We start from the raw sequence: 72,089 nt of genomic DNA, 5'->3' as shown, positions 1-72,089 counted from the left end.
ATGGTTTCTTGGTCACCATTAGACTAACTTTTAATTCCAGATTTATTAATTGAATTCAAATTTCACCATCTGCCACGCTGGTATTCAAACCCATGTCCCCAGAGCATTAGCCTGGGCTGTGGATAACTAGTCCAGTGACATCACCCCTACACCACCACTTCCCCTGCTTAACAGGCAGGAAACAAAGAGTAGGAATAAATGGGGCATTTTCAAGTTGGCAGGAAATGACTAGTGAAGTGGCACAAAGATCAGTGCTGGGGCCTCATCTATTTACAATCTACACAAATGACTTAGACAAAGAGACAGAGAGTAATGTATCTAAGTTTGCTTATAGTACAAAGGTAGGTGAAAATGCAAGCTGTGAGGAGAACACAGAGAAGCTGCAAAGAGAAATGGACAGGTTACGTGAGTGGGCAACAAGGTGGCAGATGGAGTATAATGTGTGAAGTGTGAGGTTATTCATTTTGGTTGTAAGAATAGTAGAGCAGAATTTTTTTTAAAAGGCGTGAAACTTGTAAATGTTATGTTTGGAGAGACTTGGGTGTGCATAAAAAGTGAGCATGCAGGTACAGCAAGCAATTAGGAAGGCAAATGGCATGTTGGCCTTTATTGCAAGGGGATTAGAGTACAAGAATAAAGACAATTGCGGCAATTGTACAGAGCTTTGATGAGTCCACACCTGGAATATTGGGCTGAATTTTGTACAGCCGTTGAGGGTGGGAATGGGGGGTGGGGTTGGGCAGTTTCGTGGCGGAGAATTGTAACACAGCCATCCAGCCGGAAATCTGGTGCTGTGCTGTCAGTTCCCAATTTTGTCAGTGACAGGAAAGCACAATGGTGGCATTGTAGCCGCAACACAATGGGAACCTATTTTAAATTGTTGAAATGCTGATTTACATGTATTTAAATATCATTAAAAGTGATTTAATGATTGGTGAGCGATTCTGTGAATGGCGGGTGGCACCAATGTGCCTCCGGAATCACGACTAGTGAAACCTGGTTGCATAGAGGTGAGACACCACATTGCCACAATGGGCAGGCAGCCTGGAGGATTGCTGCATAGGGAGGTTTGGAGGCCATTATGGGACCAAGTTACTGCAGGCTCTGCAAGGAGGCGAAGTGTGCATCTTGGGGGTGGTGGTGGTAGGTCAGTATAGGGTTGGCAAACTGCTGTGTTATGGGTCTGTTTGCTCACACTGCTGAAAAAGAAGGTGGGCCAGCATCAAGATTGGGCTCTAAGGTCCATCAGCGACAGTGCCAACAGAATTGGCTCATCCCCAGGTTCCACGGCTGGAGGTCATACGGGTAACGCAACGCACAAAGGAGGCAAGAGACAACATCACAATGCCTCGTTTGTAGCCATCCTGGTGTTCATTCACAGAGAGTGAAATAACGGCTCACTTTAATGTCTGAACTCTGTCGCGTCCTTTCTATTTGTGGTCCCTGTCTTGCGAGTGGATGAAATGTGCACTTGTGACCATGGGAGTGCATAAGTTAACGAAGGCTCTCATCACATTGGCATGTTAATGAGAGTTGTGGTCACATTGGCATTGCACTAAAGGGGAAGGGTGAGGTTAACAGCTCACAATGAAGGCATAATGGCACCTGGCTTTCAGATAATGATGCCTAATGATTTGAACAAAGGATCTTTTAATTATTACATACAATAAAGAAGCATTGCTCCAATTGTGCAGTGTTTTGGTGAGACCACATCTGGAATACTGGGCTGGATTTAATGGGCCCCTTGGAGACAGGCTGGAGGCTGGGGAGCACATAGAATTGCAGCAGGAGGCGGGGCGTGGGGTGCGGAGGGCCCATCGCCTTCCTGTCGAACCTCAATTAATTAATGGCCTTTCCGCCGAGAGGCCAATTGAGGCCTGCCCGCTGCTGGAATTAAGCCAGCAGTGATAGGCCGTTCTCCACACGGGCAGGTCGCCCAGTAAAATAAGATGACCTCCCTGCAGACTTGGGGTGGGGGCCTCCTCTGTGAATAGTCTGTGGCCCACGGATGGCCCCTGACACAAAATAACCCATTTCCCTAAATATCCAACCCCCTGCAGTCATCCCCACCCGACCTCCCCCATCGCCGTTCCCTGCCGGCTTGGCCCCAGTGACCCTGCCTCACTTCCTTGAAGTCTGGTTCTCCAGCACTGGGCCTGATTCCAAGGCCACTTGTAGTACCTGCCAGTGGAGCTGCTGATACTACTGAGCTGCCGGCCCTCTGATTGGCCGGCAGCTTTTGGAGGTGGGATCCCCATCTTTAAAGGGATGGGAGTTAAATAGAGCCGGGGGTGGGAGGGGGGGGGATGTCTCCGAAAGGCCGAGGTGGGATTCCCACCGCCTTTTCGGCCTGCGGCTGTGAGCCCCGCCGGCTCCACTGTGTGTCGTTTTGGTCTCCATATTTAAGGAAGGATATACTTGCATTGGAGACTTGTTCCTTTGAAATGTGAACTATTGTGAGACTCACTGCACTACAAGTTCTTCTTCTTCTTTGACCTCCTTGTCTCGAAAGACAATGGGTAAACACCTGGAAGTGGTCAGTGGTTTGTGCAGCAGCACCTGGAGTGGCTATAAAAGCCAATTCTAGAGTGACAGACTCTTCCACAGGCGCTGCAGATAAAATTGGTTGTTGGGGCTGTTACACAGTTGGCTCTCCCCTTGCGCTTCTGTCTTTTTTCCTGCCAACTGCTAAGTCTCTTCGACTCGCCACACTTTAGCCCCTCCTTTATGGTTGCCCGCCAGCTCTGGCGATCGCTGGCAACTGACTCCCACGACTTGTGATCAATGTCACAGGACTTCATGTCACGTTTGCAGACGTCTTTAAAGCGGAGCCATGAACGGCCGGTGGGTCTGGTACCAGTGACGAGCTCGCTGTACAATGTGTCCTTGGGGATCCTGCCATCTTCCATGCGGCTCACATGGCCAAGCCATCTCAGGCGCCGCTGGCTTAGTAGGGTGTATATGCTGGGGATGTTGGCCGCCTCGAGGACCTCTGTGTTGGAGATACGGTCCTGCCACCTGATGCCAAGGATTCTCCGGAGGCAGCAAAGATGGAATGAATTGAGACATCGCTCTTGGCTGACGTACGTTGTCCAGACCTCGCTGCCGTAGAGTAAGGTACTGAGGACACAGGCTTGATACACTTGGACTTTTGTGTTCTGTGTCAGTGCGCCATTTTCCCACACTCTCTTGGCCAGTCTGGACATAGCAGAGGAAGCCTTTCCCATGCACTTGTTTAATTCTACATCTAGAGACAGGTTACTGGTGATAGTTGAGCCTAGGTAGGTGAACTCTTGAACCACTTCCAGAGTGTGGTCACCGATATTGATAGATGGGGCATTTCTGACGTCCTGTCCCTATGATGTTCGTTTTCTTGAGGCTGATGGTTAGGCCAAATTCATTGCAGGCAGCCGCAAACCTGTCGAAGAGTCTCTGCAGACACTCGTCAGTGTGAGATGTTAATGCAGCATCGTCAGCAAAGAGGAGTTCCCTGATCAGGACTTTCTGTACTTTGGACTTCGCTTTTAGATGGGCAAGGTTGAACAACCTGCCATCTGATCTTGTGTGGAGGAAAATTTTTTCTTCTGAAGTCTTGAATGCATGTGAGAGCAGCAGGGAGAAGAAGATCCCAAACAGTGTAGGTGCGAGAACACAGCCCTGTTTCATGCCACTCAGGATAGGAAAGGGGTCTGATGAGGTGCCGCTATGCTGAATTGTGCCTTTCATATTGTCATGGAATGAGGTGATGATACTTAGTAGCTTTGCTGGGCATCCAATCTTTTCTAGTAGTCTGAACAGACCACTTCTGCTGATGGGGTCAAAGGCTTTGGTGAGATCAATGAAAGCAACGTAGAGGGGAATCTGTTGTTCACGGCATTTCTCCTATAGCTGACGAAGGGAGAAAAGCATGTCAATGGTGGATCTCTCTGCTCGAAAGCCACACTGTGTCTCAGGGTAGACACGCTCAGCCAGCTTCTGGAGCCTGTTTAAAGTGACACGAGCGAAGACTTTCCCCACTATGCTGAGCAGAGAGATTCCACGGTAGTTGTTGCAGTCACTGCGGTCACACTTGTTCTTATAGAGGGTGATGATATTGGCATCGCGCATGTCCTGTGGTACTGCTCCCTCATTCCAGCACAGGCAAAGCAGTTCGTGCAGAGCTGAAAGTATAGCAGGCTTGGCACTCTTGATGATTTCAGGGGTAATGCCGTCCTTCCCAGGGGCTTTACCGCTGGCTAGAGAATCAATGGCATCACTGAGTTCTGATTTTGTTGGCTGTACGTCCAGCTCATCCATGACTGGCAGAGACAGGGTTGCATTGAGGGCGGTCTCAGTGACAACATTTTCCCTGGAGTACAGTTCTAGGTAGTGCTCCACCCAGTGGTCCATTTGCTTGTGTTGGTCAGTGATTGTGTCCCCTGATTTAGACTTGAAGGGGGGGGCGATCTTCCTGATGGTTGGCCCAAAAGCTCTCTTAATGTCATCATACATCCCTTTGATATTTCCTGTGTCAGAGGCCAGCTGAATACAACTGCATGGGTGTTGCCATTAGTCATTTGCGCAACGCCTGGCTGTTCTTTGTGCAGTGCTTCTGGCAGCTTTAAGTGCTAGGGATATTAACTCGCTGGGGGTTTTCTTGTAGTTCAGCAGTGCAGTGCGCTTAGCGGCTATGACAGGTTCCAGCTCTTCAATGTGAGATTGAAACCAGTCTGCATTCCGCTTCACACAATTGCCATAGGTGGTCATTGCTGAGTCATAGATGGCATCTCTGATGTGGGCCCACTTGGTCCCTGCATCCCCTGTGGGAGTGTTTTGGAGGGCTTTCTCAAGTGAATTTAGAAACTTGGGTAAAAGCTGTGGATGAGAAATTCTGCTCACGGCACTACAAGTAATATCCAAAGAAAAGGTGGGTTTTTATTATACTTTAAACGAGAACATATATATACAAACAGTTACTGCACAAGCCACATTTAAACACATCTCACTGTGTCGGGCTACACCCACAACACCCTGGTCATGTGACATGACATCACTTCCTTCACTTACAGCTTTTAAGGTGGTCCATTTTTAAGGTAGTCCCACAACACTTTTGTTCTTATGCTGGGTGACTAGCAGATATCATTCGAACCTTTGCCAGTGCCGGTCTAATCTTTCACTATGTCAAAGTATGAACTGAATTACATTTTTTCCAAATGTATCATTTCTGCTTCTCCTGCTATTCTGCAATGAAATGTATGCACTAATCACTTGAGTAAGAGTGGTCCAAAGCTGAACTGCATTCTATACAGCAGCCAGATAGTGCAGCCTTTTCACAGAAAGACATTTAACAAAATTTTCATAAATTTTGGCATTCTGATCCTGAATTATTTGATTGAGCAATATAATTAGCTCTGTCTAGTGAAACTAAAGCACATTGTTCAGCAATTCTAGAACTGGGAAACACAACCAAAGAGCAAAATTCAGCCCAATTTCACTAACCACACAGTTCCTCATCTTGATTCCCTTTATACATATATTAATGTTGTCAAAATAAATGCAATGCAAATTTTCTAAGGAGTTAGTCTATTATTAGAATATTTTTACTAAGTTTCCCAATAGCTTTGTGAATCTATCTGGTGAGTAACTAAACCATATGGAGTAGGGAGGACCCAGTTTCAATCCTCTATTAGTGCAATAGTACTTTTGCTACAGTTAGACCTAATAATTTTGGGTTAGGGAGAGGACAAATACCTGGGGCTCCCAATCCTGAATTCTAGCTGTGAATATCAGCTGAGGGCACAATTAGACAAAAGCAAAATACTGCGGATGCTGGAAAACTGAAATTGAAACAAAAAATGCTGGAAATACTCAGCAGGTCAGGTAGCACCTGTGGAGAGACAAAAAGAGTTCATGTTTTAGGTCGATGACCTTGTATCAGAACTGGGAATAGTTAGAAATGTGATAGGTCACCTGTCATTTTAATTCTCCACCTTGATCCCACTCTGCCTTTCCTGCCTTTGGCCTGCTACAGTGTTCCAATAAATCTCAACTTAAGCTCGAGGAACAGCACCTCAACTTTCTACTGGGTACTTTATAGCCTTCCGGACTCAACAAAGATTTCAACAATGTTAGACTATAAACTCTGCCCCCATTTTGTTTCATTTTTCTTTGCTGTTTTTTTCTTCCTCTCTCCTGTTTCTCTCTTAACTCCTTTTATTTGCTTTCAGACAGCACCTGTTCAAGATCCTGCCATTCAAACCTCCTCAGAAACAAATCTTTTGTTTCTTTACTTGTCCCATTACCACTCCTTCGGCCTTGCACCATCAACCCTTTTGTTATTTAATCTCTCTTGCCCTCCACAGACCTTCTTCCCTTTTGTTATTCTTCCCATCCTCCCCACCTTTCACTTGCTCAAAACCTATTACATTTCTAACTCTTCCCAGTTCTGATGAAGGGTCACAGCGCTGAAATGATGGGCTGAATTTTGTGTGAAGGCTGCAACTCCTGCCACCGGGGCCAACATTGGGTGGCATGGCTGAGGGGGTTGGAGGTGAGTTTCACCAACAATATTTATTTATTTTTATTTATTTAGAGATACATCACTGAAACAGGGCCTTTGGCCCACCAAGTCTGTGCCGACCAACAACCACACATTTATAATAACCCTACAGTAATCCCATATTCCCTACCACCTACCTACACTAGGGGCAATTTACAATGGCCAATTTACCTATCACCTGCAAGTCTTAGGCTGTGGGAGGAAACCGGAGCACCTGGCAGAAACCCACACAGTCACAAGGAGAACTTGCAAACTCCGCACAGGCAGTACCCAGAATCGAACCCGGGTCCCTGGAGCTGTGAGGCTGCGGTGCTGACCACTGCGCCACTGTGCCGCCCCAATATTGTCAGAGCTGGCCAATTAAGGATCGGCAGGTGACGTAGGCAGCCAGTGAGAAGCGGCAGGCAGGAGGGAGTTTCAGTGCATCAATCACTGATGCCATCTTTAAAAACCAGGCAGCAGCACATGATAATGCAGCAGCCTGTGAGGGAATGGTGAGAGAACCCTGGCAGCAGCGCAAATCGAAGACATGGCTGAAGTTCAATGAAGGATAGCTCTAAGCTTCAGCGATACCTCCCGGGAGATACCCCTCTAAGATGGAAGGGAGCAGAGGGAAGTCCCGTTCCCCCAAGATTTTTTTAAAATTTGTTCATGTGATGTGGGCGTCGCTGGTTAGGCCAGCATTTATTGCCCATCCCGAGCAGTTTGATACAAATGAATGGAGAAATGTTTTTCTTTCAGAGGGTCGTGAGTCTTTGGAACTCTCTTCTTCAAAAGGCAGTGGAAGCAGAGCCTTTAAATATTTTTAAGGCAGAGGTAGATAGATTCGTGATTAAGCAAGGGGTGAAAGGTTATGGGGGGTAGCGGCAATGTGGAGTCGAGGTTACAATCAGATCAGCCATGATCTTATTGAATGGCTCGCGGGGCCGAATGGCCTAGTCCTGCTCCTAATTTATATGTTCATATCCATCTTGCAGTGACTAACATCCACCTTGGTGAAACCGGTGGAACAAATAGACGCTTTCAAAGCGTCTCTCATCATCTGTAGTCTGCTCCCCCACAAATCAGTGGAAGTGATATGCCCCAGCCTCACAAGAAAAGCAGTGCCACAGCAGAAACGGCATGTGTTGCCCTGTGTCAGGACACACTGTATGCTCACTTGCTACCCCTTCAACCAATGCCAACCATAGTGCTAGCTGGGCCAAAACAGCTCAGGCAGCAGCTGACGTGCTGCAGCTTGTAGTCAGGCATTCGGGGGCTCACGTTGTGGGCCACAAGGTAGTTCAAGGGTCTTGCTGCAGGAAGCAGCATAGATGAGAAACAGCTGGCATGGTGAATCACCGGCTCCTGATTCAGTGCTCCTCGGAGATTTTTCCCAACTCTATCTTTAAACACACCTCCAACTCTATATCCCCAAACTCTCTGTTCATCTGATTCAGGTATCATGTGCTTTCCCCTCCTTTTGTACTACAAGGGTACACCCTTCAGATATCTGGGTTTTATGTCTGAAATTCTGTTCCTGAATTTCTCCACTAACGTCTCTTTAAAAAGAACTCCTCAAAACACATCTCTTTGACTGAGGTCACCCTTCCCAACTGCTTCTTCTCAGGCTTGAAGTTCATTTTCCATATTCCTGCTGTGAAGCACTTTGAGAAGTTTTATTTACATTAAAGGTGCTATATAAATGGACGATACAGTTGTAATGGCTCTTATAATTCTCAATAAATCAGTCTATCACCTTTTCGTTTATCTTTGTGCTCACTCATTCTATTTTTATACCCTCTCAGTCGGTCACCTGTGGTAATAGAGTCATAAACAGATACAGCACTAAAACAGGCCCTTCGGCCCACCGAGTCTGTGACGACCAACAACCACCCATTTATACTAATCCTACATTAATCCTGTATTCCCTACCACATCCCCACCATTCTCCTACCACCTACCTACACTAGGGGCAATTTACAATGGCCAATTTACCTATCAACCTGCAAGTCTTTGGCTGTGGGAGGAAACCGGAGCATCTGGCAGAAACCCACACAGTCACATGGAAAACTTGCAAACTCCGCACAGCAAGTACCCAGAACCAAACGCAGGTTGCTGGAACTGTGAGGCTGCAGTGCTAACCACTGCGCCACTAGTAATCTTTGCACCAATGTGATTTTTACAAAGTAACACACTCTAGTTGGCTGAATCAGTTCCAGGTGCACACGCAACACAGATATGAACTCAAGGCCTGGATTTTAGCACAGGCTTCGGGAACCTGGCATCGGGACCAAATGGGGGTTGCACTTGCCGCAGCGTGCTCCTCGGGTGCAATCTACTGGGAGGTGTCCTCCTAATTGCTGCCTCTGCGCTCACTGTCCTATTAAGGGTGGCAGGTGGCCTATCGAAGCTGCCAGCCCAATCAGAGGGCCAGCTACTCTGGGAGAGGTGGGCGCTGCTGAGGCAGATGGGGGACCACGAGGCTGACTCAACATGGAGGTGCCTTGGAGGAGTTCATGAAACTCAAAAAGTGGTGAGGGCCGAAACCGGTAGTCCCTGTAAGCGGAGGGGCAAACCCCTCTGGAGGAATCGTTTTGGATGCGGGTGCGGCATAGAGCCTCTGGCACCAATGGCCCTCTGGACTGCCTCAGGGAGGCTACCTCCAATGAGCTGGCAGCCTCCGCATGTGGTGGAGGGATGCTCCGCCAGCAGCAAAATGCCGCAAGTCCTCAAAATCGGCCCTAATTGGGGCCTTAAACCATCTTAATTGGCTGTCTGCTGTTGTGGAGCAGACAGCCAATCCTATTCCCAAGCCACCCCCGGGAAAACACCCCGGTGGTAGGAATGCGTCGGGGAGCCATCCTGACGTAGCTCCCCCCATATTTACCCAACCTCCCTGCCTCTAAGCCAGCCATCACCAGGCTTGGAAAATTCACCCCCAAAAGTCAGGTCAACTGCATTGGTTGATGAAGCTACCATGGATCTCATAGTGAGGGACAAAGTGAAGTTCCACTGGGAACATGGAGGTGGCTGAGTGGACATCCTTTTAGCAAATGAACAAACAATACATATACTGAGAGAGGTTGCCCTATCCAACCCTCTTTTACCTGTGCTTTCAGTAGCAGATTTTAAAAATTATTTATTTACTGCACTGCAAACTGTCACCGGAAGTTAATTTATCCCAATTTCTGGATTCGCCATGAAACCACCTCTATTTTTGAATTGGAGTTGCTTGGTTTTGCCATGGGCAGTCTGGTTTTTGCGTGGCTTGTCCAGAAATTTGCAGTTGTTATGTGGAGCACAATTCATTATTAACATTGTCAAGATGAAGGACTTTTCATGATCAGCAAAGTAATTAGGAGAACTTGAACTATGATCCCATCTTCTGCCTCGCTACTTATCCAGTCTTCAATTTAGGAGAATAATTTCTAATGCAAGTGCAATTTATTTTTATTCTTATTTAATGTCGGTATTTTCTGCAGTATTAATGGATTTTCAAAGTATTGGGTCTGAATTAAGCAGTCTCCAGTTAGTCTGTGCATGAATATGAGCTTGGTGGAAGAGAATTCCAATTAGTCAAGCCAACCTTCTCAACAAAGATCTCTTCAGGGTAAGGAAAAGGTGGCATTTTATGCCTTTCCTGAATTACTCTGCCTCTTTCAGAAGAATAAATAAAATCTGAATAAAACAATAGAAAATCAAAATCTATCACCTTGAGCCTCCCATGTCCTAGGCTTCCTTTCCCCGATTGAGATGCCCTCTGGATCTCATTTCCACCACTTGCCCCACACCTCCGCTAGTCTCCAGCATTTGCAACTTGCTGCCCCACTTCCAGTTCCGGCTTCCCACTGGGTTCAGGTGTTTGTGTGCAAATGAGGCCGGGAAGTAAAATCCTCTGCACCTCACGCTGTGGCGGTCCCAATGGTTTTCCATCAGCCTTAGCCCTGCCTGCATGACTTTTGTTTTGAGTTATAATTGGGACTCAAGGGTTCACCGAAGGCAAACAAAATCTGTGCAATGAAACAATGCCATTTCTTCTTAGAATAGCTGAAATGCAGATAATATTTAGGAGTGAAAAGCGATCATAGTTACTTTGAGAGTGGGTGATGTTACCAAATATGTATGGAGGAATTTTTCTGGAGGCGAGGGGGGTCTTGGTCTTTGGCTGGAGAGCCAACGAGACATACACACTACCTCCTCTTGTGAAGGCCCGCCCTATTACGAGTCAATCAGGCAATTAATAGTTAAGGATCTCAGTTGGTGGTAGGGCGGGAAGGTTGTTCGCAGGCCTTCCCACCCTGGACTTAATTTTGGCAGAGGCGGGAAGGTGGCAGGGTCTCCCCACCACCTTCCCACCTGATTATATGCTCTCCCTACCTCCAAATCCACCGCAGGTGAGAGCATTAAATTCACCCTTTTGCTTCTGTCAGGTGACTTATGTTTCTCTCTCATTGTTTTTTCATAAATGGTTTTGATGGTATGGCCATTGTTAGACAATGGGTTTGGATGTTGCTCATCTCTACACCATCTTGATAAAGTGGTGTTTTTTTCACACCCATTATTCTGAGCTTGAGTCTGGAATCTCTATGTCCGCAAAGTCATTGTTAGCCCAACTTGTTGAAGAAGGGTAGTCATTAACATTGAATGGGCCATGTACATTTCTAATGCTTTCTTCAACACTGACCAGACGTGATGATTTGTTCAGGGTTCCAGCAGTTACCATGTGTATTCTCAGTACAGGAGAGATCACCTGACCTCTTACTCCATCCTGTTTTGTAGCAAAAGTTTTTGAGTTCTTTTGAGGTCCTGAGTTCAATTCATCCGTTCATTTTATGGTTCATAATTTCTCCTTGTGTGAGTGTGACACCCCACACCCCATCCCGCAAAAAGGGAAAAAATTGAATTCCTTAGTATTTTATTTTTTGTTGTTGTTATAAAGAAAGAAAAAGTAAAAACACATGATGGCACACATCTACACGCATTCATCACATGCATTCCTCAAGCGTGCTGTCACTAGCCTTTCATGGTTTACCGGTGGCATGTTGTTTAAATTCTGGACAGGGCGTTCACAATGGCATTGTTTTTCCCAGCTATGTGTATGATTTTCAAGTTAAACGGCTGGAAGAGTAAACTCCTTCTGAACAGACTGGTGTTGTTAACTTTGAATTTCTCTATGAAGGTTAATGGGTTGTGGTCAGTGTATATCAGAATTTCCTTGTGTCTGTTATTAACATCGGTGAGCACTTGAAACGCTTAAAAAGCATACAAGGCTACGGGCCAAGTGCTGGAAAATGGGATTAGAATAGTTAGGCGCTTGATGGCCAGCACAGCCATGATGGGCGGAAGGGCCTGTTTCTGTGATGTATAACTCAATGACCTCGAAATTTTGAAGGGCTAAGTGAAGTCCCAATGCCTCCTTTTCTATGGTGGAATATTAATACTGATGTTTATTTATTTATTTTGAAAAATAGCCAGTTGGCCTCTCGATGCCTGAGTCATCTTCCTGGAGTAAGACAGCTCCTACTCCTACATCGTTTACATCAATAGTCACTTTAAAGGATCTGTTAAAATTTGCGTCTGCTAATACAGGTTAATTTGTCAAAATAGACTTAAAATTTTCAAAAGCCATCTGGCATTGTTCTGATCACACGATCTTAACATTTTCTTTGATAGGTCTATCAATGGGTAGCTAGGGTGCTGAAGTTAGGGACAAATTTTCTCTAGAAACCGCAAATGCCCAGGAACCACATTATCTCTCTCTTGGTATTGGGAATGGAGAAATCTATCAGAGCTTGTACTTTTGCTGCCCTTGGCAACACCTGAACTTGGCGTACAATATATCCTAAGTAGGTCACTGTGGCCATGGCGAACTTGCTTTTAGCTACGTTGGCCACTAGGTTGGCATTTTTTAGACCCTTAAATAGGGCTCCTAAATGTTTTAGATGGCCTTTCCAGGTGTCGCTATAGATCAGTAGGTCAAGATAGACAACACAGTTGCTTAAACCAGACACCACCTGATTCATCAGTCTTTGAAAGGTTGCTGGGGCATTCTTTAAACTGAATGTTACATTGAAATAAGCCATCAGGTGTTACAAAAGCCAACATTTCCTTTGTTTGGGTGGTCCTGGGGACTTACCAGTATCCTTTTAATAAATAAATTTTACTGATGCAGGTGGAGTTGCCTACTCTGTCAATGCTGTCTTCACTGCGAGGAATTGGATTCGTATCTGTTTAAGTCACTGCATTAACTTTGCGGTAGTCAATACAGAGTCTCTTTGATTTCTCAGGCTTGGGGACTAATACAATAGGTTATAAAAGCTCAGCCCTGCGAGGATGAACGCTGGAATTGAATCTTACCATTATTGGGCCAGAAGAAGTTTTGTCGCATGCATGATTTAATAACAGGCAAGCAGTTGGATATCACAGCAACAGTTATAGAGTTAAGGATGCTGGTGAAGAGGTAAATCTCATAGATGAAGATGACCCCATGTTTATAGAAAGTGTTGCCAGTAAACAGCATGCCAGTCAGGAATAGAACTGGATCAATGATAGAACTTAGGGATCAGCAGAGGTCGATGAAGTGAAAACATTGCAAAGGATATCACGGTTTTTTTTGGAATAAATATAAATGGAAGTGAAAAAGGGCAGGGGAAAGGATGATGAAGTGGTCAACCGTATCAAAGATTTGAGAGAGGTTGTGGTGGATTCACATGTTCCAGTCATAGAGACTATCATTGGTGACCTTGGCCAAAACTGTCCTGGTGCTAGTTGAGGAACAGAATCAAAGTAAAGGGATTCAAACAGGTAGTATTGGAAGAAATGGGTAGCATAGATGCTTTTGAAAACCTTGGAGAGAAAGGGCTATTAGGAATCAGTGGTCGTTGGAGACGATTGAAGAGTTTAGGATGGGCTTTTTAATGAAGTGATGACTGAAGTAGTCCTGAAAGGAGGAACAATGCATGTAGAAGGGGAACTGGTGTCAAGGCGGTCAGCACTGAGAAGTAACTGAGTAGACAGAAAGTGGATCAGGAAGAGGGCGTTCCAATTAATGAATGTAAGGTTTCTGTTAGTTTTCTGGTTTGTCCATCCGAACCACTTGGTAACATTTGTGACATGTTTAGCAGTGAGCAGTCAGATTGCAGAACCAAAACAGGAAGGAACATTATACTTATAGGACAAGCACTACAGGCTGAGTATAAATGACATATCTTATACTTTTTGTATAAATGCAAGTTCTTTCTTTAGCATATTTTCAACATTCTTTCTAAGAGAGTCAACATTGTCTTTTAGGTCCCCACTGACAAATTAGGGTGGATATTCCTCAGTGGTGGAATTGTTGCTAAAAGTAGATCAGAGCAGGACTGAACACACATTCCATTTTCCTGGGTTGGAGTCAATTATGTATTCATGACAGGCTCCCAGTGCTAATGGCACTGTCCGGTGGGAGTATGCATGTATGAGGGGTGGGGGGAGGTGCTGTACTGTTGCTTTGATGAAGTACACCAGAGCCGGGCCAGTACATCGTGAGAATAAACTGATTGACTGTAATATCTCGGCAATCTGGCTCCTGCTATAAAATAAATCCTATTGCACCTTCTATGTTGTCTACTGGAGGGGAAGCAGAGGTGTCATGGGACAGAAATGCAATCAGTTGTTTTTTGATTGAGTAAATATGCAGAAAATGTCTCCACATGTGGGTGAGTCAGTAACCAGGGAATACAGATTTAAAATAATTGTCAAAAGAAGCAAGGTGCTGAGGAGTTTATTTTGATGCTTTGAGTCATTATGATCTGAAAAGATGATGGAAGCAGTCAATAGTAATTTTTGAAAGGAAATTGGATATATACTTGAAAAGGAAATAATTGCTGGGCTATCGGAAAAGAGCAGGGGAGTGGGCCTAATTGAATAGCTCTTTCAAAGAGCTGGCAGAGACACAAGGTGCCAAATGGCCTCCTTATGTGCTGCATTATTCGATGATTCTTGAAATGCTATGGAGCACCAAGCCCCGCCGGCTCACTGTCATTTAAATGCGGCATAACGGACATGCGGTCATGTGTCGGGCAGTGTGAAGAAAATATCTGCTTTCATTTTTAGGGGTGAGGGTTTCAGAGAGCCAGTGGGAAGTATACCAGAACTGTGCATGTCTACTCACTGTCTAATTCTTTCCCCTCCTTTCCTTTGAGAAAGCATTTTGCCTTCTCTAGACAACCTACCTGAAACTAGGAACTAACCACATAAGGATGATCAAAAAACTAATATCCTATCAATCTGCAGTAATGTTCTACATCTTGCCTCATCTAAAAACTGGCAGTTTAACAAATTAAAATTGACCCCTCCCCACTCCTCGGTGCTTGTGTTGGAGATATTTTTCTAAGGTGAACTATGAACCTGATCAAAGTCCCTTTTATAATGTCGATTTAAAACTCTGTTTTTTATGGATATTTGTTCAGATATTTTCATTATGTGTAAATCAAGATAAAAAAATGTAAAGACAAAAACCAAGGGAAATTGGAGAAAATCAGGAAAAAGAAGTATTAAATTCTGAATATGACTACATCTCAGGAAATCAAGCAAGGAACTAACAAGGTGCAGTTAAGCTAAGTGGTAAACTACAATTATTTACACAGTTCACAGACATAACTTTTACAGGTCTTAATTGCAGTTTCAAAAATTCTGGTAAAATTACACTCACAGTAATTATTTTAAGCTATGGGTTGTGAATATCAATTTTCCTGAAATCTTGTATGTAGCCAAATCTGAAACGCATTCACTTTGCTTCAGTTGAGTCAGGTAAGCCACTGAGGAGGCAAAAACAGCACAGCTCAAATTCAAAATGTAGACAAGTTCCTTGCACCATTTGTCTAAATAGAGAGATAACTTTAACATTAACCTTGTTTTCTCATCACTCTGTAAATGTTAATCTTCACACTGTGGGCTGGATTTTACCAAGCACATGACTTCGGGCTTCGTGGCGGCGGAGGCTGGAAGATGGTTCTGGCAGTGGTCCGCCACGGAGGCCGACGCCAAGAGGGCCCGGCACGATCCTCCCAGCAGCAAGGCTCCGTGGCGGTCCCCCTGCACTGGATGACAGGATCTGGATTTAAATATTTAAATTACTGACTTGCATAAATTTAAATCAACTTATCTTTAATCTTCCGGGCCCGCCGCAATTTTTTTTTAGATTAGATTAGAGATACAGCACTGAAACAGGCCCTTCGGCCCACCGAGTCTGTGCCGACCATCAACCACCCATTTATACTAATCCTATGCTAATCCCATATTCCTACCAAACATCCCCATCTGTCCCTATATTTCCCTACCACCTACCTATACTAGTGACAATTTATAATGGCCAATTTACCTACCAGCCTGCAAGTCTTTTGGCTTGTGGGAGGAAACCGGAGCACCCGGAGAAAACCCACGCAGACACAGGGAGAACTTGCAAACTCCACACAGGCAGTGCCCAGAATCTTCGGAGTCGCGGCCGGCACTCCTGTGTCTTCAATTCTCCATCCGGGGAAAGCCTGCGTGAAAATGGTGGGGAGGGGGGTGGGGTTAAGATTTTCAGCGTGGTGCGGGAATGGAGTCAAATAAATGTAATGGGTGCAGGGGTAGGTGGAAAGGGGTGAACTTTAAACTTTGTGCAGTTTTTGGGGGGGGGAGAAGGTCAGATTTAAAAGGTAAGTGCTTTTTGGGGAGAAGGGCAAATAGTTAATGTAAGTTTTATTGGGCGGGTGGGAAAGCGCCATTAGAAATTTATTTGATAAGTTTGTGGGGGCGTGCAGCTTTAAAAAATTAAATATGGTAGCTTCATGACCCTGAGCTTCCAGTTGCTTGCCATTTCAACACACTCCCTGCTCACATGCCCACATTTCTATCCTTGGCCTGCTGCAGTGTTCCAGTGAACATCAACGCAAGCTCGAGGAGCAGCACCTGATCTTTCGATTAGACACTCTACAGCCTTGCAGACGCAACCTTGAGTTCAACAATTTCAGAGCATGACTGGACTTTTTTTAATATATTTTTTTTATTTTAATTTTTGACCATGAGCTTGTTTTTCATGTGGACAGAGCTGTTCATTAGTCTGCCATTAACACTCTCTCTGGACTAATGCTTTGTCTTTCACCACAATCGTTAACATGCGCTTTGCCTTTGTCCCGTGACGGCTTTGTTATTTAATCTCTCCAGCCCTCTGCCCTATCACACATTTTCCCTTTTGTTCACTTCCCCACCAAACAACCGCCCCGCCCCCCCCCACTTCACTTGCTTGAAACCTAATTCTTTTCTAACCTTTGCCTGCTGTGAATTCTACATTTTCAACTGGTGCAGCAGAGAATTGGATGTGATCCTCTATCTTCAAACTGAACTTTCAACCAACAGAGAAATCTACAAACACCGGAGGCCTGCAACTAAAGAGGACTTGACCTATGAGAGAATTCAACATGTTTATTGTGAACCCTGAAACCCAACCTCACTTCAAGCCACTTACCTCTTTTCCTCATTATCTGTCTTTTCTTGTGTGTGTGTGTGTGTGTGTGTGTGTGTGTGAATGTGTGAATGGGTGAGTGGGTGCATTTGCAACAATTTCGGGACAAGGTATATTGCTCAATAAATAATTAATCTTATGTTTTTAAACCTACAATAAAACTTGTCACTGTCTGTTTATTTGGCAAATAAAACACAAAGGAGCTAAAACCCTAATAACAAAAAAAACTTGCTGTGGTCAGGTGGGAGTTGAGCAGTGGGAACCAGCCACACCCCTCACCATGTGGTCGTAACACTATCATATTCTTCCTTGGAGCCAGTTCTCTTGCAAAGCCACTCACTCATTTAGACACAAAACATGACTTATTTTGAAAAAGGTCATTCTTAAAAACAAACATGATTAAATCGATTGCAGTCTGTTACTCTTGGTAATTACAAATGACACTGCTAACATCTCCTTGATTTTGACACCTGTACCAGTAACACAGACTGCAACCCATTTCAATACATATAGCTATGTTTATCCTTATGAGTCATCTACATTAAAATAGGTATTTCAAACCAAAATGACTGATTGTCAACATATTCATCGGATATGTGGGGAAACCGGCTTCAAGGAGTATGGCTTGGATATTAACAGGGTGAGTTACATAGGCAAGTGGGTGGATTTTTGTGTCTTTTGGCCCTGACAGTTTCCCTGCACAGAAGGCAGCCTAGTTGACAGGCTTGGCTTCCAGTTGAGTAATGCCATATCACCAGTCTCAAGGCAGCTGCTGATAGTGATCTGCTAACGTAAAGGGGCCATTAAACAAAGCTGTAACCTAGTTATTGTTGTATGGTTATTGAAAATTTCAAAATGGTTCAGCCTTTGCAGTTAGTTGCAAAATGAGAGCGCTCATAGTTGATCTCGAAGAAAGCTGCCCACAAAGATCTAATGAATCTTTAGTGTTGATTTCTCCTTTTCTGACATTAATTTCATTCTGCTATAGACGATCTCTGGCATCCAGCAACAATGATATCATTAAGCAGCCAATCACATTGAATAATTCTCACACACAGCAAAGCAGGAAGTAACAGGCAGGTTTTATCATTCACTTTTTGTAATTTTACAGTAAGCAAAATAAAGATTGGGACATACACATGGGATGATGGTAGAAACTGAAATGGCATAAACAAACTTTTAAAAAAACTTTACAAATTTTTGGATATTTTGTATGGCATGCAGAAATTGGACATGCCACAAATACAAAATTCACTTTTCAGGACCAGAGAGATTGTTCAGTGGTATTTTTTACGTATTACATTGTTAAAAACCCAGTTATACCTGATTCAACAAGGCATGACTTTTTCAAGGGTTTTACAGTTTGAAGAATAGCTTAAAATGTGGAAGATCATGTATGTTCAGTGATTTCTAATTGACATTTATCTGTGAGGACTTCAACGCACACCCTGTGGAGGAGCAGAGATTCACTGACAGCAATTGGAATGCCACATTTAACCGCACACCTGCTGACACTGGAAGTTGCTGTCAGTTTCACAAAGTAATGACGGTGGACTCTGACAGTTTGATCATCATTACAACTGCAAAATCCAGGACATTGTGTTGAATGCAATTTCTTCTTAATAGATGGAAATGCTAGAGAAAAAAGTGATCAGATGAACAGCCAGCTGACGCCTGGATGATTTCTTGTCAATTTCTTTCCCCTCACTAGCCTGCAACCTGATCTGTGGGTTCTGGACTAGACCAATTGCAGATCGATGATATCAAATCTCTGAAGAGAAAACAGTTGCCTCTCTCTCTGCAAGCCAGTTTTATTTGCATCTCAGGTTGGACAGATGACTTTGAAACAAAATGTGTGATATATAGAGTACAGTGTTTCTCAAGGTTCTTTTCCTATTTCATCTAATGTCCTGGGTAATGAGGCATTTACCTCAACAAGTTGCTGTCCCACTTTTTCTTTGAAGCAATAAGGAGGAATTTCCTTGTTCTATTGCTTTTTCCATCATATGCTGAGCTGATTATTCTTCAGACTGTATTTGAATTACATATTCTGTATTCATAAACATTAATTCAACATTCTCCTTCCAATTTTTCATTGTCTAAAAGAACAGCAAAACAATCTTACTTGTATGTAATATTCAAGTATGATAGTCTGGAATTCACACCATGCAGGTGACTATTCACTTGGAATAATGTAAGTATCATCGTTTTCATCCTTTGGCCGGCCTGTATAGTTATAGTACACAGCTGAATCATGCACTGATGGATTATTTTCATAAATACCCTCATCATAATCCATGGACTGAGAAGCCTGAAATTGTTGGAGAACTGCGGGTGATATGAATGCTGAATTCGTCACAACTTCTTCAGTTTGGCTAATGGGACCAATCATAACATTCTCATAATTATGTTGAGTCAAAGGTAATGTGTGATTGACTTGATATGTTGGAGAGGCGTTTGAACTAGAAAGCTGCTCAGAAGAACTATTATTTGGCCGAGGTTTGTAGATGTATCGTTGTTGAACATCTGATTGTGTTGCATCCTCCTCAGTGGCACTTTCCCTCAACCACTTCTGCAGTCTTGGGAAATGAAAACCTTTTGAACCATTATGCACATAGCACCAGATCAAAAGTCCAGCAATACCAAGCACTAGCAATAAGGGGATGACGATTGCTAAAGCATAAATTCCACTAAGGTTCATGACAGGCTGTGTAGTCGATTCAGAAGAAGGCGTAGTACTTGTACTATACTTGAGAAAAATAAAGACGATGAGCATTAAGCCTCTTGAGATAAGCATCTAAAATGCAAAAGAGAAAGAGTCTGTGATGTAGAAGTCACATTTGATATTTTAATTTTCTTGTACTTTTTATTAAGTCCCTTAATGTCATACTTGTGTACAATCAACTTCCTTGTAGACATCTGCCAATACCACACTTAAGGATCTGCTCAGTGCTGCATGAGGGTAACATATCATTTAGATTTCCTTCTACCCTACATGGCTTGACTAAGAGGGGAATTCTCTGATAATAAGCAGATGCATAAGCCAAAACAATATATTGGTGTCTGAGTATTAAAAGATTCAAACTTGCCAACCATGTTTAAGATAAATTTTACATTCCTGAGTTCAGACAACAGTGTGAACAATCCCTATAGCGGCAATTTTAACTCTACCTGCCCAGTGGAGAGTTAAATTGACCAGGTGACTTACCTGCTGACATTGTACACTGATGCCTTCATTATCTATTTTAATGTGCTCATTGGAGCAGGCAGTAAGGACACTTGCCTGAAGCCAGCAAGGTCACATTGTATATGGGCCTCGACTGCAATTTTAACTGTGACCTAAGCAGGGAAGCCATTGTAGCTTTCCTGTCAGGTGAAGCCAGCAGGAAAAGACCTAATGAAGTCATTTTTTTCTTACTGTCTTCATGGGGCCAGGAGACGTCTGCGTGGTCTGCCTGGCTGCAAAAGGAAAGTTTAGCACCCTACCCCAACCCCACCCCAGGTTCTCCTATTCCTCTGAGGTGCTGTTGAATCCTCCACCCTGTGGCTCAGCTTGTAGCTGATGACTGTTGGTGAAAACAGCTGTAAGTGGGCAGCAGACTGGCAGCATAAAGAGTTAAAATTGTCCCGGCCTCACACTGCCGAGGTGCCTCACCCGATTCGAACTCCTGCATAAAGTCTTAGATTTTGGAGTTGGAAGACCATCCTGTGAAAGGAAGTAAACTTTTTTTTTTGTCAAGGCAGAATTTTTTTGTTAATATCTGTACCAAATGCCATTTGAAAGCAATATAGCTAGAAAGGTCCTTTCATATTCAAGCAGCACCCACAATGGTGATTATTTAGGGGGTAATTTTACACAAACCCGGGGCAGGGGGAAATTAACAAGAGAGATTATTCACCTGCTTAACACCCCAAGCTGAATTTTAGGGCTCCGCCTAACGGGGGGCCCAAAATTAAGGGAGGCTGGTCGGCGTGTCAGTTTCCTGAACCTGTTCCCTATGTTGGCCATTTTGGCCAAATGCAGGTTTGGGGCCCAGGAAGGCCACCCTCCTTGTTGAGTAGGGATTAAGGAGGCCAGCTAGGATTTTTCAGTTGGCATCCGGTTTCCCGACATGATAGGGGGGCAGATTAACTGCTTGGAGACAGGCACACAGCAGCTGGATGAAGTGCCAGCACTCTTGGCAGGCCTGCAGGCCCTTTCTGCCTGTCTGGGTGGGGACACAGCCAAAGACCACCCTGTAGAAGGGTTTCCCCACACCCTGTCCTCCCAACCCGCACCACCTCCCCCCCACCCCCCCAACCCCCCACCGACCCACAATGGCCTGGCTAAGTTTTGTGCATTTTAATTAAAGTTTTAAAAAAGTGGCTGAGAGGGCACCTACTTGTCGAAGCACCCTCCCAGTTACTTATCTTGTACTGCAGCTGGGTGCATCTCTGAAGTTGGAAGTCCTCTGACTGTCCGGCCAGCTTCAAGAGCCTGCCCACTGCCGTTAATTGGACAGGGAATCTGTCTCCATGTCAATAAGGGCTCTCCCATGTGAAAATCTAGACTTTAATCAGCTTCTCTCCGGGTTTCCAACCTCTATGGGGACAATTCTGCCCCCCCAAACCCACTCCCACACCCCCTGCACCACCACCCCCCCCCTGCAATTTTACTGTCCCAAGGAGGACAGTTTAAAATTACCCCCTCAAATTCTAGTCACTTTTTCTGTGCTTTCTTGTTGAGTGAAAATGTTCTTCCATGACCGATGAAAAAAAATTGGATAGTTTCTGATGATTGTATCGGTGCCGTTTCCTGCTCCCGCCCCGAACTGGAAAATTTATCAACTTTGCTTCTAATTTCCACCCTTCTCTCACCTTTACACGGTCCATCTCTGACACTTCCCTTCCCTTCCTCGACTTCTCTGTCTCCATCTCTGGGTTAGGCTGTGTATTAATATTCATTATAAGCCCACCGACTCCCACAGCCACCACGGCTACACTTCTTCACACCTTGCCTCCTGTAAGGACTCCATTCCATTCTCCCAGTTTCTCCGTCTCCGATGCGTCTGCTCTGATGATGCTACTTCAATGACAGCGTTTCTGATATGTCTTCTTTTTTCCTCAACTGAGGATTCCCCCCCACTGTGGTTGACAGGGCCCTCAACCGTGTCCGGCCCATTTCCCGCACCTCTACCCTCACCTCCTCTCCTCCCTCCCAGAACCGCGACAGGATTCCCCTTGTCCTCACCTTTCACCCCATCAGCCTCCATATCGAAAGGATCATCCTCCGCCATTTCCGCCACCTCCAGCATGATGCCACTACCAAAGGCATCTTCCCCTCCCTTCCCCTGCCAGCATTCTGAAGGGATCGTTCCCTCCCTGATACCCTGGTCCACTCCTCCATTACCCTGACCACCTCGTCCCCTTCCCAAGGCACCTTCCCCTGCAATTGCAGGAGGTGTAATACCTGCCCATTTACCTCCTCTCTCCTCACTATCCAAGGCCCCAAACACTCCTTTCAGGTGAAGCAGCGATTTACTTGTACTTCTTTCAATGTAGTATACTGTATTCGCTGCTCACAATGTGGTCTCCTCTACACTGGGGAGACCAAACGCAGACTGGGAGATCACTTTGCAGAACACCTCCGCTCAGTCCGAAAGCATAACCTCGAGCTTCCGGTTGCTTGCCATTTCAACACTCCCCCCTGCTCTCATGCTCACATCTCTGTCCTGGGATTGCTGCAGTGTTCCAGTGAACATCAACGCAAGCTCGAGGAACAGCATCTCATTTACCGATTAGGCACGCTATAGCCTGCCAAACTGAACATTGAATTCAATCATTCAGAGCATGACAGGCCCCCCATTTTACTTATATTTTTTATTTTTGGTGTTTATTTTATTTTAGTTTGTTCAGTTTGTTTCTACTCTGCCTATCCACTGTGTTTTTTTTGTTTTTGTTCTGATTTGTGCTTGTGGCTGTTCAGTTTTCAGTCCATTAACACCCTATCTGTACTAATGCTTTGTCTTTCAGCACACTATTAACATATCGTTTGCCTTTGCTCCATGACCTTCTGGTCAGCTATTCTGTGACCTTGTCCTATCAACACCTTCTCTTTTGTTATCTCTTGCCCCACTCCCGCTTTACTTGCTTAAAATCTTTTACATTTCTTATATCTGCCAGTTCTGAAGAAGGGTCACTGACCTGAAACGTTAACTCTGCTTCTCTCTCCACAGATGCTGCCAGACCTGCTGAGTATTTCCAGCGTTTCTTGCTTTTATTTCAGATTTCTAGCATCCGCAGTATTTTGCTTTTATTCTATGGATAGTTTCTTTCGTTGGTTGGGAAGGAAACAATAAATAAAAATGTAAAGACCTGGCACTCTGAAGTATAGATCCATTGGGGCATACTTATAATTGTTATTTTATATTTATTAGACTGCATCATTTGTGAAATTAAAATATATACATCATGGGGCTGGAGTTGGTGCACTCTCAATATTTAGTTTGTTTTGACTGCCGTATAAAGTGGAAGCTGGCCACAGCTGAGCACTATGTGATATTTGGTATAAACAGGGTGAAGCATGTGCAGAGACTGCTGACGAAAAGGCAAGTTAACTTTTATTTACTTATTTTGATGCAGAGCCAGAAAGAGCAGGAACAGCACTGTGGGCTGCTGCAAGTCTGGGCTCTTCCCTGCCTCCTGCACCATCCCCCCCACCCATGGTTTGCCTCTCCTCCACCCACACCCTCCTTCGAACTACCGACCTAAGAAAAATCAAAGTCGGCTGATTTTCCTTAGGCCCTGCTCAGCGAACTGCATCAGATTTGGGGTTTGCAGTTCACCAATTTTATGAAGGTGAGGCCTGCGGCCCAATTTCCGGTGAACATTGGGCTGGTTTCTTTGGGCACTTGTTCCCTTTGCAACACACATTTCCTGCTTGTGTCTGGCGCTTCTCCAATTTCCTGATCAGGAATCTTTTGATTTGCCTTTGCAAAACAGATGATCCTGATTGAAAAAGTGAGTGGATATCATTTTTTTGCTCTCTGCTACATTGTAGCTTTAGCAGGCTACAGGATCTTTTGAAAGGACAAGGAAATTGGGAAAGGAGGAGTAGCAATATTGATAAAAGATACAATTTTAGCAGCTTCTCCATTACCTAAAAGGCATAAGTCAAGTATGTGATGAAATGCTCTCCACTTGCCTGGATGCAGTTGCTGCAGCACTCAATAAGGCTAACTCCATTCGGGACAAAGCTGTCTGCTTGATCAGCAGCCCATCCACCACCTAAAACATCTATTCCTTCCACCACTGGTGCACAATGGCGTGTACTATCTATAGTTGCACTGCAGTAATCTCCAATGGGAACACCATTAACTCCAGGCTACCCTCCAATTTACATGCCATATATCACATTTCCTTCATCATTGCTGGGTCAAAACACTAGAACTCCCAACCTAACAGTACTGTGGGAGTACTTTCACCACATGGACTGCAGGAAGGTATGCAGAGAAGGTAAATGTGGCGTCAATCAGCATGCAACACTGTTTTAGCACCAGCACTGCCATTTTTCAGTTCAACATTCCAGCAAACACCTTCTGTGAAGCTCACATAGCTGAACATGCATTCAGCAGTGGAAGGAGCCCCCTCCTGCTCCCCACCCACCAGCACTATTTATAGAACTATAGAATTCAGAGAAAGTTTAAGGCACAGAAAAAGGCCACTTGGCCCATCGTGCCTTTGCTGGCTGAAAAACAATCCACTCAGTCCAATATAATAAAAGCAAAATACTGCAGATGCTGGAAATATGAAATAAAAACAAGAAATGCTGGAAATACCAGCAGGTCTGGCAGCAGCTGTGGAGAGAAAAGCAGAGTTAATGTTTCAGGTCAGTGACCCTTCATCAGAACTCAGTCAAATCCCAACTTCTAGCATTTGGTCTGTAGCCCTGCAGCATAAAGCACTTGAGGTGCATATCCAGACTTCTTTTGAATAAGTTGAGAGTCTCTGCCTCAACTGCCCTTTCAGGCAGTGAGTTCCAGACCCCAACCATCCTCTGGGTCAAAATGTTTTTCCTTATCTCCCCTCTAAATTTCCAACAATCACTTTAAATTTATGCCCCCTCATCACTGACTTCTCTGCTAAGGTGAATAGGCCCTTCACCTCCAGGCCCCTCAAAACTTTGTACATTTCAATCAGATCTCCCCTCAGCCTTCTCTGTTCCAAGGAAAACAACACCAGCCTATCCGATCTTTCCACATAGCTGCATTTTTCCAGTCCTGGCAACATCCTCGGAAATCTCCTCTGTACCCACTCTAGTGCAATTACATCCTTTCTGTAATGAGGTGACCAGAACTGCACACAGTACTCATGTTGTGGCCGAACCAATGAGTTATACAGTTCCAGCATAACCTCCCTGCTTTTATATTCTATACCTCGGCTAATAAAGGAAAAGATTCCATATGCCTTCTTAACCACCTTATTGACCTGTCCTGCTACCTTCAGGGATCTGTGGACATTCACTCCAATGTCCCTCACTTTCTCTACACTGCTCACTATTTTCCCATTTATCGTGTATTCCTTTGCCTTGTTTGACCTCCCGTATTGCATCATCTCACACTTCTCCAGGTTGAATTCCATTTGCCACTTTTCTGCCCATCTGACCAGACCATCAACATCTTCCTGCAGCCTGTCGCTATCCTCCTCGCTATCTACCACACGGCTAATTTTTGAGTCATCTGCAAATGTCTTGATCATGCCCCCTATATTTACGTCCAAGTCATTAATATACACCACAAAAAGCAGGGGACCCAGTATTGAGCCCTGCGGAATGCCACTGGAAACAGCCCTCTAGTCGCTAAAACACCTGTCAACAATTACGCTTTGTTTCCTGCCACTGAGACAATTTAGTACCAACCTTGCTGCATTTCCCTGGATCCCATGGGATTGTATTTTTTTAACCAGTCTGCCTTGTGGGACCTTGACAAAAGCCTTGCTAAAATCCATGTAAACCACATCAACTACACTACCCTCATCTTTCTTCCTTGTTACTTCTTCAAAAAATGAGATCAAGTTGGTCAAACAAGATCTTCCCTTAATAAATCCAGGCTGACTATCCTTGATTAACCTGTGCCTTTCTAAGTGACCTCTGTCTCTCAGAATAGATTCCAATAATTTGCCCGCTACTGAGTTTAGACTGACTGGCCTGTAATTATTCGGTCTATCCTTTGCTCCCTTTTTAAACAGATGTACAACGTTAGCAGTTCTCCAATCCTCCGGCACCATACCTGTATCCAGTGAGGACTGGAAAATGATGGTCAGACCCTCTGCTATTTCCGCTCTTGCTTCTTTTAACAGCCAGGATACATTTCATCTGGCCCTGGTGATTTATCAACTTTCAAGGATTCTAATCCCATTAATACTTCCTCTCTCCCTATGTTTATCACATCCAATACTTCACACTCCTCCTCCTTAACTACAACATCTGCATTGTCCCCCTCTTTTGTGAAGACAGACGCAAGGTATTCATTAAAAACCATACCAACATCTTCTGCCCCTACATATAGGTTGCCTTTTTGGTCTTTTATAGGCCCTACTCTCTCCTTAGTTATCCCCTTACTCTTAATGTTTTGATAAAACATCTTTGGGTTCACCTTGATTTTGTTTGCCAATATTCTTTCATGCCCTCTTTTTGCTTTCCAAGTTTCCTTTTTGATTTCACCCCTCCATTTTCTATACTCCTCTTGGTTTTCTGTAGTATTGAAATCTCAGAGGTCGACATAAGTTTTCCTTTTCTGCCTTATCTTACCCTGTAGGCTCCTTGACATCCATGGGGCACTAGATTTGGCCATTTCACCATTTTCCTTTGTGGGAACATATTTACTCTGAACCCCTTGAATCTCCCGTTTGAATGCCTCCCATTGTTCTGACACTGATTTACCTTCAAGTAGCTGTTTCCAGCACACCTTTGCTAAATCACTCCTCAGTTTAGTAAAATTGGCCTTGCCCCAATTGAGAACTCTAACTCCTGTTCTATCTCAGTCCTTTTCTATAATTATGTTCAAACTGACTGAATTATGATCATTACCACCTAAATGCTCTCCCACTGCCACTCCTTCCACCTGCCCACCTTCATTTCCTAAAACTAAGTCTAAAACTGCACACTCTCTTGTTGGACTTGCTACATACTGGGCAGAAAGTTCTCCTGAATGCACATGAAGAATTCTACTCCCTCAATTCCTTTCACACTAAAACTACCCCAGTTAATACTGGGATACTTAAAATCCCCTACTATTACTGCCCTATTGTTCTTGCACTTCTCTGAGATTTGCCTACATATCTACTCTATCTCCCTCTGACTGTTTGGAGATCTATAGTACACTCCCAGCAGTGTGATTGCCCCTTTTTTGTTCCTTAGCTCATTCCCTATGGCCTTATTTGATGAACCTTCCAACATATCATCCCTCCTCACAGCTGTAATAGTTTCCTTGACCAAAATTGCCATTCCCCTTCCTTTCTTATCCCTCTCCCTATCACGTCTGAAAACCCTGTAACCAGGAACATTGAGCTGCCATTCCTGTCCCTCCTTAAGCCATGTTTCTGTAATAGTTATGATATCATACTGCCACGTGTCTATCTGTGCCCTCAGCTCATGTGCTTTATTTGCTATACTCCTTGCATTGAAATAGATACCCCTGAACACTGCCAAACTTTTTTAAAATTTTCTAACCTTAATTCCCTCTGTCTCCCAGACTCATCCATTAACTTTCTGCCTTCCATTTTCATTTCTGATTTTGTCCCAACTGAGTCTACTCTCGGGTCCCCATTCCCCTCCCAAACTAGTTTAAACCCGCCCCAATTAGAGGCCTGCTACCTGACCCGAACCCGACAGGATCCAACGACATGTGTTGGGTTTGGGTCAGGTTGGGCCCATCTTCCATGGCCGGCTTTCGGGCTCGGGTCGGGTCGGGCCGAGTCCGGGTCAAGTCAGGTCAGGTCGGGCCGGACACATACGGTAGGTGCTCTGCTGGTAAGTATTAAAATTAAAAAACCTACCTGAGCTGGAAGTCCGGGACGAAACTGAGTCTGTGCAGTGAGCGAGTGATGTCACTATGGCGTCATCGCGCATGCACTGCAGCTTCTTGCAGGTTCGCTGTCAGGAAGGTATGTAAAGCGATGGTCGGGTCGGGCTCGGGTCAGGTCAAGTCGGGGCTGGTGCGAGTCAGGTCGGGCTCGGGGCAAAATCGGAGGGACTTTGGCCGGGTCGGGCTCAGGCCCGCTGTGCTTCGGTTGGGTTCGGGTCGGGTTCTTTTTCCCGACCTAAGGCAGGCCTCTATCCCCAATAGTAACAGCAATACTTCCTGCAAGGAACTCCGTCCCGGCTCTGTTCAGGTGCAACCAGTCTGGCCTGTACAGGTCCCATCTCCCCCAGAACCGGTCCCAATGTCCAAGGAATCTAAAGCCCTCTCTCCTGCACCATCTTTCCAGTCATGCAATCATCTGTCTTATCCTTCTATTTCTATACTCACTTGCGCATGGCAATGGGAGTAATCCGGAGATTACTATTTCTGAGTTCCCTAAATTCTGACTGCTGGACCATATCCCTCTTTCTACCTATGTCGTTGGTTCCGATGTGGACCATGACTGCTGGCTGTTTACCCTCCCCCTTCAGGATGCTTTGCAGCCGCTCAGTGACATCCTTGACTCTGGCACCAGGAAGGCAACACATTATCCCGGACTTACATCTGCGGCCACAGAAACACCTATCTGTTCCCTTGACTATTGAATCACCTATCACCATGGCTCTTCCAGTCTTCCCTGTACCCCACTGTGCAGCTGAGCCATCCATGGTGCCATGGACCTGGCTCTGGCTGCACTCCACAGGTGAAGTATCACTTTCCTCTGTATTCAGAACTGAATACCTGTTGGACAGTGAGTTGCACCAGGGGTCTCCTAGACTACCTTCCTGATTCTTTTTGACTGCCTGGTGGTCACCTATTCCCTCTCTTCCTGCATACTCTTAAGTTGTGGGATGACTACATCTATAAACGTGCTATCCACGTAGCTCTCATCCTAACGATTGCACCACAGTATTGCCAGTTGCTGCTCAAGTTCCAAAACCCGGAGCTCAAGCTGCCACAATTGACAACACTTCCTGCACAAATGGTTCTCCAGAAGCATATCTGCCATTCCTTTATTTATTAATTGACCCTTTGTTACTGCTAAAAAAAACTTACCAATACTACAACAGCTTAGAATTGTTAATAAAACCTTACCAGTACTGATAAATTCTACTAAAAATCAATACAGTTCACTAGTTAAAATAAACCTTACTTAAAAAGAAATACTCAGCAGCTACTCACTTGTTCAAAGGGATTTAAAGGGATCAATAACTGCATACAGGTTAGTTGCTGGTTGATTTCTGGCCAGTGCTACAAATCATTGCTACACATACTTTTAGATTTCCATAATTGTTTCAAGTTTCAAAAACCTCCAGGAAATAGTGTGGCAGGTGTTGAAGGACTGTTTGCTGACTTCAAAGCTTCTGCATAAATCATTTGTTCCCAGATTCAGGTGCACTAGTAGGTATTCCCCATGGAATAGAGGATGAGTGGGAGAATGAGCAGAGCAGGAAAAGCTGTGGGAAAAGGAGATGAGCTCTCAGTGGGAGGCCATATCCACCCAGCATGTTCAGGGAGCAGTTTGCCCACCTGAACCTCAGCGCAGAACAATGTGTGAGATGTTTGCACTTTAGTAATGAGATCCTCAGTGAAATCTGCCAGCTACATAAAAAGGATGACAGAAGTTTGGACCTCACCAAAACCCTGTGCAATTGTAGCCACCCCTACAAGTTACATCCTCACAAAACTCTAATAAATTTGTCACACACGATTTTCCTTTCATAAAACCATGTTGACTTTGCCTGATCATACTATGATTTTCCAAGTACATTGTTAAGACTTCCTTAATAATAGATTCCAGCACTTTCCTGGCAATTGATGTCAGGCTAACTGGCCTGTAGTTCCCTGTTTTTTCTCTCCCTCCTTTCTTGAGTAGTGGTATTACATAGGGGAAGTGGTGCCATAGTGGCAATGTCACTAGACTAGTAACCCAGAGCCCCAGGCTAATGCTCTGGGAACAAAAACAAGAAATGCTGGATTCACTCAGCAGGTCTGGCAGCATCTGTGGAAAGAGAAGCAGAGTTAACGTTTCGGGTCAGTGACCCTTCTTCGGAACTGACAAATATTAGAAAAGTCACAGATTATAAGCAAGTGAGGTGGGGGTTGGGCAAGAGATAACAAAGGAGAAGGTGCAGATTGGACCAGGCCACATAGCTGACCAAAAGGTCACGGAGCAAAGGCAAACAATATGTTAATGGTGTGTTGAAAGACAAAGCATTAGTACAGATTAGGTGTGAATATACTGAATATTGAACATCAGCAAGTGCAAACCTGAAGAAAAACAACCTGAAAAAAACTCTGGGAAAATGGGCTTGAATCCCACCAGAGCAGCTGTGGAATTTAAATTCAATTAATAAACATGGAATTTAAAAACGTTAGTTGAGTGGTGATCATGAAATCCACCTCATTCACTAATGTCCTTTAGGGAAGGAAATCTGTCCTTACCTGGCCTGGCCTCCATGTAACTCCAGACCCACAGCAATGTGGTTGACTCTGAAATGCCCTCTCAAATGGCCAAGCAATCCACTCAGTGGTATCAAACCGTTACAAAGTCTAAGAAAAGGAATGAAGCCGGACGGACCACCTGGCATCGACCTAGGCACCGGAAATGGCAAACCTGTCGAAGCTGCAAAGTCCGCCTTACGAACGTCTGGGGGCTGGTGCCAAAATCCGGAGAGCTGTTCCACAGACTCGTCAAGCAACAGCCTGACAGACTCACGCTCACAGAATCATACCTTGCAGAAAATGTCCCAGACACAACCATCACCGTCCCTGGGTATGTCCTGTCCCACCAGCAGGACAAGGACAGACCCACCAGAGGTGGCGGCATTGTGGTATACAGTCGGAAGGGAGTTGCCCTGGGAGTCCTCGACATTGACTTCGGACCCCATGAAGTCTCATGGCATCAGATCAAACATGAGCAAGGAAACCTCCTGCTGACTACCACCTACCACACACCCCCACCCCCAACCACCCAGCTGATGAAGCAGTGCTTCTCCATGTTGAACACTTGCTCAGCAATAACCTGCTCACTGGCGCTCAGTTTAGGTTCCGCCAGGGCCACTCAGGTCCTGACCTCATTACAGCCTTGGTCCAAACCTGGGAAAAAGAGCTGAACTCCAGAGGTGAGGTGAGAGTGACTACCCTTGAAATCATAGCAGCATTTGATCGAGTATGGTATCAAGGAGCCCCAGAAAGACTGGAGTCAATGGGAATCAGGGGGAATACTCTCCACTGGTTGGAGTCATACCTAGCACCAAGGAAGATGGTTGTGGTTGTTGGAGGTCAATCATCTCAGTCCCAGGCCATCACTGCAGGAGTTCCTCAGGGTAGTTTCCTAGGCCCAACCATCTTCAGCTGATATAGGTGAGGTTTTAAATGATTAGTTTTCATCTGTGTTCACTATGGAGAAGGACGATGTAGGTGTAGTGATCAGGGAGGGGGATTGTGATATACTTGAACATATTAGTATTGAAAGGGAGTAAGTACTAGCTGTTTTAGTGGGCTTAGAAGTGGATAAATCCCCAGGCCCAGATGAGATGTATCCCAGGCTGTTATGTGAGGCAAGGGAAGAGATAGCAGGGGCTCTGACACAAATTTTTCAAATCCTTTTTGGCCACAGGAGAGGTACCAGAGGACTGGAGGACAGCGAATGTGGTACCATTATTCAAGAAGGGTAGCAAGGATAAACCAGGTAATTATAGACCGGTGAGTCTAACATCAGTGGTTGGAAAATATTGGAAAAATTCTGAGGGACAGAATCTCCACTTGGAGAGGCAGGGATAAATCAGGGATAGTCAGCATGGCTTTGTCAGGGGGAGATCGTGTCTAACTAACTTGATTGAATTTTTCGAGGAGGTGACTAGATGTGTAGATGAAGGTAAAGTAGTTGATCTAGGCTACATGGACTTCAGTAAGGCTTTTGATAAGGTCCCGCATGGGAGATTGTTTAAGAAGGTAAGAGCCCATGGGAGCCAAGGCAATTTAGCAAATTGGATCCAAAATTGGCTTAGTGGCAGGAGGCAGATGGTGATGGTCGAGGGTAGTGTCTGCGAGTGGAAGCCTGTGACCAGTGGTGTACCGCAGGGATTGGTGTTGGGACTCTTGCTGTTTGTAGTGTACATTAATGATTTAGACATGAATATGGGAAGTATGATCAGTAAGTTTGCGATTGACATGAATATTGGTGGTGTTGTAAATAGTGAGGAAGAAAGCCTTAGATTACAGGACAATATAGATGTGCTGGTAAGATGGGCGGAGCAGTGGCAAATGAAATTTAATCCTGAGAAGTGTGAGGTGATGCATTTTGGGAGGACTAACAAGGCAAGGGAATATACAATGGATGGTAGGACCCTAGGAAGTACAGAAGGTCAGAGGGACCTTGGTGTACTTGTCCATAGATCACTGAAGGCAGCAGCACAGGTAGATAAGGTGGTTGGGAAGGCATATGGAATACTCGCCTTTATTAGCTGAGGCATAGAATATAAGAGCAGGGAGGTTATGATGGAGCTGTATAAAACGCTCGTTAGGCCACAGCTGGAGTACTGTGTACAGTTCTTGGCACCACACTATAAGAAGGATGTGATTGCACTGGAGAGGGTGCAAAGGAGATTCACCAGGATGTTGCCTGGGCTGGAGCTATGAAGAGAGACTGAAAAGGCTAGCGTTGTTTTCCTTCGAGCAGAGAAGGCTGAGGGGGGACATAATTGAGGTGTACAAAATTATGAGGGGTATTGATAGATTAGATAGGAAGAAACATTTTCCCTTAGCGGAGGGATCAATAACCAGGGGGCATAGATTTAAGGTAAGTGGAAGGAGGTTTAGACGGGATTTGAGGAAATCTTTTTTCACAAGAGGGTGGTTGGAATCTGGAACGCACTGCCTGAAGGGGTGGTAGAGGCAGGAACCATCACAACATTTAAAAAGTATTTAGATGATCATTTGAAAGGCCATAGCATACAAGGCTATGGACCAAGTGGTGGAAAATGGGATTAGAATAGGTAGGTGCTTGATGGCCGGCACAGACACGATGGGCTGAAGGGCCTGTTTTTGTGCTGTATGACTCTATGACTCTATGCACCATCAATAACCTTCCATCCAACATAATGTGAGTAGTGGGGATGTTTATTGATGATTGCACAGTGTTCAGCACCATTCACGACTCCTCAGATACTGAAGCAGCCTGTGTCCATATGCAGCAAGACTGGACAATATCCAGGCTTGGGCTGATAAGTGGCAAGTAACATTCACGCCACACAAGTGCCAGGCAATGACAATCTCAAACAAGAGAGAATCTAATCATCTCTCCTTGATATTCAATGGCATTACCATCGGTGAATCCCACACTATCAAATCCTCGGGGTCACCATTGACTAGAAAATGAATTGGATCAGCCACATAAATGCTGTGTCGACAAGAACAGGTCAGAGGCTGGGAATTCTGTAGCAAGTAACTCACCTCCTGACTCCCCGAAGCCTGTCCACCACTAACAAGGCACAATTGGGCGTGACAGTGGCACAGTGGTTAGCACCGCAGCCTCACAGCTCCAGCGACCCGGGTTGAGTTCTGGGTACTGCCTGTGCGGAGTTTGCAAGTTCTCCCTGTGACCATGTGGGTTTTCGCCGGGTGCTCCGGTTTCCTCCCAAAGCCAAAGACTTGCAGGTTGATAGGTAAATTGGCCATTGTAAATTGCCCCTAGTGTAGGTAGGTGGTAGGAGAATGGTGGGGATGCGGTTGGGAATATGGGATTAATGTAGGATTAGTATAAATGGGTGGTTGTTGGTTGGCACAGACTCGGTGGGCCGAAGGGCCTGTTTCAGTGCTGTATCTCTAAATAAATAAATAAGTCAGGAGTGTGATAGAATTCTCTCTACTTACCTGAATGAATGCAGCTCCAACAACACTCAAGAAGCTTGACACCATCCAGGACAAAGCAGCCTGCTTGATTGGCACCCCATCCACCACCTTCAACATTCACTCCCTTTACCACTGCGCACAGTGGCAGCAGTATGTACCATCTACAAGATGCACTGCAGCAACTCACCAAGGCACCTTCCAAACCCGCGACCGCTACCGCCCAGAAGGACAAGGCCAGAAAATACATGGGAACACCACCTGTAAGTTCCCCTCCAAGCCACACACCATCCTGACTTCGAACTATATCACCATTCCTTCATTGTCACTGGCTCAAAATCCTGGAACTCCCTTCCTAATAGCACTGTTGTGTACCTACACCCCAAGCACTGCAGCGGTTCAAGAAGCCAGCTTGCCACCACCTTCTCAAGGGAAAGTAGGGATGGTCAATAAATGCCGGCCTACCAGTGATGCCTACATCCCCCGATTGAATAAAAAAATTGCTAAATTTCAATCTGCGGGGACCGTCCTAGAATCCATGAATTTTGGAAAATTGGAGCAACTCACTCAGTCCCACTCCCCCGCCTTCTTCCCATAGCTCTGTAAATTTTTCTCTTTAGATAATTGGGAGACAATGGTCCAGTGTTAATGTCACTGGACTAGTAATTCAGGGACCCAGGCCAATGCCCTGGGGACTGGGGTTCAAATCCCACCATGGCAGCCTGTAGAATTTAAATTCAATTGGCTAATAAATTTAGTTAATAAAAAAGGGCAAGCCTTCCACAGGATGAAGGACCCCATCATGGAAGTCATGTCCTTGGAGAGCTGCTGGCCAATCAGAGCCACCATTTTTATGCTCTCTCCCCCTTCAAACCCGCCACAGGGGAGAGCATAAAATTCCCCCCCTAGTCTCAGTAATGGTGCCATGAAACTATCATCAATTGTCATACAAACCCATCTGGTTCAAGAATGCTCTTTCGGGAAGGAAATCTGCTGTCCTTACATGGTCTGGCCTACATGTGACTCCAGACCCACAGCAATGTAGTTGACTTTTAACTGCCCGCTGAAATGGCCTAGCAAACCACTCAGTTCAAGGATAATTAGGAATGGGCAACGAATGCTGGCTTTGCCAATGATACCCACATCCCATGAAAGAGTAAAAAATATCCAGTTCACTTTTTAAGGCCTCGATTGAATCTGCCTCCACCACACACTCAGGCACTGCATTTCAGATCCTAAACACTTGCTGCCTGAAATGTTTTTCCCATTTCACTGTTGCTTCTTTTGCCAATCATCTTAAATTGGTGTTCTTTGATTCGGGATCCTTCGACCAATGGGAACAGTTTCTCCCTGTTTACTCTAGTCAGACCCCTCATGATTTTGAGCACCTCTATCAGATCTCCTCTTAATCTTCGTGACTCCAAGGAGAACATGTAATGAGTTCTTTTTATGTTTTCTGTTGCAACATAAATGAGATGTGTGGAGTGCACTTGGTTGAAGATCTCAAACAGGTTTATTTACAGCTGACTATTATATACAGAGCTAACTAGTTACAAGACCTGCCTCTAGGTATTACAGAGTGACTCAGGTTTGTAATCACGTGATCGCGTCCTGGTACTTAGCTCATTAGCATACTAAGATCTTAAAGGGACATCACTCTTAAAGGCAATCATACAACATACCCCGAAGCAACAGAATAGTCTCAGCTTCTCCAACCTAACCATGTAACTAAAGTTTCTCCTCTCTGGAACCATTCTTGTGAATCTTTTCTGAACCCTCTCTAATGCCTTAACATGCTCTGAAGGTGTGGTGCCCAGAGCTGGACACAATACTCCAGCTGAGGCTGAACCAGTGATTTCTACAGATTTATTGTAACTTCCTTGTTTTTGTACTCTAAGCCCCCATTTATAAAATCCAGGATCCCAATGATTTATTAACCACTTTCTCAACTTTTTGATCTGCAACCTTCAATGAATTGTGCACTTATATCCCCAGGTTCCTCTGCTCCTGCACATCCTTTAGACTTGTACCCTTTATTTTATATTGCCTCTCCTTGTTCATCCTCCAAAAAAGAATCATTTCACACTTTATGCATTAAATTTCATCTGTCGCATGTCTGCCCATTCCAGAAGGCTATCCATGTCCTCTTGAAGTTTATCACTATCCTTCCAAGTTCACAATACTTCCAAGTTTTGAAATTTTGCCATGTACACCCAAGTCAAAGTCATTAATAAATACCAAGAAAAGCAGGGGTCCTAACACTAAAACCTGGGGAAACCCACTACATATCTTCCTCCAATCTGAAAAATAACTGTTCACAAGTACCCTCTGTTTCCTAAAATAAAAGCAAAATACTGCGGATGCTGGAAATCAGCCAGTTTCGTATCCATGCTGTGGCCGTCCTGTTTATTCCATGGGCCCCAGCTTTGCTGACAAGCCTGTTATGTGGCACTTTATCAAATGCCTTTTGGAAGTCCACGTACACCACATCAACTGCATTATCTTCATCAAGCCTCTCTGTTACCTCATCAAAAAACTCAAGCAAGTTAGTGAACACAATTTGCCCTTAACAAATCTGTGCTGGCTTTCCTTAATTAATCCACATTTGTCCAAGTGACTATTATCATTTCCAAAAGTTGTCCCACCACCAAGGTTAAACTGACTGGCCTGTACTTGCTGGACTTGTCCTTTTACCCTTTTTTGAACAAGAGTATAACATTTGCAATTCTCCGGTACTCTGGCACCACTCCTGTATCTAAGGAGGATTGGAAGATTATGGTCAATACCTCTGCAATTTCACCCTTACTTCCCTAAGAATCCTTGGATGCATCTCATTTGGTCCTGGTGACTTATCAAATTTAAGTACAGCCAGCCTATCTAATAACTCGTCTTTATTAATTTTTAGCCCATCTAGTGTCTCAACTATCTCCTCTTTCGCCATGACTTGGGCAGTATCTTCGTCCTTGGTAAAGACAGATGCAAAGTACTCACTTAGTACCTCAGCCATGCCCTCTGCCTCTATGTGTAATCTTTATTTAGGTCCTTAATCAGCCCCACTCCTTTTATCACCCTTTTACTGTTTATATGCCTGTAGTAGACTTTTAGATTCCCCTTTATGTTAGCAACAGATCCCTTCTCATACTCTCTCTTTGCTTCTCTTATTTGCTTTTCTCACTTCCCCTCTGAACCTTCTGTTTCAGCCTGGTTCTCAATTGTATTATCCACCTGACATCTGTCATATGCACCCTTTTTCTGCTTGATCTTGCTCTCTCAGGAGCTCTGTATCTGCTTGCCCTACCTTTCCCTCTTATGGGAATGTACCTTGACTGTACCCGTGTTTTCTCCTCTTTAAAAGCAGTCCATTGTTCAGTTACAATTTTGCCTTCCAATCTTTGCTTCCAATTTACTTTGACCAGATCTGTTCTCACTCCATTGAAATTGGCCCTCCTCCAATTAATTATCTTTATTCCGTATTGCTCCTTTTCCTTTCCCATAGCTAACCTAAACCTTATGATACAATAATCACTGTCCCCTAAATGTTCCCCTACTGACACTTGATTCCCTTGGCCCACCTCATTCCAGATCCAGCAATGCCTCCTTCCTCATTGGACTGGAAACATACTGATCTAAAAAATTCTCCTCTAGCCCCTCTCTGCCCTTTACCCTATTACTATCCTTGTCTATATTAGGATAATTAATGTTCCCCATTATAACTACTCTAATAATTCTTACACCTCTCTGTAATTATCTTGCAAATTTGTTCCTCTGTATCTTTCCCACATGTTAGTGGCCTATAGAATACACCCAGTAATGTAATGGTATCTCGATTGTTTCTTAGCTCTAACCAAATGGGTTCTGTCCATGACCCCTCTTGGACCTCTCTATCCAGCACTGTAATGTTCTCCTTAATCAATATAGCTACCTGTGCTTCTTTCCTTCCTTCCCAACACACCTTGTCCTGGATTTTATAGAGGCCTCGATGTTGGGAACTGTGACAGGGGGGTGGGGGGCAGGTGGGCATGAAGATTGCCCCAGATGAGGCCCACCATGGACCTCGACGCCGGCAGAGCCTGACCCGATCTCCATGGAGGCGGAGAGGCCTCGTGGCGGCATCCCCGCCGTTTGGCGATGGGACCATAATTTAAATATTTAAATATATTGACATACCTGACTTAATTGCAAGCCTGTCTTTGCCTCCGGTCCCGTTGCGATCTTCGTGCTGATGGCTGGCACTCCCGCGCCTTCCGATCCCCATCCGGGGAATCGAGGTGCCACACTGGTTGGGAGGGGGGAGCAGGCCAGTTTTTCTGTGGGGTGGGAGGGTGGGGGGAGCGAGAGCAGCGATAAAGTCTTCTCATTGGTGGAGGGGATGGTGGGAAGGGGTAAAGTTTGTAGTTGATGCACTTTGAGGGGGCCATTTGAAAAAGGCAAGTGTTTTCGGCTGGAGAGGGTAAGTATTTAATAGTGTGGTTATTGGGGGGTAGGATGGGAGAGGTTTAAAAATGCTGTTTTTAATATTTTTAATACATGTTTCCCGATTTCTTAAAAAATTCTGGAAGGGCTCAAAGCCCTTTAAAAATGGCATCAGACCTGCGCACAGGCAGCTGACGCCATTTCCAGTGACGGACGGGCCGCCCTCTTCATGTGATCAGCGGGGTGGCCCGCCCCGAGTATTTAAATGAGCCACCGCGCTTGGAATTGCTGCGGCTCTTTGGCATGTGGGCTGCCATTTTTTTCACCTACCGCCGCCGCTTTCGGTGGCAGGCCTATGGACTTCAGCCCCTTGTATGCAGGAATATTTTTTTTCATGTTTGCACTTGCTGCTGTTCAATATTCAGTGTATTAACACCTAATCTGTACTAATGCTTTGCCTTTCAACACACCATTAACATATTGTTTGCCTTTGCTCTGTGACCTTTTGGTCAGCTATGTGGCCTGGTCCAATCTAGACCTCCTTTGTTATCTCTTGCCCCACTCCCACCTCACTTGCTTATAACCTGTGACTTTTCTAATATTTGTCAGTTCCGAAGAAGGGTCACTGACCCGAAACGTTAACTCTGCTTCTCTTTTCACAGATGCTGCCAGACCTGCTGAGTGGTTCCAGCATTTCTTGTTTTTATTTCAGATTTCCAGCATCCGCAGTATTTTGCTTTTATTTAGTATCCAGTCCTGCCCTTTTTTGAGCCTGGTCTCTGTTTTTGCCACATCATATTTCCACATGGCTATCTGTGCCTGCAGCTCACCAACCTTATTTATTACACTCTGCACATTCATACCAATTTTCTGTGCACCTTGGTTTTCCTCTCTAAATTTACCTCCTGCTTCCCATACCTCTGCCAAGTTAGTTTAAACCCTTCCCAATAGCACTAGCAAATTGCCCCACAAGAACATTGATCCCGGCTCTGTTCAGGTGCAAGATGTCCAGCCCGTACAGGTCCCATCTTCCCCCAGAACCGATCCCAATGTCCCAGGAATCTGAAGCCCTCCCTCCTGCACCATCTCTCCAGCCATGCATTCATCAACTCTTTCCTCCTATTTCTATACTCACTTGCACATGATGCTGGGAGTATTAGAAAATGGCCAGGGATTAGGTATCCAAGTGCACAAATCACTAAAATCATGTGCGCAGTTATAAAAAGTTATTTGAAAGGCTAATGGAATATTGTCCTTTTTCACAAGGGGTCTGGAAAACAAAGGTTAGAAGTTATGCTACAGTTGTGTTGAGCCTTGGTCATACCCAATCTGGAATACTGTGTTCAGTTCTGGGCACCGTACCTCAGGAGGTATTATATTGGCCTTGGAGAGGTGTAGTGCAGATTCAACTGAATGATATTGAGGCTTAAAGGGTTAAATTATGAGGACATGTTGCATAAACTTGGCTTATATTCCATTGAATTTTGAATGTTGAGGCGTGATCTAACTGAGGTATTTAAACTGATAAAGTGGCTTGATATGGTACGTACAAAGAAACTATTTACTTTGGTGGGTGAATCCAGATCAAGGGGACAAAATAAAAGGTCATTCAGGAGTGAAATCAGGAAGTACCTTTTCACATAAAGGGTCATGGAAATCTCAAACTCTCCCTTCCAAAAGGTTTATGGATCAAATACTGTTGAGGTACAGATCAGTCATGATCTGAGTTATTGGCCAAACTGGCAGGAGGGGCTGAATAGCCTACGTTTCCTACATTCCTATGAGCAATTTCCCATGGTTGGTGAATGTAAAAAGCTCCTACTTGAAACAGATAGAGGTCTCATTTACATATTTATTTGGAGGGTTTTGTATATTCTGCAATCTGCTATTACCGAACAGTCTGGCAGGATTTTTGAAACGCTTTTTAAATTATGTAACAATCGGATAATTTCATCACTTAAAAGAATTGTTCAAGTAATACTGAAATTTCTTGGAGGTGCTGACCAGTATAAGTGATTTTGCTGAGGTCTGTCTTAAGTTTAATCTTGCACAATTTTTTTCGAAGAATTGGGCTCAACACTTCCTCCATCAGTCATAATGCAAGAACAAATTTGTTTTTCCTTATTCTCTCAACCCTCATCCCCTGAAGACACTGCCTCTGACTGGGGTACAGGTTCTACAGGCACCAGCTGCCTTCCAGTCTCTCAGTCTAGTGCCATTCCTCATGCAGGCCAAGACAATGAGGGCTGAATTTTCACCATAAAGGTGGGAAACAGGAGCTGGGGTTTGTTTTTGGGTCAGAAAATTGCCTCCAGTGGGAAACTGATTAAAGTTAAGATTTTCGCATGGAGAAGCCCTTAACTGGTATGGAGATGCATTTCCTGTGCAGTTAGAGCCAGTGGGGGCAGGAAAGGAGGCAGGTCAAATGAAGTGTGGGATTCATTTAGACTCCCCATGGCAACCATCACTGAGGCTTGGGGGCCCTAAGGGAAAATATGCTGATCGTGCCAAAGCCTTCCATTGCACTAGAGGGAAATGAGATGCCACAGGAGAGCCAGAGGCCTGGCACCAGGGACAGGGCAGCCCCTCAGTTCATCGATGCCAATCTGGATCTAATGCTGTAGATCATGAGGGAGAGGAGGGAGATCCTCTTCCCAGAGAGTGCCAGGAGGAGGCCTGTTCGTCGTGCAGCAGGGGCACCTTTGTTCAGCGTCATCTCCCTCTGCCTCCTCTTCCTCTTCCTCTTTCACTCCTGCTCTTGCTCCTCGCCGGATGAGCTATCTACTTCCAGGACCCCATTGTCCTCAAGGCCCACCCCTCTCTGGAGAGCCATGTTATGGAGAGGACAGCAGATCACTCAATGACAGAGACCCTTGCAAGACGGTATTTTTTAGATTAGAGATACAGCACTGAAACAGGCCCTTCGGCCCACCGAGTCTGTGCCGAACATCAACCACCCATTTATACTAATCCTACACTAATCCCATATTCCTACCAAACATCCCCACCTGTCCCTATATTTCCCTACCACCTACCTATACTCGTGACAATTTATAATGGCCAATTTACCTATCAACCTGCAAGTCTTTTGGCTTGTGGGAGGAAACCGGAGCACCCAGAGAAAACCCACGCAGACACAGGGAGAACTTGCAAACTCCACACAGACAGTACCCGGAATCGAACCCGGGTCCCTGGAGCTGTGAGGCTGCGGTGCTAACCACTGCGCCACTGTGCCGCCCTGGTATTGGAATTACATCTTCAGAAGGTCTGCTCAACTGTTGTCCTACTGAGCAGGTGGCATTGGTTATATTGCCTCTGTCCTCTGTCTGGGGCTCCTGTAGAGGGATCAGTAGCAATCTCTTCAAGGGATATCCCTTGTCCCCAAGAATCCATCCACAGTTGGAGTGAAGGTCTAAGGCAGCCTGGATTGGTGCAGGATGAAGGAATCATGGCAGCTGCTAGGAAAGCGAATGCACTCATGGAGGAAGCTCTTGTGATAGCAGGATCAGTTGGATGTCGATTGCGATGTATTGTATTGTGATGGGAAAAAAATTGGTTGGTGGACAGGAAACAAAGAGTAGGGATAAACGGGTCTTTTTCTGAATAGCAGGTAGTGACTAATGGGGTACTGCAGGGATCGGTGCTAGGACCCCAGCAATTCATAATATACGTTAATGATTTAGATGAGGGAACTAAATGTAATATCTCCAAATTTACACATGACACTAAACTGGGTGGGAGGGTGAACTGTGAGGAGGATGCAGAGAGGCTTCAGGGTGATTTGGACAAGTTGAGTGAGTGGGCTAATGCATGGCAGATGCAGTACAATGCGGATAAATGTGAGGTTATCCACTCTGGTAGCAAAAACAGGAAGGCAGATTATTATCTAAACAGCTATAAACTGAGAGAGGGGAATATGCAGCAAGACCTGGGTGTTCTCGTACACCAGTCGCTGAAGGTAAGCATGCAGGTGCAACAGGCGATAAAAAGGCAAATGGTATGTTGGGCTTCATAGTGAGAAGTTTTGAGTACAGAAGCAGGGATATCTTGCTGCAATTATACAGGGCCTTGGTGAGGCCACACCTGGAGTATTGTGTGCAGTTTTGGTCTCCTTATCTGAGGAAGGATGTTCTTGCTATAGAGGGAGTGCAGTGAAGGTTTACCAGACTGATTCCGGGGATGGCGGGACAGACATATGAGGAGAGATTGAGTCGGTTAGGATTATATTTGCTGGAGTTCAGAAGAGTGAGGGGGAATCTCATAGAAACCTATAAAATTCTAACAGGACTTCGCGATGGTGGGGGAGTCCAGAACCAGGGCTCATAGTCTAAGGATACAGGGTAAACCTTTCAGGACTGAGATGAGGAGAAACTTCTTCAGCCAGAGAGTGGTGAGCCTGTAGAATTCACTACCACAGAAAGCAGTTGAGGCCAAAACATTGTATGTTTTCAAGAAAGAGATAGCTATAGCTCTTGAGTCTAAAGGGATCAAAGGGTATAGGGCAAAAGCAGGAACAGGCTACTGAGTTAGATGATCAGCCATGATCATAATGAATGGCGGAGCAGGCTCGAAGGGCTGAATGGCCTACTCCTGCTCCTATTTTCTATGTTTCTATGTCAAGGGAATGGGAGGCTCTTCCTCTTGACGAATCTGAGTGGGCAGTTGCTGGGTGCCTTGATGGCCACATGGGTGCAATCGATGATGCCCTGCAGCTGGGGGAATCCAGCAATTGCTGTGAAACCCAATGTCCTCTGTCACTGCGAGGCTGTGTCTGTAATGAAATAAATGTACTGTCCAGCTCTGGCAAAGAGGGCATCAGTGACCTGCAAGAGGCAGTGGTGTGCAGCCACTTGTGTGATGCCACTGATGTGCGCAGCTGATCCTTGGAAGGAGCCAGAAGTGAAGAAGGTCAAGGCCACAGTGACATTGACGGCATTTGGCAGGGCATGGCGACCAGTACTGCAAAGTGCGAGTCTTTGGCGACAATATCTGTGATGATCTGCCTGGAGAGTCGCAGTGTCCTGTGGCACTGGGCATCAGTCTTCTCCAGGTAGCTCCATCTGCAGTGGTAGATCCTCTGTTGAGGGTGTGGCCTCCATTGCATTCCTGCCTCTCAGAGTATTTCTTAAATGGTGAGAGATTGGAAAGTGTTGATGTCCAAAGGGACCTGGGTGCCCTTGTTCATGAGTCACTGAAAGCTAACATGCAGATGCAGCAAGCAATTGGGAAGGCAAACGGTATGTTGGCCTTTATTGCAAGAGGATTTGAGTACAGGAGTAAGGATGTCTTGCTGCAATTGTATAGAGCTTTGGTGAGACTGCACCTGGAGTATTGTGTACAGTTGTGGTCTCCTTACCTAAGGAAGGATATACTTGCCATAGGAGTGCAATGAAGGTTCACCAGACTAATTCCTGGGCTGGTGGGATTGTCCTATGAGGAGAGATTGAGGAAGCTGAGTCTGTATTCTCCAGTGTTTAGAAGAATGAGAGGTGATCGCATTGAAACATACAAAATTCTTACAGGGTTCCACAGGGTAGGTGCAGGAAGGATGTTTCCCCTGGCTGGGGGTCTAGAACCAGCGGACATAGTTTCAGAATAAGGGGCAGGCCTTGTCTCCTGCTCTTTTGCCCGCATGATGCCAGGGGTTAACGACCCTGTTCAATGCCCGAGCGCTTAGTGCCCACTCTCCCCGCCACCTGTGCAGCACCAAAGGCACCTCCTTACCAAATTCTGAGTCCCTCTTTTCCCCGCTGACCCTCCTATAAACCGGGGTGATGCACTGGGGCAGCCTTGACTGGCTCCCCACTCTGTACCCACCTGCTTTCAACTGGTCAGCTCCTGAAACCCATGCACCCCTTTAAATTTTCCATCCTCCCCCTCCAACAAGCTCTTAATGAGTTTCTGAACAACTTTAATTAGCCTCAATTTGGAGAAGAGCAGGACTCCTGTCCTGCCCTGCCCCAGCCCTGGTGAATGTTGCCGGCACTGGGAACAGCACCCAGAAAATGACACACCGCCTGATACCAGTATTTTTGGGCCCTCCCTGCCTTCATTACCACCCTCGAGGGAGCCTGAAAATCCAGCCCTGAGTGTCAGCAGGATATTTGGCAGTGATGATGTTATAACTGAGGCTGACACTGTGTTCACTCAACCGCCACACACATTTGACATCCAGCAGGAGTTGCAGTATTATGTAACTCGAGCAGGAATCCTCGCTGAATTTTCTCCTCCCTGACTCAGAGGTACTGAACATATGAATTAGGAGCAGGAGTAGGCTACTCGGCCCCTCGAGCCTGCTCCGCCATTCAATAAGATCTTGGCTAATCTGATTGTAACCTTGACTCCACATTCCCGCATACCCCCGGTAACCTTTCACCCCTTGCTTATCAAGAATCTATCTACCTTTGCCTTAAAAAAACTTAAAGACTCTGCTTCCACTGTATACGTACCGCCTTTTGAGGAAGAGAGTTCCAAAGACTCTCAACCCTCTAAGAGAAAAATTTCTCCTCACCTGTGTCTTAAATGGGTAACCACTTATTTTTAAATAGTGACCCCTAGTGACATCTCGTTCTAGATTCTAGAGGAAACATCCTTTTCACATCCATCCTTTCAAGACCGCTCAGGATCTTATATGTTTCAATCAAGTTGCCTCTTACTCTTCTAAACTCCGGTGGATACAAGCCTAGCCTGTCCAACCTTTCCTCATAAGACAACCCACCCATTCCAGGTTTTAGTGTAGTAAACCTTCTCTGAACTGCTTCCAACGCATTTACATCCTTCCTTAAATAAGGAAACCAATACTGTACGCAGTACTCCAGATGTGGTCTCACAAATGCCCTGTATAACTGAAGCATAACCTCCCTACTTTTGTATTCAAATCCCCTCACAATAAATGATAACATTCTATTAGCTTTCCTAATTACTTGCTGAATCTGCATACTAATTTTTGTGATTCATGCACCAGTACACCCAGATCCCTCTGCATCTCAATGCTCTGCAATCTTTTACTATTTAGATAACAGCCTTCCTTTTTCTTCTTCCTGCCAAAATGGACGATTTCACAGTTAGCACATTATACTCCATTTGCCAAATTTTTGCCCACTCACTTACCCTGTCCAGAAGGCTGTGGTGAACATCAATGCAAGTTTGAGAAACAGCACCTCATTTTCCAATTAGGCACTCTACAGCCTTCTGGACTGAACATTGAGTTCAATAATTTCAGAGCATGACTGGCTCTTTTTTATTATTATTTTATTTTATTTTGTTTTATCATTTTTTTTAACCATGTGCCTGCCTTAAACTGGGTTTTTCGTGTTCGTAATTTTGGCTCGGGCTGTTCATTATTCTGTCATTAGCACTCTCTCTGCACTAATGCTTTGTCTTTCAGCACACCATTACTACACTCTCTTTGCCTTTGCCCCCTGACCTCCTTGTCAGTTAAACTCACCGGCCCTTTTGTTCTCTTTCCCTTCAGCCCCAATCTGCTTTACTTGCTTAAAACCTATTTCATTTCTAACCTTTGCCAGTTCTGATGTAGGATCACAGACCTGAAACATTGGCCGGAATGTTACGCCGCCCCAGTGGGTCGGATGGTGGCATGGGGGCAGCGTACAATTGAGCGGCGGGCTCCGGGAGGCCTAACCGCCCCGATTTCACCTCCAACCAAGTTTACGGAGGTTCAGCAGGGGGGTGGGGGGGGGGGGGGGTGAGAAATGACCTGACCGCCTGAGGCCAATCAAGACCCTTAAGTGGCCACTTAATGGCCATTTAAGGGCCGTCGCCCGCCTCCATGGGTATTTTACCCGTGGCAAGCGGGTGTGCCAGGGATGTGAAAGGCCACCCAGCTATAGCTGCCGACCTTTCTACACCCCGGGGGGCCTGGTAATCGGGCACAGGGTGCCCAATTGAGGGCCGGTCCCGCCTCCCAACCCAACCCGGGATCCATGACGGCCCCTCCTCCCAAACGACCACCCTAGCCTCACCAGGGTATGACCGATTCCCGTCTTGGATGGTGGGGGGGTGGGGGCAGCCCTCAATCGGGCACCCTGTGCCTGACTACCATGCTCCCCCCACCCCCCCAGGGTGTGGAAAAGCCAGCAGCTATTGCTGGACAGCCTTTCACATCCCCGGCACACCCGCTTGCTCTGGGTAAAATACCCATGGAGGCGGGCGAAGGCCCTTACGTGGCCGTTAAGTGGCCACTTAAGGGTCTTGATTGACTTCGGGCGGGCGGGCCATTTCGCACTTCCGCCCCCCCGCCTGACCTCCGTAAACTTGCTCGGAGGCGGAATCGGGGCGGGTAGGCCTCCCGGAGCCTGCCACTCAATTTTACGCTGCCCCCACGCCACCAACCGACCCGCTGGGGCAGCGTATAATTCCGGCCCATATCCCTATTTATAAAATCAAGGATCCCTTATGCTTTTTAAGAGCCTTATCAACTTATCCTGCTACCTTTGAAAACTTTGAAATTTGTCCTATATACCCAAGTCCTGGTCAGTAATATATATCCAAAAGATCTTTCCCATTATTTCATTTTTATTTTTTTTAAAATCTTAATTATACAATGTATTGCAGAAACACAAAGAATTTTCATAGGGTTTCTGCTAATCTTCTTCTGTAACCTCAGCAGAAGATTCCGGAAACTTCAGAGATAAGTCCATTACACCATTTCTCTGGAGTTTCTGCTAATTCTCTGTCAAAGTTACAGTAGAAGATCTGGAGAAACCCAGCAGAAATTTAACCTCAAATTGTATGAAATGAAGATTTTTTTTTCCCTGCAGAGATTTGCTGTGCCACCGCTTGCCATCTTTCTCATCACAGAGACAATTTGAAATTTCTAGCAGTGGCAGATCCTGATCTGAAACTATATCTGGCCATTGGGCTGTGTGATTGCTCTGCTGTAACCAACAAAATCAGCTTACTCATCACAACATCAAGAATAACAAATTGCATTTATAAAGTGACTTTAATATAGTAAAACATCCCAAGGCCTTTCACACGAGTGTTTTCAAATAATATTTGACACTGAGCCAATTAAAGAAATATTAGGACAGGTGATATTTTAAGGAGTGTCTTAAGGAGGAGAGAGAGGTAAAGAGGTGGAAATATTTAGGGAGAAAATTCTGGAGATTTGGACCTCGGCAGCATGGTCACCAGTTGTTGATCAAAGAAAATCAGAGATGCACAATAGGCCAGAGTTATAGGAGTGTCGAGATCTTGGAGGGCTGTAGGGCTGTAGGAGGTTACAGAAATTTAGAGGGGCGAGGACATGGAGGAATTTGAAAATAAGGATGAGAATTTTAAAATTCAGGCAGCGAGCGAGGTGATGACTGAATGGGACTTGGTGCAAGTTAGGATATGGGAAACAGAGTTTTGGATGAGCTGAAGTTACAGAGGGTGCAGGGTAGGAGGCCAGCCAGGAAAGCATTGGAATAATGTAGTCTAGAGGTAACACAGGCATGGATAAGTGTTTCAGCAGCATTTTAGCTGAGACAGGGGCAGATGGGTCAGGTAAGGGGTAGAATTAGGCAGTCTTGATGATGGAGCGGCTATGGAGTCAGAAGATCAGCTCAGGATCAAATTGGACACCAAGGCTGTAAACGATTTCCTCTAAATATGCATTCATTTTGAGTACAATTGCGATAAATACTTTTCATATCAAAACCAGCAGTATGCAAGAATAGTAGCAATGAACAAAACCAAAAAATTCAAGATTGTGCACCCAGAAATAAGGCATAAAAACTGAATTACATTTTAAATTATATCATTTTAAATGATATTATGTTTTATTCTTGTTTCAAAATTTGGTTTTGCAACAGTGAAAAGACAATGAACAATTTTGCAAGAGATAAGCTTCAGCCTTGAAGGCTTGAAGGTGCCCGGCAGAAATCCAATTTGAAGTTTTAAAACACTATGCTTTAAAATTTGCTATTGTCTTTTTGCGGTTTAAATTGATGATATGCTTTACTGATAGTTTTTAAGTAGCAAATGTCAGGAATTGGAAATTGGTTTAAGGGAGAGAAAGGATAAATAAAGAATTTACGGGAAAGATTTTGCCTGTTTAAAGTTTGTTTAAGAGGCTGGTGTTAATTTTTTTTTGTAAGAATGATAAATAACTTTTTCTTTAGTTTTTTGGATTTGTTACAGTCATTTAAAAAGGCACCTGAAGAAAGAACATGAAAAATGATGTAATTTACTTTTTCTTTTAAAAAAGCACATGTTATTCAGTTCTGTGTGCAGTTAATAAGCGATGGGCTGAATTAAGTTTTAAATTATTCAGGTTGACTGACTTGAAGTTACTTTTAAGAAACTAAAATGTCATCGAAGATAAAGAACAAACAAACAAAATATGGTAATGCCTGGAATGAAATGGAAATGTTTGATCTCTGTTTAAAAGATATTATAAATATTGGACTGTAAAGTTTCTCCAGGGCTCATGGATGAAATAGAATTATAATTAATGGGAATTGCAAGTTAGATCTGACTGATGCAAGAGCTAATAAAGGAATTTTGGGGACAAACAATGGTGAAATTAGAATTCAAACCATTAAATTAATATGGTGTAGAATTTCCAAGATGTCCAGAACTTTCCAGTGAAAGTCAGGAATGTATAGATAAGACTGGTAATTCGACAGCTTTCTTTTGGAGAAATTTGTGTCCTTGTCTACAAAAAAAGAGAACCACATTTGATAGTCTGACCACCTGAGACATCAGGTCCATGCAGGGGGAGATAAGCAAAGATCTCAGAGAGACACCACACGCCCCCCTTTTTTGATCTTGTGATAAGATCATTTGAGAGTCGAAAATGCATGGCATAATTATGGGAGGCTGGTATAAGAGTGCAGATGTGATATGAAACATATGAAGCAGTTAACAAGCAAAATGCATGGTGAAATGCACTGAAGAAAGGGTCTCAGTCATGTGTAGTAACTTGAGAAACAGCATGGCATGAAATGGTTAATGTGGCCTTTAGAGTGAGACAACATTTTAAATTATCACGGCATTGACACATACTCAACAGAGAAAATGACTTTACAATAATCAGAATAAATTAAACACATTGGTAATAGTCAAAGGGAGTAAAATTAAAGTTCAGAGACACAGCTGAAGGGCTTGGAAAATAATACTTAGCGAGAATTATCTACCAGATCCTCACAGAAACACTTAGTAAAAATGATGCAGAACAATGACCGTAGGATGCAGGCAATACAATACAATATAAAATGCTAGTTAGGCCACAGCAGGAGTACTGTGTACAGTTCTGGGCACCACACTATAGGAAGGATGTGATTGCACTGGAGAGGGTGCAGAGGAGATTCACCAGGATGTTGCTTGGGCTGGATCATTTCAGCTATGAAGAGAGACTGAAAAGGCTAGCGTTGTTTTCCTTAGAGCAGAGAAGGCTGAGGGGGGACATGATTGAAGTATACAAAATTATGAGGGGCATTGATAGGTTAGATAGGAAGATACTTTTTCCCTTAACGGAGGGGTCAATAACCAGGGGGCATAAATTTAAGGTAAGGGAAGGAGGTTTAGAGAGGATTTGAGGAAATAAAATTTCACCCAGAGGGTGGTTGGAATCTGGAACGCACTGCCTGAAGGGGTGGTAAAGGCAGGAACCGTCACAACATTTAAGAAGTATTCAGATGATCATTTGAAACGTCATAGCATACAAGGCTACGGGCCAAGTGCTGGAAAATGGGATTAGAATAGTTAGGTGCTTGATGGCTGGCACAGACACGATGGGCTGAAGGGCCTTTTTCGGTGCTGTATAACTCTCTAACTCTATGACAACGGCTCGGTGAACCCCAGTGGTAGGAGACTATATATAATGTAGAACAACACCCATGGCTCTGGACTCTGTCCATGTTTATGATACTAACACAGGCCATGGTATTAGTAGTAGGTTTCTGCATGCTTTGCTTTTTGAGGTGCCCTGTGCAACAAATGCGTTACAAGAAACGAAGCTTAGAGCTCGCGACTTTTCTCGAAAATAGTTAATGGGGAGTCAATAAGGATATCTTCTCCTCAATCAGGGAACTGTAAGATCATTAGGTTACTAAAAAGGTACAAATCAGAATACTATCTGTTAAAATCTAGCTATTATAAACTAACATTTAGCTTCATTCGAACCCATCTTTGTAGTATGGTAAAGTGGGAAAACATAGGGAATAGGGCACAATATGGACAAGATGTCAAGGTAGATTACATCAAGTTTTAAAATGCTTACTTGCAGTAAAAGGGTGAGAGCAAACAGTGAAAACAGCTTTGTGAAAACAAGATGTAGATTTGTCCAACAATGAGATAAAGGACCAGGAAATGTAAAAGCATTGAGATAAAGCAGCCAACACAAAGGCGTATTACCTAAATTGAAAAGGTTAGCAACAGCCAAAGAATTATCCTTATTATTCTGATGAAGGGTACTGACCCAAAATGTTAACTTTGCTTCTCTCTCCAGACCTGCTGAGTATTTCCAGCATTTCTTGTTTTTATTATTAAAGAATTATCCTTGATTGGTTAAGAAAGTCATAAAGGTCCATATGGGAAACCAACTTAGAACAAGAGGTGCATGGGAAAATCTACACATTGATTTTACAGGACCTCTGCCTAAGCGTAGAGGGAAAACCTATTGTCTGGTAATAATTGAATAAATAATATATATAACAATCAAATCTGTTCTGATGAAAGGTCACAGACTTGAAACATTGGCCGGAATTTTATGCCATCCCAACGAGCTGGATGGTGGCATGGGGGGGGTGGGGCGGGAGTGGTGTAAAATGGAGTGGGAGGCTCTGGGAGGCATTCCTGACCTGATCCTGACTCTGCCCCCCCCCCCCCTTTACGTAGGGCGGGGGTGGGGAGGGCAAAAAACGGCCCACCTACCTCAGGCTAATCAAGACCCTTAAGTGGCCACTTAACGGCCACTTAAGGTCCTTCGCCACCCCTGCCCCCCAACATGGATTTTATGCATGCCAAGCGGGCATCCTGGAGCCGGGAAAAGCCGCCTGGGAAAAGCAGGCTGCTTCTGATTGTCTCGGGGAGGGGGGGTTGGCGACCTGCTCATCGGGCACAAGTTGCCCAGTGGAGAGCTGCCCCCGCTCCCCCCAATCACTCCCAAGACCCAACACGCCCTCCTTCACCCCAAACGACCACCCTTGCCTCGCCGGGGCCCAACCGATTACCCCTGGTGAGGCAACCAAAACTTACCTGGATTCCCGCTCCATGTCTTCTTCTGCGATCGGCTGGGCTCCCTCAAGCTGGTGGAAGTCCCGCCTCGGAGCAATTAAAGCATGGGGACCCGTAAAATGCGGGTCAGATCCCCAGGCGAGGCAGAAGCAGGTTCGCCACCGACTTTTCAGTCAGTGGCGGGCTCCTGTCTACCTAACGTGAAATCCCGGCCATTAACTCTGCTTCTCTCTCAGATGCTGTCGGAGCTGCTGAGTATTTCCAGCATTTTCTGTTTCTATTTCAGATTTCCAGCATCCACAGTATTTTGCTTTTATTTTACTTGTTTGAGAGACTTTGTCATGTTGAAGGCTCTGCCCTGCATGCAGGTAATTAAGATTTCTCTAAGTTCTGCTCACTCCTGACTCTGAAGTGGCTTTTGTCCCACAATAACCTCCTTCCTTTAAGAGATCTGATTCAGCAGGTATGCTCCCAAATACACCACGTTGTCATAGGTGAACTCATGCTGTGTTGCTGTGGGTAAATTCTCATATTTTAGCGAGGCTTTAATTTTCACTCCTAAATTATGGGTTGCAAAATTGGGCACATTGTGAATGAGGTGCGGGAGATTCAGATAACTGGCAGGCAACCCATGCCTGCTGCTTGCAAGGCCTCACCAGATCTATCGCAAATTGCAATGAACCCATTTCACCTCTTGAGGACAATGTTGAAAATTTTTCTTTGCCCATGACATCCGTTATGCTCCATTAAGCTTTCGATCATTTCAACCAGATTTTATACTTATATTTGCAATCCAGTTGGAAACTTAATATTGGTTTAATTACTTTTCAGAAATGTTATCCTTGTTTCAGCCAGGAATTTACTTCATAACTGGACTCCTCATAAAGCTTGCTTGAAATGTTTTAATTTTGAGCGAATTATCTAATCCTGTGTTCAAGTTCTATAACTTGCCTGCATTAACATTCTTTGTATCTTAAATGTTAAAATGGTTCCTTCGTCATCTAATTTTTGTTTATGAATACAGGCTCTGCTTTGTATTGACTTTTCAGAATTTAGAAACCAAAGTTCCAGAACATCATTGCAATCCCTTTTTGAGTTCTCTTTAAAATTTGACTGTATTTTTGAAGATGCACATTCATATTATCCAAAAAAGACAAATATCCATAAGATGACTCTAGTACATGAATAGCCTTGTTATGGCAGTCTCCCATTTATTGAATACCTTCTATGATTACTCTGTAACAATGATCAAATACCTTTAAATTTATGCATTTGCTCATAGATTCCCATTGAACAACAACTTGCCCGGGTGTAGCACCCGTAACATTGTGAAAAATCCCAAGGCACTTTACAAATAGGTACTGGACACCAAGCAAAAGTTTGGGAGGAAGGTTAGATGTGGTTAGCAAAGGAGGTGCAGAAGAGAAAGATTTTCAGGAGCCTTTTGAAAGTGGGGAGAGATTTGGTAAGCCTTTGGAAGGAAGGTTCAGAGCAATGGGACACAATTGCTGAAAGATCTGCCACAGATGTAGTGGCGGGAAGAGGAACACACAAAAGACCAGCGTCATAAGAGCAGAGGGTAAAAGTTATAATGTATGCCTGGAAAAGGTTGCAGAGGTAGGGTGGGATGGGATCAGGCATAGGAAAATGTTAGCCCAATTCACGGTTCTCTCAAGTAAATTAATCACTGGAAAGTCAAGGGGAGTATGCTCACCTTTGTATCTGAGTCTCTCATCTACACTGCTGCTGAATGAAGTGCTGCACTGGCAGCAGTGTCTTGCAAAATGTACCCTTATAAACTACAATTAAATTGATTGGCCATAAGCTACTCATTGTTAAGGAAACACAACCTCCTTGTGAATCTTCTGGTGTTCCAGCACACCACTGAATTGTACAAATAAAACCTCGTAATATATCTCTAAGAACAAACTGTCTTTTTATCCTGAATGATCAATATTGGCTTGACTGTTGTACTTATCTAATAACTTAATAAATTGAGTTTGGAAAATAGCCTTCATGATGAAATCTTTTGATAGTATTCAATATTTACAAGTTTGTTCCTGAAAATCTGACAATTGTTATTGTGAGGATACCTTTTAGAATTAAAATAAGATGGAAACTCTACAAGCAAGAACAAATCTCCTGACTCTTTATTACTCCATTAATGTACTAATAGTTTTTCTCTCTGGCTGTACTTACAGAACATGATCACTCTTCTTACAGCCACAAAAAATTCTAAATGAGCAAATCACTTACCTTTAGGTGAGCTGCAGTGAGACAGAAAATCACCCTAAATTTGCTTGTGCTGATTCTGACAGCTTCAGAATATGTAAATGTGTACACATCTATGGGGAACTACTAGCCAGTACAGATGACAAAACAGACTTTTCAACCACAAAAGGAAATCAGTTATCTCTTCGATCATGAGCTATGTTTCCACATTTACCATATCCGGTGGCCTTAAAGTATTCAACATCTTCTGGGCTATTTTATGATTTCAGCATAAGAATGAAATGAAAAACCTTATTTTTCAAAAATGAAGCATAAACAGCTATAGAGATGGAAAGTAAAAACATCAGTCTTTTGAAATACATTGATCTTTAACTATGGCTGGAATATTACCCTCGTTGGACGGGAGTTGTCCACTGACCGAAAAGTCGATGGCGATCCTGCCTCTGCCTAGCCTGGGGATCCAGACAGCATTTTACAGTCCCCAGGCCCTTAATTGGTCTGAGGCTGGACTTCCACCTCATTGAGGCAGGAACTCCCACCTAATGGAGCTGCTGGCCAGTCAGGGGGCTGGCAGCTCTTAGTCCAGCAGCTCCACTGGAAGTGGTGGCCACTGCTGGGACTGCAACCCAGCATTGAGAAGCAGACGAATGATGGCCCCGGGAAAAGGTAAGTGTTTGGGGCCTTGCTGGGGGTGAACAGGCCCTGGAGAGGCACAGGTGGTTGACTGGGGGAATGGGGGGCATGATGGGTGTTGGGGGCGGTTGGGGCATTGGGGGGGGGCCCTCCATCGGGCACAGGGTGCCTAATCAGGAGGCCCCCACACCCAGGACATCAGAAAGCCGCCTACCTTTAACAGGTGGCTTTTCTTGGGCCTGGGCCAACCGCTTGCCAACGGTAAAATCCCACGTTAACTGGCCACTTAAGGGCTTGATTGGCCTGCATAAAATGGCGGCGGAAGTGGGAGTGGGTGTGGAAGGGCCCCCCGAGTCTCACACTCAATTTTACGTACCTCAGCACCCCCCCACCATCATCCTGCTCTTTGCGGGGGGGAGGGGGCATTACATTCCGGCCTATCTTTCTCCAAAGCTTTTTTTTGGACTTGGTAATACTCACAGAGGATTTTGTTCTTGAACATTATGCTTTAAAATATTGTAAGCACGCTCCTGATACCTTAATGGATAAATACATCACTTTCTGTGGGTAGCGTCAGAAAAATAAAGTTGCTGGTTTAACCCCTATCTTGGCCTCACCCAGCACAGCATTAGGGACATTACAATTGGACTTTGGAGGAGGGGGAGGCAGGTTTTTATTTTAGGGCATATTTGGGGCAATAAATAGTGGAGAATTACTTCCTTATAGCTACTACCTTAATTCCCCCAAAATCTGCAACTATGACAGGAAATTCAGTCAAGCAGCTCTGGATTTAGCGTCTAGTGGTGCTATAGACGCCCACCTTTATTTCCTGGGGGCAGGCTGCACCTCTGGCTGCTACCTGCACGGCCTGTGGAGTGTTCTCCGAACAATTTGATTGGTGTGATCATGACATCACACTGCCCAAACTGCTGATGTGATGCCAGGGTTGCAAATTTGAGCAATGGATGTGCAGACAATGCCTGCTCTGTCTACTCATTAAAAAGAACTTGAAACAGCAAGATAGGCCCTGCTGTAGGCCAGGCACCCTGATTGCAGGGAAGTTACATTTTTGGAACTTTTTCTACTGCAAAGTGTCTGAAAGTACGCTGAACTGTTCCTGGATTTGCTAAAGAGTGTTGCTGCATCCTCACAGGATGGCAGAGGAGTAGGTGACCTGTCCACACAGAGGCTATGAGAAGTGTGGGGGCATCAGTGGCAGTGCCTCTGGGTCTGCAGGATGATGGGGAGATGGAGCAGAGTCTGCAGAGAGGGCAAGCTCTGCACCATTCCTTCTGCCAAGTTGGAGCCTCAATGCGCCTTGACAGTGACAGAAGGTTGTCTGACAGACCAACCAATGCACCCAGCATCTCAGTGCACACCCATTCAGTACTTTTTAAAATTTATTCACAGGATATGGGCATCACTGGCAAGGCCAGCAATTATTGCCCATCCCTAATTTCCCTTGAGAAGGTGGTGGTGAACCACCTTCTTGAGCCACTGCAGTCCGTGTGGTGTTGATACACCAACAGTGCTGTTAGGATTTTGATCCAGTGACAGTGAAGGAACAGCGATATAGTTCCAAGTCAGGATGGTGTGTGGCTTGGAGGGGAACTTGCAGGTGGTGGAAGTTGCAGATTTAGAAGGTGCTGTTGAAGGAGCCTTGATGAGTTGCTACAGTGCATCTTGTAGATCAGGGTTGTCCAACCTTTTCACCTGGGCGGCCACATTACAATTTTTGTCTTACATAGGGTGAGACAATTTCAGAAATATAAAGGCATTAAAAATGTATTTTACTATTTTTCAAAATAACAACATTTGTTAATTTTTACGAAGAAGCTTTAAATGAGAAGATTAATTTATTGACTTATTTTCTCGTCACTATGTTGGACTGATTTAATGAGATACCTGGCAATTTTTTTGCTTGTACAAGTAGTCAATGTTTGCCCGCACACTTGTCATAGCAATGCAGAGTATTCCGGATAGATGTCCATCTGTCAGGAGTGATCTTGATCACTCTCACTCCATCGTTCTCTGTCTCTCTCTTGCTCTCTTTGTATGCCCCCTCTCTGTGTTCCACCCTCTCTGTGTCCCCTCCTCTGTCCTCCCTCTTCCTCTCTTTGTCCCCTCCTCACTCACTCTCTCTGTCCCTCTCTCTCGATCTCTCTTTCTGTACCTTTCTCTCTTTCTATCTGTTCCCCCCCTCTCTGTCTCTTTCTCTGTCCCCCGTCTCTCTCTCTGTCTCCCTTTCTCTCTCTCTCTCTTTGTCCCCCTCTCTCCCTGTCCCCTTTCTCCCTCTCTTTCTATCCCACTTTCCCTCTCTGCCCCTTTTCTCTCTCTCTGCCCCCTTTCTCCCTCTCTTTCTATCCCACTTTTCCTCTCTGCCCCTTTTCTCTCTCTCTGCCCCCTTTCTCTCTCTCTCTCTCTCTGCCACCTTTCTCTCTGCCCTCTATCCCTCTCGCTCTCTGTCCCCTTTTCTCTCTCTCTCTGCCCCCCTTTCTCTCTCTGTCTCTCTCTTTGTTCCCCCCATTCCCTTTTTCTCTCTCTCTCTGTCCCACTTACTCTCTTTCTCTCTCTCTCCTTTCTCCCTCTCTCTCTCTGTCCCCCATTCTCTCTCTGCCCATTTCCCTTGTGAAAGTTACGATAGAATATGTTTCCACCATCCTTTCAGGCAGTGCAATCCAAATCATAACAACTTGCTGGGTAAAAAGAAAATTCTCTCCATTGTCCCTCTGTTTTTTTACCAATTGACTTAAATCTGTGTCCTCTAATTACCGACCCTATGCCAGTTGAAACTGTTCTCCCTAGGTGATCTATCAAATCCCCTGAAAATTTTGAATACCGCTATTAAATCTCCACTTAATTTTCTCTGCTCAGATGAGAGCAATTCCAGGTTCTCTAATCTTTCCATGTAAGTCCCTCACTCCTGGTACTATTCTAGTAAATTTCCTCCGCACCCTTCCCAATGTCTTGACCGCCCTCCCTGTAGTGTGATGCTCAGAACTGAATGTAATATTCTAGCTCAGGCCTAACCAGTAATTTATGAAGGTTTATAAAGGTTTTGCATGACGACCTTTCTTTTGTACTCTATGCCTTTGTTTATAAAGCAAGGATCCAATATGCTTTTTTAACACTTTATCAACTTGTCCTGCTCTCTTCAAAGATTTGTGTACATAAACCCCTACCCCTCTCTGATTCTGCACCCCCTTTAAAATGTTACCATTTAGTTTATATTGCCTCTCCTCATTCTTCCTTCCTTCCATACTTCTCTGCATCAAATCTCCATGCTCCATGTTGAACACCACTTTGAGGAAGCACTGAGAGTGGCAAGGGCGCAGAATGTACTCTGGGTGGGGGACTTCAATGTCCATCACTAAGAGTGGCTCAGTAGCACCACTGCTGACCGAGTCCTAAAGGATACATCTGCTAGACTGGGTATGCGGCAGGTGGTGAGAGAACCAACAAGAGGGAAAAATATACTTGACCTCGTCCTGCCACAGAAGCATCTGTCCATGACAGTATTGGTAGGAGTGACCACTGCACAGTCCTCGTGGAGACAAAGCCCCGTCTTCACATTGAGGATACCCTCTATCGTGTTGTGTGGCACTACCACTGTGCTAATTGGGATAGATTTCGAACAGATCTAGCAAGCAAAACTGGGAATTCTTGAGGCGCTGTGGGCCATCAGCAGCAACAGAATTGTATTCAACTACAATCTGTAACCTCATGGCCCAGCATATCCCCTACTCTACCATCATCATCAAGCCAGGGGAACCAACCCTGGCTCAATGAAGAGTGCAGGAGGACGTGCCAGGAGCAGCACCAAGCATATCTCAAACTGAGGTGTCAATCTGGTGAAACTACACCCCAGGACTACTTGCATGCCAAACTGCGTAAGCAGCATGCGAAAGACAGAGCTAAGAGATCTCATAACCAACAGATTAGATCAAAGCTCTGCAGTCCTGCCACATCCAGCCGTGAATGGTGGTGGACAATTAAACAACTAACTGGAGGAGTTGGCTCCACAAATATCCCCATCCTCAATGATGGGGGAGCCCAGCACATCAGTGCAAAAGATAAGGCTGAAGCATTTGCAACAATCTTCAGCCAGAAGTGCCGAGTAGATGATCCATCTCGGCCTCTTCTTCAAGCCCCAACACCACAGATACCAGTCTTCAGCTAATTCGATTCACTCCACATGATATCAAGAAATGACTGAAGGCACTGGACACTGCAAAGGCTATGGGCCCTGATCACATTCCAGCAATAATACTGAAGTGATGGAAGGTGTCGTCAACAGTGCTATCAAGCGGCACTTGCTCAGCAGTAACTTGCTCACTGACACTCAGTTTGGTTTCTGCCAGGGCCACTCAGCTCCTAATCTCATTACAGCCTTGGCTGAAACATGGACAAAAGAGCTGAACTCCAGAGGTGAGGTCAGATTGACTGCCCTTGACATCAAGGCAGCATTTGACAGAATATGGCATCAAGGAATCCCAACAAACTGGAGTCAATGGGAATCAGGGGGAAAACTCTCCGCTGGTTGGAGTCATACCTAGCGCAAAGAAAGATGGTTGTGATTGTTGGAGGTCAATCATCTGAGCTCCAGGACATCACTGCAGGAGTTCCTCAGGGTAGTATCCTAGGCCCAACCATCTTCAGCTGCTTCATCAATGACCTTCCTTCAATCATAAGGTCAGAAGTGGGGATGTTCGCTGATGATTGTACAAAGTTCAGCACCATTCGTGACTCCTCAGCTACTGAAGCAGTCCATGTAGAAATGCAGCAAGACCTGGACAATATCCAGGCTTGAGCTGATAAGTGGCAAAGAACAAAGAACAAAGACAAAGAACAAAGATAATTACAGCACAGGAAACAGGCCCTTCGGCCCTCCAAGCCTGCGCCGATCCAGATCCTCTCTCTAAACATGTCGCCTATTTTCTAAGGTTCTGTATCTCTTTTCTTCCTGCCCATTCATGTATCTGTCTAGATACATCTTAAAAGACTCCATCGTGCCCGCATCTACCACCTCCGCTGGCAATGCGTTCCAGGTGCCCACCACCCTCTGCGTAAAGAACTTTCCACGCATATCCCCCCTAAACTTTTCCCCTTTCACTTTGAACTCGTGTCCTCTAGTAATTGAAACCCCCACTCTGGGAAAAAGCCTCTTGCTATCCACCCTGTCTATACCTCTCATGATTTTGTACACCTCAATCAGGTCCCCCCTCAACCTCCGTCTTTCTAATGAAAATAATCCTAATCTGCTCAACCTCTCTTCATAGCTAGCGCCCTCCATACCAGGCAACATCCTGGTGAACCTCCTCTGCACCCTCTCCAAAGCATCCACATCCTTTTGATAATGTGGCGACCAGAACTGTACGCAGTATTCCAAATGTGGCCGAACCAAAGTCCTATACAACTGTAACATGACCTGCCAACTCTTGTACTCAATGCCCCGTCCGATGAAGGAAAGCATGCCGTATGCCTTCTTGACCACTCTATTTACCTGCGTTGCCACCTTCAGGGAACAGTGGACCTGAACACCCAAATCTCTCTGGACATCAATTTTCCCCAGGACTTTTCCATTTACTGTATAGTTCACTCTTGAATTGGATCTTCCAAAATGCATCACCTCGCATTTGCCCTGATTGAACTCCATCTGCCATTTCTCTGCCCAACTCTCCAATCTATCTATATTCTGCTGTATTCTCTGACAGTCCCCTTCACTATCTGCTACTCCACCAATCTTAGTGTCTGCAAACTTGCTAATCAGTCCACCTATACTTTCCTCCAAATCATTAATGTATATCACAAACAACAGTGGTCCCAGCACGGATCCCTGTGGAACACCACTGGTCACACGTCTCCATTTTGAGAAACTCCCTTCTACTGCTACTCTCTGTCTCCTGTTGCCCAGCCAGTTCTTTATCCATCTAGCTAGTACACCTTGGACCCCAAGCGCCTTCACTTTCTCCATCAGCCTGCCATGGGGAACCTTATCAAACGCCTTACTGAAGTCCATGTATATGACATCGACAGCCCTTCCCTCATCAATCAACTTTGTCACTTCCTCAAAGAATTCTATTAAGTTGGTAAGACATGACCTTCCCTGCACAAAACCATGTTGCCTATCACTGATGAGCCCATTTTCTTCCAAATGGGAATAGATCCTATCCCTCAGTATCTTCTCCAGCAGCTTCCCTACCACTGACGTCAGGCTCACCGGTCTATAATTACCTGGATTATCCCTGCTACCCTTCTTAAACAAGGGGACAACATTAGCAATTCTCCAGTCCTCCGGGACCTCACCCGTGTTTAAGGATGCTGCAAAGATATCTGTTAAGGCCACAGCTATTTCCTCTCTCGCTTCCCTCAGTAACCTGGAATAGATCCCATCCGGACCTGGGGACTTGTCCACCTTAATGCCCTTTAGAATACCCAACACTTCCTCCCTCCTTATGCCGACTTGACCTAGAGTAATCAAACATCTGTTCCTAACCTCAACATCCGTCATGTCCCTCTCCTCGGTGAATACCGATGCAAAGTACTCGTTTAGAATCTCACCCATTTTCTCTGAGTCCAAGCATAACATTCCTCCTTTGTCCTTTAGTGGGCCAATCCTTTCTCTAGTTACCCTCTTTCTCCTTATATATGAATAAAAGGCTTTGGGATTTTCCTTAACCCTGTTTGCTAAAGATATTTCATGACCCCTTTTAGCCCTCTTAATTCCTCGTTTCAGATTGGTCCTACATTCCCGATATTCTTTCAAAGCTTCGTCTTTCATCAGCCGCCTAGACCTTATGTATGCTTCCTTTTTCCTCTTAGCTAGTCTCACAATTTCACCTGTCATCCATGGTTCCCTAATCTTGCCATTTCTATCCCTCATTTTCACAGGAACATGTCTCTCCTGCACGCTAATCAACCTCTCTTTAAAAGCCTCCCACATATCACATGTGGATTTACCTTCAAACAGCTGCTCCCAATCTACATTTCCCAGCTCCTGCCGAATTTTGGTATAGTTGGCCTTCCCCCAATTTAGCACTCTTCCTTTAGGACCACTCTCGTCTTTGTCCATGAGTATTTTAAAGCTTACGGAATTGTGATCACTATTCCCAAAGTAGTCCCCTACTGAAACTTCAACAACCTGGCCGGGCTCATTCCCCAACACCAGGTCCAGTATGGCCCCTTCCCGAGTTGGACTATTTACATACTGCTCTAGAAAACCCTCCTGGATGCTCCTTACAAATTCTGCTCCATCTGGACCTCTAACACTAAGCGAATCCCAGTCAATGTTGGGAAAATTAAAATCTCCTATCACCACCACCCTGTTGCTCCTACATCTTTCCATAATCTGTTTACATATTTGTACCTCTATCTCACGCTCGCTGTTGGGAGGCCTGTAGTACAGCCCCAACATTGTTACCGCACCCTTCCTATTTCTGAGTTCTGTCCATATTGCCTCACTGCTCGAGTCCTCCATAGTGCCCTCCTTCAGCACAGCTGTGATATCCTCTTTGACCAGTAATGCAACTCCTCCACCCCTTTTACCTCCCTCTCTATCCCGCCTGAAGCATCGATATCCTGGGATATTTAGTTGCCAATCATGCCCTTCCCTCAACCAAGTCTCAGTAATAGCAATAACATCATACTCCCAGGTACTAATCCAAGCCCTAAATTAATCTGCCTTACCTACTACACTTCTTGCATTAAAACAAATGCACCTCAGACCACCAGTCCCTTTATATTCATCATCTGCTCCCTGCCTGCTCTTCCCCTTAGTCACACTGACTTCATTATCTCGTTCCTTACAGGCTTTTGTTACTACCTCCTTACTGTCAACTGACCTCAATTGGTTCCCATCCCCCTGCCACATTAGTTTAAACCCTCCCCAACAGCGTTAGCAAAAGCACCTCCAAGGACATTGGTTCCAGTCCGGCCCAGGTGTAGACCGTCCAATTTGTAATCGTCCCACCTCCCCCAGGACCGGTCCCAATGTCCCAAAAATCTGAACCCCTCCTTCCTGCACCATCTCTCAAGCCACGCATTCATCCTGACTATTCTTTCATTTTTACTCTGACTATCACGTGGCACTGGTAGTAATCCTGAGATTACTACCTCTGAGGTCCTACTTTTTAACTTGGCTCCTAACTCCCTAAACTCTGCTTGTAGGACCTCATCCCGTTTTTTTACCTATATCATTAGTGCCTATGTGCACAACGACAACTGGCTGTTCACCCTCCCCCTTTAGAATGTTCTGCAGCCGATCTGAGACATCCCTGACCCGTGCACCTGGGAGGCAACATACCATTCGGGAGCCTCGTTTTCGACCACAGAACCGCCTATCTACTCCCCTTACAATCGAATCCCCTACGACTATAGCCCTTCCACTCTTTTTCCCGCCCTTCTGAACAGCAGAGCCAGCCACGGTGCCATGGACCTGGCTACTGCTGCCTTCCCCTGGTGAGCCATCTCCCTCAACAGTATCCAAAACGGTATACTTGTTTTGGAGGGAGATGACCGCAGGGGACTCCTGTGCTGCCTTCCTGCTCTTTCTCTGCCTTTTGGTCACCCATTCCCTTTCTCCCTCAGCAATCCTAATCTGCGGTGTGACCAATTCACATTCGTGCACACAACTGCCAGGCAATGACCATCTCCAACAAGAGAGAATCTAACCATCTCCCCTTGACATTCAATGGCATTACCATTGCTGAATTCCCCACTCTCAATATCCTGGGGGTTACCATTGACCAGAAACTGAACTGGAGAAGCCATATAAACACTGTGGCTACAAGAGCAGGTCAGAGGCTAGGAATCCTGTGGCAAGTAATTCACCTCCTGACCCCCCAAAGCTTGTCCACCATCTACAAGGCAGAAGTCAGGAGTGTGATGGAATACTCTCCACTTGCCTGGATGGGTGCAGCTCCAACAACACTCAAGAAGCTTGACACCATCCAGAACAAAGCAGCCCACTTGATTGGCACCCTATCCACAAACATTACCTCCCTCCATCACCGACGCACAGTGGCAGCAGTGTGTACCATCTACAAGATGCACTGCAGCAACTCACCAAGGCTCCTTCGACAGCATCTTCAAAACCTGCGACCTCTACCACCTAGAAGGACAAAGGCAGCAGATGCATGGGAATACCACCACCTGCAAGTTATGCTCCAAGCCACACACCATCCTGATTTGGAACTATATCACCGTTCCTTCACTGTCGCTTTGTCAAGATCGTGGAACTCTCTTCCTAACAGCATTGTGGGTGTACCTACACCCCAAGGACTGCAGCGATTCAAGTAGGCAGCTCACTACCACCTTCTCAAGGGCAATTAGGGATGGGCAATAAATGCTGGCCTAGCCTGTGACGCCCACCTCCCAGGAACAAATAAAAAAAATCTCATCTGCCATGTGTCTGCCAATTTCACCAGTCTATGTCCTCCTGAAGTCTGCTACTATCCTCCTCACTGTTTACTACATTTCTGAGATTCATGTCATCTACAAACTTTGAAATTATGCTCTGCATATCCAAATCCAGGCCATTAATATATAACAAAAAGAGCAATGGTCTTAATACCGACCCCTGAAGGACAACACTGCATACCAAGCTCCAGTCTTAAAAGCAACCACTCTCTGCTGTCTGCCTCTTAGCCAATATTGTAGTCATGCTACCAAAGCCTTTTTAAACCCTTGGGATTCAATTTTGCTAACAAGTCTATTGTGTGGTTCTTTAACACTTTTTGAAAGTCCAAAAAGACAACATTAACTACATTCCCCTCATCAACTCTCTCTGTCTGTACAACCTTCCTGCCTGTATAAATTTCCTGACCCCAGATTCTGTCCTAATATTCTAGAAATCTAAAACCCTTCCTTCTACACCCTCCTTCCTAGTCATACATTGATGTATCTAATCTGTTCCTCCCTAATAAGGCAAATGGTCCTTGGAGAACGATATGACTTTGCACTGTATCCTGGATCTTATCTCCTCAAATTCTCTCTGCATGCCCTCCATCTTAGTTTTTCTTATGCTATTGGTTCCTATGTGAACATCTGGTTGTTTTCTATTCCTTTTCAAAATATTTTCCAGCTGTGATACCTAGATTGTGATACCTAGGAGGCAACTTTCAATCCTAGTCACAGTTACAAGATATGCTGTCTAGCCCTGTAATGTTAGAATCTCCACAGCTACAATTCATCTGTTCTCATAACCTGTGTTTCCCTCATGGGTATTGCTTTGTTCCAAGGTACTGATTGCTTTTGCAATGCCCTTATTCTTGACTTCATAATTCATGCTGTGAACTGTGACCTCAAAAATCTGCAGTTTGACACCGCAACTTTGGCAGAAATCCATTGAATGGCTGGAATTTAGATTTTATCCAGAACACTAGATACTGCCTTGTGTATGGGAATTCCCACTTGGCGCTTCTGAGAAGCAGAGCTTCCAGCCAATGTGGTAAAAAGGTGTTGAGGCCAGAGACTGAGCATCTGACCATCATCCCAGTTCAGAAATCCCAAGACTCACAGTTAACGAGCAGGACCAGCAGAAATTAATTTTTGGGGCCTGCTTATGTATTAGAAAAGAAAATACCCTTATGGGCTCCTTGTCCTCCCTTTGTGGGTGAACACATATTTACCTTCTTCTGTTTCACTATTTCTCTCAACAATTTTCTGAGAATAATTAGATTCATTGTTATCTGTATAGACACAGTGCCCCCATGTGACTTAACAACTTTCAACCAAGTACAGTAATATTTTGGGATGTGTTATTCACACATACTGTGCATTACACAATCATTCTGACAAATGATCTTTAGTTTATAGCCTGGCTGGAAAGTTCAGCAAAATGTATTAGTAGACTTAGTTACATAAGTAAGTCCCCATAAGTATAGGATGCTAAAAAATGGAATAAGGAAATGCCATTGAGCTAGTAGACCCGGTTAGCATTAAGTGTATTCCTCATAAACATAGTATAGTGTAATAATATTTGTATTTATTTGTACATCAAAATGTCTCGGCACTTAGATCTGTTTTGAAGTGCATTGATCATTGTTATAGCAGTAAATAGCATGGAGTCCAGCTCAGTGGAATACTGCTTCCACAGAATATTTAACTCAGGGAATTTGGTGAGTGAGGGAAGAGGTGTTGTTCTGGTATTTTACAAAATGAGTGGTCCAAGAGAGGCAGTGGGAGACAGCAAGACCTGACAGCTGAAGTTTAGAGGCATTAATTAGGTGAGCTGGTAGGTGATGGTTGGTGAGTTTTAAGTGTTTTTCTTTCTCTAAACTAGGGCAATAGTTTAAACTAGGAACAGACAAAAATATATACACTATTAAATTTATAGCTTAACTAGTTAAACAACATAATGTAACTACAAATAGTTGTTGAATAAATATTTTAATTAATTAATTAAGTAAATAAGGTTAATTTAAGATATGGCAGAGGAGGTTGTGTGTCTGGACTGCAGAATGTAGGAGTTTGTGGAAGGCAAGACTGTATCATGCAAACACATCTGCAGGAAATGTTTCCATCTCAAATCTGTCTGGCTCAGAGTCATTAAGCTGGAGTGCAAGTTGGAGAGACTCTGACACATAAGGGAGGAGGAGGAATTTCTGAACAGTTTTATCCAGGATACAGTCACACCCCAGAGGAAAACATAGGTTCAAGAAAGAGAGTGTGACCATTACTGAGCTGGGTAGCAGAGATTTAGGAGAGATTGAGAAGGATATCCCACAAAAACTGGTTCTGTCCAACAGGTATAATGTATTCACTACCTGTGAGGACAAGGAGAAAGACTGCAGGGAGGACAGCCACAATGCAGACCAAGGCACCGTGGCTCAAAGGCTGTCCAAGGGTTGGGGTGGGGGGTGGGGGGGGGGGGGGTGAAACATCTGAATAGAAGTTTGGAAGTAATAGGGGTCTCTATATTTAGGGGGATAAATAACATCTTCTGCATCCAAGAACGAGAATCCTGAAGGGTGTGTTGCCTACCCAGTGCCAGGGTAAGGGATAACTCACAGCGGCTGGAGAGGAACTTGGAAAGGGAGGGGTATATCCAGTTGCCGTGGTCCATGTTGGAACAAACAACATAGGTAGGAACAGGGAAGAGGTCCTGCTGAAAGAGTTTCAGGATTTAGGCTCTAAATTAAAAGGCAGGACCATGAGGGTTATAATCGCTGGATTATTGCTTGAGCCATGTGCAAATTGGAATAGAAGCAGACAGATAAGAAGAATTAACAATAAAGGGCTGATGTGGGAAAGAAGTTTTCCTGTTCATGGGACTCTAGCACCAGTTCTAGGACAGGAAGGAGCTGTACCGATGGGATGGGCTCCACCTGAACCAGGATGGGATTTGTGTCCTAATGGAAAGGGTAAATAGGGAGTTTATAAATGCTTTAAACTAGTGTCATGCTGACACAAGGAAAAATAATGAGCTATAAAATGAACTGATGAACTGAACTCAAACGGACCCCCCCACCCGACCCTACGACTTTACCTGATGGCATCTCCCTTCAATAAAATTGCAATGGAAATGGGAAGAAGGTTAAGGGCTTACATAAGGGCTCAATTGGCCTGGGGCAGGAAGGCTGTCCTCTGCCTTCTCTGCCCCGCATGAAATAGCAGGGTGCCTGGGTAGGATCGGGAACGGGGCCCCCTGCCATTTTGTTTGCCCACACCTGCCTCCGTGTCTATCTCCAAGGGCAAAACAAAATTAAAAAGCCATTGGGGAACAAGTGAGGGTTGTAAAAGGGGCATATATTAAATACATAGACAGCAGAGGAGTGCATGATAAGAGAGAATACAAAGAGATTATTAGAGAAGTCAAAGGAAGGCAAAGAGGAACTATGAAACTAAATTATCAAGGAACATAAAACAAATTGTGAAATATTTTACAGGCTCATCAATAAAAAATGGCAGACTGGGATGGCAATAGGACCATTAATGGATAAACTGGATAATACCACAGGTAACATTGGAGAGATGGCAGAAATATTTAGTAATTATTTTGCTTTGGTATTTACAGGTGATCGAGCAGGTAGACGTGATATTGAATGATGGGATAAGTAATGAGATAAGTGCATTTAAAATAAAAAAGGGGAGTTATTGAATAAACTAATCAAACTCAAATAGGATAAAAACCCTGGTTCAGATGGATTGAATCCATTCATTTTAAAATAATCTAGGGAAGAGATAACAGAGGCATTACTACACGTATTTAATAATTTGTTAGAAAAAGGTGTACTGCCAGAGGACTGGAAGATAGCTAACATAATTCTTAAAGTTGAGAAGTGAGACAGAACATGCCCAGGGAATTATAGACCAGTCAGCTTTATATTTGAATCTCTACTAAAGGAGAGAATAGAAGTACATTTTTTAATTCTTTCATGGGATGTGGGCATCACTGGCAAGGCCAGCATTTGTTGCCCATCCCTATTTGCGCTTGACAACTGAATGGCTTGCTAGGCCGTTTCAAAAGGCAGTTATGAGTCAACCACATTGCTGTAGGACTGGAGTTGCATGTGGGCCAGACCAGGTAAAAATAATAGATTTCCTTCCCCAAAAAATATTAGTGAACCAGATGGATTTTTATGACAATCAATGATAGTTTCATGGCACTATTACTGAGTCAAGCTTTCAATTCCAGATTTTTATTAATTAAATTTAAATTCCACCAGCTGCCATCACTCGGCACTGGAAAAAACCATCCGGTGTGACAAAAGCTGGTATTTCTTTACCTCGGGTGTTAAAGGAACTTGCCAGTATCCCTTTAACAAATCTATTTTTGTAAGAAACATGGCACTACCCACTCTCTCAATACAGTCTTCCAAGCGAGGAATTGGGTTGGAGTCTGCCTTTGTTACTGCATTAACTTTTCTGTAGTCTATGCAAAGTCTGGTTGAAGTGTCAGGTTTAGGCACTAATACAATATAAAAGCAAAATACTGCAGATGCTGGAAATCTGAAATAAAAACAGAAAAGTGCTGGACAAACTCAGCAGGTCTGGCAGCATCTGTGGAGAGAGAAGCAGAGTTAATGTTTCAGGTCAGTGACCCTTCTTCAAACGTTTAGTCTGCTTCTCTCTCCACTGATGCTGCCAGGCCTGCTGAGTTTGTCCAGCACTTTTCTGTTTTTATTTTAGGCAATAATACTACTGGTGAACTCCAGCTGCTTTGACTGGGTTCTATGAGGTGGTTTTCCAGCATATATTGGATTTCTGCTTTTACCTGGGCCTATTTTTCTGGATTTAAGCGGTAAGATTGCTGTTTTATAGAAAAGGATTCCCCTACATCCACATCATGTGTGGCTAAGGTTGTACATCCTGGCTTATCCCTACAGACTCTTTTAAGTGCTGTGAGTAGCCTTGTTAGGTCTTCTTGTTGTTCTGCATCTAAATATAAAAGCACAGTGTCCAATCTCCCTAACAATTTAGTATTAGTTAACCGGATAATAGGAGGCTCAATTTGAGAATTTTCTCGGCCTCCTTCTGCCTCATCCTCACTATCCCTTTCATTCTTCACTGTCCCTACTACCTGATATACCTGTGCTAGCTTATCCTCCTCCTGGAGATAATATTGTTTTAACATATTGATATGACATAGTTGATTCTTTTGCCAGCGATCTGGGATGTCAATCAAAGAATTTACCTTACCAGTTTTCTTGACCACTTTAGAGGGACCACTGAACCGTGCTTTCAACAGTTCACCCTGTAAAGGTAGTAATACAATACTTCATTCCCTGATTGAAATGTTCGGGTCTTAGCATGCTTGTCTGCCCATTTTTTTATTTGGGAAGCTCTAAGGTGTTTCTGAGCCACTTTGCAGGCTCTCATGAGCTGTTACTGGAACACAGATGCATAAGCTAGAACAGAAGATACGTCCCTCTGTTCGAAAAACCTTTCTTTACCTTCCGGGAGCGAAGCGGACCTGTTGGGAGAATGCCAAGTGACAGAAGAGGATAAATTGAGCCCAAGGATCGAGGCCCAGTCACTTACCTTCTGGGAGTAGAGCGGAGAGCAGTCCAGGCGCGCCAGAGTTTGAAAAAATAAGTCAACAGTGACATCACAGGAAAGCTGCAAGGTGATTGGTTGGTGAGTAACAGCTGTTAGTGCCTGGAAATAGCTTAAAATAAATCAGGGGAAAGTTCTGTTTTTTAAACCCACCGTATAAGTGATAAGGTTAGTACTACTAAAGTGTATTTTTTTAAATTAGTTTTCAAATTAGTTAAATTAGCAATTTATTAAGGACTTTAGATTGTACTGGATGGTGTTTGGAGTGGAACAAGGCCCCGAGTGTAATTAGTATTTTTTAATTAAAGAGAGTAACTAAGTAATCTAAAGGTAAGTCATGGCAGGAGAGCTCACACCCGTGATATGCTGCTCCTGCGCTATGTGGGAAATCAGGGACGCTTCCAGTGTCCCTGACGACCATGTGTGCAGGAAGTGTATCCATCTGCAGCTACTGGCTACCCGCATTACGGAGCTGGAGCTGCGGGTGGATTCACTGTAGAGCATCCGTGATGCTGAGGACGTCGTGGATGGCACGTTTAGCGAGGTGGTAATGGCTGCACAGGCAGAAAAGGGATGGGTGACCACCAGGCAGAGTAGTAGGCACAGGCAGGTAGTGCAGGAGTCCCCTGTGGCCATCCCCCTCTCAAACAGATATATCACTTTGAATACTGTTGTAGGGGGGGGGGGGGTGACCTCCCAGGGGAAAGCAGCAACAGCCAGGTTCGTGGCATCATAGATGGCTCTGCTGCACAGCAGGGGGGAGAAAAAGACTGGGAGAGCCATAGTGATAGGAGATTCCATTGTAAGGGGAACAGACAGGCATTTCTGTGGCCGCAAAAGAGATTTCAGGATGGTATGTTGCCTCCCTGGTGCTAGGATCAAGGATGTCTCGGAGCGGCTGCAGGACATTCTGAAGGGGGAGGGTGAACAGCCAGTGGTTGTGGTACATGTCGGTACCCATGACATAGGGATCAGGTCCTGCAAGATGAATTTAAGGAGTTAGGAGCTAAATTAAAAAGCAGGACCTCAAAGGTAGTAATCTCAGGATTACTTCCTGTGCCACGTGTTAGTGAGTATAGGAACAGGAGGATAGACCAGATGAATGCGTGGCTGGAGAAATGGTGCAGGAGGGAGGGATTTAGGTTCCTGGGACATCGAGACCGGTTCTGGGGAAGGTGGGACCTGTACAAGCGGGACGGGTTACACCCAGGCATGACTGGAATCGATGTCCTCGCAGGGGCGTTTGCTAGTGCCGTTGGGGAGGATTTAAACTAGAATGGCAGGGGGATGGGAACCTGAGTGAGGAGACTGAGGAGGAGGAAACAAGGATAGAAACGAAAGACAGGAAACAAAAAGGCAAAAGTGGAAGGCTTAGAAATCAAGGGCAAGAAACAAATAAGGCCATAGTGCGAAATAATGCTAAGATGACTAAGAATGTGAAAAAGACAAGCCTAAAGACATTGTGCCTCAATGCGCGGAGTATTCGCAATAAGGTAGGTGAATTAACCGCGCAAATAGATGTAAATGGATACGATATAGTTGCGATTGTGGAGACATGGCTGCAGGGTGACCAAGGATGGGAACTGAACATCCAAGGGTATTCAATATTTAGGAAGGACAGGCAAAAAGGGAAAGGAGGTGGAGTAGCATTGTTATTAAAAGAGGAAATCAATTCAATAGTGAGGAAGGATATTAGCTCAGAGAATCCTGATGTGGAATCTGTATGGGTGGAGCTAAGGAACACCAAGGGGCAGAAAACATTGGTGGGGGTTGTATATGGACCCCCAAACAGCAGTGGTGATGTAGAGGATGGCATTAAACAGGAAATTAAAGACGCATGCAATAAGGGTGCAACTGTAATTATGGGTGAGTTTAATCTACATATAAATTGGGCAAACCAAATTAGCAATAATACTGTAGAGGAGGAATTCCTGGAGTGCATATGTGATGGTTTTTTGGACCAATACATTGAGGAACCAACTAGAGAACAGGCCATCCTAGACTGGGTATTGTGTAATGAGAAAGGATTAGTTAACAATTTTGTTGTGCGAGATCCCTTGGGGAAGAGCGACCATAACACGATAGAATTCTTCATTAAGATGGGAGTGAGAGAGTTGATTCTGAGACTAGGGTCCTGAATCTAAATAAAGGAAACTATGAAGGTAGGAGGCGCGAGTTGGCTATGATAGATTGGGGAACATTATTTAAAGGGTTGACAGTGGATAGGTAAGGATAGCATTTAAAGAGCACGTGGATGAATTACAATAATTGTTCATTCCTGTCTGGCACAAACATAAAACAGGAAGGGTGGCTCAACCGTGGCTTACAAAGAAATTAGGGATAGTATTAGATCCAAGGAGGAGAAATATAAAATGGCCAGAACAAACAGCAAACCTGAGGCTTGGGAGCAGTTTAGAATTCAACAAAGGAGGACAAAAGGATTGATTAAGAAGGGGAAAATAGAGTATGAGAGTAAGCTTGCAGAGAATATAAAAACTGACTGTAAAAGCGTCTATAGATATGTGAAGAGAAAAAGATTAGTGAAGACAAATGTGGGTCCCTTACAGTCAGAAACGGGGGAATTTATAATGGGGAACAAAGACATGGCAGA

General features: G+C 44.7%; 1 protein-coding gene across 1 annotated transcript; it reads right to left on the bottom strand.

Moving 5' to 3' along the window:
* Positions 1-15,624: 15,624 nt before the first annotated feature.
* On the bottom strand, positions 15,625-54,092 carry LOC137359100 (uncharacterized). Its single transcript, XM_068025414.1, has 3 exons — positions 54,063-54,092; positions 53,873-53,971; positions 15,625-19,803 (listed from the first exon to the last, which is right to left on the bottom strand). Exons 1-3 carry the CDS (start codon positions 54,090-54,092, stop codon positions 19,183-19,185), a joined length of 750 nt encoding a protein of 249 aa, XP_067881515.1. The 3' UTR covers positions 15,625-19,182.
* Between the last annotated feature and the right edge of the window lie 17,997 nt (positions 54,093-72,089).

Source organism: Heterodontus francisci, chromosome 1 (assembly GCF_036365525.1).
Source record: "Heterodontus francisci isolate sHetFra1 chromosome 1, sHetFra1.hap1, whole genome shotgun sequence".
NCBI classification, from domain to species: domain Eukaryota; kingdom Metazoa; phylum Chordata; class Chondrichthyes; order Heterodontiformes; family Heterodontidae; genus Heterodontus; species Heterodontus francisci.
The sequence above is the reverse complement of the archived record's forward strand: the minus strand, read 5'-3'. Positions and strand labels throughout refer to the sequence as shown.

Bases quoted from the DNA above. Each gene is read 5' to 3' on its own strand.
- LOC137359100 (XM_068025414.1), bottom strand. From the start codon at position 54,092: ATGTTGAATACTTTAAGGCCACCGGATATG. The intron at 53,972-54,062 runs GTAAATGTGGAA...ACTGGCTAGTAG, and splicing joins CTTTAAGGCCACCGGATATG to TTCCCCATAGATGTGTACAC. The intron at 19,804-53,872 runs GTAAGTGATTTG...TTTGCATTTTAG, and splicing joins TCACTGCAGCTCACCTAAAG to ATGCTTATCTCAAGAGGCTT.